The sequence below is a fragment of the Lissotriton helveticus genome, chromosome 2_1 (genome assembly GCF_964261635.1).
Source record: "Lissotriton helveticus chromosome 2_1, aLisHel1.1, whole genome shotgun sequence".
Taxonomy (NCBI): Eukaryota; Metazoa; Chordata; class Amphibia; order Caudata; family Salamandridae; genus Lissotriton; species Lissotriton helveticus.
Window position 1 is genome coordinate 682,564,288 of NC_136059.1, and position 72,089 is coordinate 682,636,376.

The following is a 72,089-nucleotide window of genomic DNA, read 5'->3' on the forward strand; positions in this document are numbered from 1 at the left end:
CTCTCTCCTTTTTCTTATAGTTTCATACACATTCCGGGTGGACGTTAATTAGCGTTTCTCACTTGGACTCTAGGAATAGTTACCAGATACTTTGGAGCGCATTCACTATTGTGTGTTTTTTCTCCTTTTTATTCCTTTATAGGGCGGATTGTAATACAGGGACCCTTCCTGTTCCAGTCCTTGACCCCTCAGGTTGTATCCGCCTTACTTCTCAGCCCAACCTGGGCTTTTTTCTAGTTTATGAGCACATTCTAGGTCCTGACGAATTGCCATGATGGCATGAAACATGTTGACCTGATCACCAATGAGGGTTGTACGGGTCTCCCACCCTTAGTTTGGCTTGAGTCCCCATACCCCTCTTATTTTTAACAAGGTAGTTAGCTACATGAATAAAGTGTCCAAAGTAGACTATACTAACCTTTTTTAATACACCTCACCTCACGCTCACTACTTCACCTCTTGGGTCCCTCACACACACCCAATCATACGGCCAGGAACAAAAGACCTCCGCAAAAGTGTAGCACCTTGTGCTACCCGTCAGGCATTGCAGCGCCGGCTTGACGTAGGAGCAGGAAGCCGATGATGACACGAGACAACTGGTTGGTTATATGACAGCAGCCGTTAAACCAGCCTATTGTGTGAGGCATCCCTAGTTCCGATAAGGGACATCTGCCCCTGATTTCCTACATACAACCCCACTTGGAGAGAGGAAGGATTACCAACTTTCTTCTACATTAAACTCACTCCCTAGGGGAACTTTGTGCACCTTTTTGAATAGTGTCTGATGGGACATGCACATTGGACCCCTCTAAAGAATGTCCCGCCTACGTCCCTCCTTTGTTGTTTACCGCAGGAATGCCCCTGTCTCAGGCCAGCTATCTACCCAATCCTTACCCCCAAAAAAGCGCAGTAAGCCCAAAATGCCCCTTCATAAGCTTTCCTGGTCTTGGGAGCTAGGCTAGCTTCCATGAGGTTCTGTAGTTGGGGGCACCAATCTGCCAAAGTACTTCTGGGAAGAATGTAGGTGTTGCCTCTGTAGATGGTAGATGTTCCCTGAAAACCTGAATCTTGAAGCGAGAGAGTGAGTCAGCAGCATTATTCAAGACCCCCAGGACATGTTTAGCCTTAAACTGTATGTTCATACATAACAACACTATCTCCTTCAACAGATGGAGGATCATTTTACACCGTGCCGTCTGTTGGTTGATGCATTTTACCATAGTCATGTTATCCAACCAAAAAAACACAGATTGACTACGCAGATGTTCAGACGAAAACAGTGAGTGCCACCCAGATGGGAAGGAGTTCCAGGAAACCAATGTTGGCTGTCACCCCATTCTCCACCCACCATGCTGGCCAATGTTGCGCCACCCACTCGTTACCGAGTATAGCACCAAAATCCACACTGCCTGCAGAGTCCTTCCATAAACCTAACTCCGCAGAAGTAGTGGGAGGACCAGGCCACACCACCCTGCCGTTAAAATCCCCCAAGAATGCCATCCAAATACACATGTCCTGGTGAACCTCAGATGACAATCGTTTGTGGTGGTGCTTTTCTTGGAGACCCGCCATGGCCTGTAAGATGGAGCGGTAGAATGGTCGTGCCATAGGTATGACTCTCAGCGCAAAGTGCAACTGACCCACTGTCTGTTGCAGCTGATGTAAGGTTACCTTATCCTTTGCCAGGCATTGTAGTAATGCTGCCCTAAATTTCTTAACTTTTTCAATAGGTAACCGGAAACACCCCTGTACTGAGTCTGATTCGATGCCCAGGAATTCAATTCTAGTTGTTGGACCCACTGTCTTCCCATGCACCAGAAGAACCCCGAAAGCCCGCATGAGCGAGCAAAATTTCCTGCAACGCACAAGCACACTCCGTGGAACCCGCCGACCCCAGAAAAAGAAAATCATTAAGATAATGCATGACATATTGTTGCCCCGTTGCCTGTCTAAAAACCCATTCAACAAATGAACTGAATTTTTCAAAGTAAGCGCAGGAGACAGAGCACCCCATGGGCATGCACATATCCATGTATTATTTGTCTTGAAATTTAAAACCCAGAAGGTGATAATCGGGTGGATGGACTGGCAGCAAATGGAAAGCAGACTCAATATCCGTTTTGGCTAGCAAGGCCCCAGGGCCCAAACCCCTTAGCATTTCAACTGCTTGGTCAAAGGAAACATATTTAGCACTACAGATCTCCTCACTGATAGCATCATTTAATGAACTGCCTCTAGGGGCTGAAAGATTATGAATCAACCTGAACTCCCCTTCATATTTCTTGGAGACTACTCCCAGGGGTGAGCAAACAAAATTGTGTACAGGGATGTGATCAAAAGTCCCAGTTATTCTGCCCAAGCGTAGTTCCTTTTCAATTTTTGTTGCTGCCACCCCAGGATTCTTCCTTACAGAAAGCTGATTTTTGCAATCTGGTGTCCCAATGTAATCAAATGCTGGAATCCTAAAGCCATACAGAAAACCTTCTTGTAATGTCCTAGCCGTGGCATGATCTGGGTATTTGTTTAACCAAGGAGTCATAGCCGTAACGTCAATGAGTGAGTGTGTTACAAGTTGTGTCCTCTCCTCACTCCTGTTTCTTCTTCCCCCTATATCCTGATATTTTAAGGCATTTTGATTCTGGGTGAGATGGGTTAGCGCAGTTAGAGCATGCGTGCCTGAACTTACAGGTGCCTTGGTCCCTGGTGCATATCCGCCTATTAAAATCCCAACATGTCCCTTTCCGTCCCCCAACACTCCCTGGACTAGGGGCTGTGCCCGTGGTTTGGGGTGGCCGAAAGGGCTGAGAAGATTGAAATGTGTGACCCCAGTTGAAGTTTTGCACTGGGTTAGCGCAGGCTGCCCTGTCCCAAACTGATCCAACCATGCGATCATGTCGACTCGGTCCCAGGAAAGTGATGGGTCAGCTGCCCTAGCTTTCCTTAAATTTCTGTCATATTCCCTCCACCCTATGCCCCCATATTTATCATGAGACATAGTAATTCTGCTCTGGTAACAAGCCATTTCTGCTTCTATGTTAGGAGAACGCTCAGCTGGTATTGCCATAAATACTGAAAAAGCCCTAATCCAGTTGCTCAAATTCTCCTCTACCCTGAATTTCAACAATTCACTACGCCATTCACTAGGAAGCATCCAATCATTCTGTTTCCTTGAATACTCCATTTCCCTTTCGTTCACAAGCAGAGAGAACATATTAACGTAAGCACCAGACCAAACCAATTGTTTCACTTCCTGCGTTACATACCTGGCCAAATGTTCCCTCCCGGTGCGTGACTCACCAACGTCCAGTATGGTAATGTCACCTCCTTACCTATTGAAACAACTCCAGCTGGCTCCGTCAGCTTGTCCTTCCCATGGCTGCTCACTGGCACATCTTTGTTGTTTCCTACTAAAGGAATACCCAGTTACCTGGCCCCTCGCCTGGCGTCCCACCTGGTGTTGCAATAATCCTTGCCACCATCTTTTTTGCCTCAACCAAAGGGTCCTCTCCTACCTCCTTTGCCCCCACTCAAGTTGGCAACATCCCTCCCCTCCCTAACTAAGGGAGAACCGCCGCTATCTGTGCCACTAATTCTTGCGGGACCTGATTGGTGCAGCCAGGTGCATCTGATGGGCCACCCCTACAGGGACCGTTGGGACAGGTGTAGGGACCACTGGAATATGTGTGGGTACCACTGGGCTAGGTGAGGGGACCACTGTGGTAGGTGGAGGGGCCATTGGAATCAGTGTGGGCACCACCAGGATAGGTGTGGGAACCACTGGGATAATTGTGGGGGCCACTGGGATAGGTGTGGTGACCACCGGGACCGGTGTGAATGGATCCCTGCCCGAAGGAACCTCACCCAGATGGGGGACTGGCATGGGGGCTTTTTCCTGGTTCTTCCCCTTCTTGGGCCTAGCACGCCTGGGGAGTGGATCCAATTCACCCCTGGGTTTTGGGGGCACTATGGTTCGCTTAGGTCTCCCAACCGCCTCACTCTGCCCTTCAACTTTTTCTCTGAGTTCTGCAAGGCTCTGCCCTATTTTTTCAACCTTTCCCCGTCTCCTATCCATAGTCACCAAGCTGCGCATCATTGACTCCATCATGTGCTCCATGTGGGAACGCTTCGCGCCACGCTTATTGGCCATAACTCCAGAGCCCAAAATTGCAGGGTCACTTATAAATTGGTAAACAATATCACCGCGAAAACAATGTTATCTGCACCTAAGTGTTTTTTTTCACTGACAGCCTCCCCACAATATTTGCCTGGCCTGGAAACCAGTCCAGGTCCTTACATGTGTACTGTTGGAGGTACACAAACCGCCGTAAGCACCACGCAACTGGAGCCACGCCACACCAGCTAATCTGGGTGTTGAGCGAGTAATCTCAAGCCCATGCGGCCCACAGAAGCAGTGAAATCAATCATTGAAATTTATATAGCGCGCTACTCACCCGGAGGGTCTCAAGGCGCTTGGGAAGGGGGGGTTCGCTACTGCTCGAACAGCCAGGTCTTGAGTTGCTTCCTGAAGGAGAGGTGGTCTTGGGTAAGACGGAGGTGGATGGGGAGGGATTTCCAGGTCTTGGCTGCCAGGTAGGAGAAGGATCTTCCTCCCATGCTGGCTCTTCGAATGCGTGGAACGGCGGCGAGGGCGTGGCTGGTCGATCTTAGTTGACGGGTGGGAGTGTAGAAGGTCAGGCGGTTGTTGAGGTACCTGGGGCCTAGGTCGTGGAGGGCTTTGTGTGCATGGGTGAGGAGGCGGAACGTGATTCTTTTGTTGACGGGGAGCCAGGTTCCGGTGTAGAGGGTGTTTCTGTAATCCAGTTGGCTGGTGACAAGTGCCTGGGTGACCGTCTTCCTGGTCTCGGTGGGGATCCATCGGAAGATCTTTCGGAGCATGCGTAGGATGTTGAAACACGATGACGATACGGCGTTGACTTGTCTGGTCATCGATAGGGAGGATTCCAGGATGAAGCCCAGGTTGCGAGCGTGGTCCGTTGGTTTGGGTGCGCTGCCTAGGGCCGGGGGCCACCAGGAGTCATCCCAGGCAGATGGTGATGATCCAAGGATGAGGACTTCCGTCTTGTCTGAGTTCAGTTTCAAGCGGCTGTTCTTCATCCACTCGACTACTTCTTTCATCCCTTCGTGTAGGTTGGTTCTGGCGGTGGCTGGGTCGTTGGTGAGGGAGAGGATCAGCTGGGTGTCGTCGGCGTAGGAGATGATGTTGAGGTTGTGTTGGCGTGCGATGGCTGCGAGGGGGCTCATGTAGACGTTGAAGAGGGTGGGGCTGAGTGAAGATCCTTGTGGTACGCCGCAGATGACTTCGGTGGCCTCGGATCTGAACGGGGGGACTCTCTGGGTTCTTCCGGCGAGGAACGAGATGATCCACTTCAGCGCCTTCTCTTGGATTCCGACGTTGCTGAGGCGTTGTACTAGGGTGCGGTGGTAGACAGTATCGAACGCTGCGGAGAGTTCCAGGAGGATGAGGGCCGCTGTTTCCCCGTTGTCGAGCAGGGTTCGGCTGCGATGAGGGCGGTTTCGGTGCTGCGATGAGGGCGGTTTCGGTGCTGTGGTTGGCTCAAAATCCGGACTGTGAGTGGTCGAGGGATCCATTCATCTCGAGGAAGGTGGCAAGCTGTCTGTTGACGGTCTTCTCTATGACTTTGGCAGGAAACGGGAGGAGCGAGATGGGGCGGTCGTTCTTGAGGTCGGTGGGCTCTGCAGATGTTTTTTTCAGGAGGGCGCTGAGTTCGGCATGCTTCCAGCTCTCCGGGAAGGTGGCGGGGTGGAAGGAGCAGTTGATGATGTCTCGGAGTTGGGGTGCGATGACGGAGTCGGCCTTGTTGAAGACGTGGTGGGGGCATGGGTCGGTCGGCGAACCGGAGTGGGTGGAGTTCATCGTGTGGATGGTGTCTTCGGTGTTGACTGGGGTCCAGGCGCGGAGGGTGGTGATGGGGGGCATTGGTTCTGTGGTTGGGTGCGTGGACTGATTGCCGAAGCTGTTGTGTATGTCTGCGATCTTGTTGTGGAAGAACGTGGCGAGTGAGTCGCAGAGGTCTTGTGAGGGAGTGATGTCGTTGTTTCCGGCGCTGGGTTTGGAGAGCTCTTTGACGATGCTGAAGAGCTCCTTGCTGTTGTGTACGTTGTTGTCTAGTCGTTCCTTGAATGCTGACTTCTTGGTGGTGTGGATCAGCTGGTGGTGTTTGCGGGTGGCGTGCTTGAGGGCGGTCATGTTGTCTGTGGTTGGGTTCTTTCCCCAGGCTTTCCCGAAATGCAGGCCTGTCTGTGACCTCTGTGAGTGAATCCCCCGTGCCACCTCCGATGCGCCACTGCGGAGAGTCTTTTTGAACTTGGATTCTATAAATATAACAAGGAGAATGTTATATCAGTCTGCAGCTGTATTACTTTGTACTGTACCCTTATGCAAATCTGCTAGCCACCAGGACAGTAGTTATCCAAAGTGAGTAGGTAAATACAGCACCCCCCTACAGTAGTGGACAATGTTGCTCAATGCTTGTTCCCTTATCAAAAACGATTTAAATCAAGGTCACTCTTTATATGCACACAGTGCTCCAAACACATGCACTCTTAAATGCCACAACAGTTCCCCCTGATAGCCTATAAAGCAAGATGCACCGCCCCACTGACCACATTAATTGTGCCTTTAATTGCCAAATTGATTATTCCTTTGTTGTATGCCCACAGTAATGCTACCTCTTTTCTTTAAATTGCCACAACAAATACCCCTGTTAGGCAGCACCTAAACCGACTCTGTGTGGCTCGTGTTAAAATGTTATCAATTTCAATGCACACTATTCTTTTCATCACCGGAAAAAGTTCCGCAGCAGCAGAGCTCGCAGTGAGCCTGTGCCTGCCCCCCCGGTACCTCAGAGAAGCGCCGTGCGTGCTTCCCGATACACACGACTTCTCCTTGCTTGAAGCGGGGGACGGACCTCCGGTGTCCTCGCAACCCCCACACTGCGTTGTAGATGACTCCCCGTGCACCTGGAGGAAACAAACAAAGAAACAACACCGCCGCCGATTCCTTATGCACCTGGAGGAAACAGACAAAGAAAAATTAGACCGCTGACGATTTCCCATGCGCCGCTGCACCTCTCCTCACGCCGCGATGTCAGCTGGTATTCTTCGAATTCTGGCACCGCCATCCCGTATACATAAAATACCTTGAGCCTACCTAAAATCAAAAGGAGACAAAAAGAAAAACAATTACAGCCTCTCTAGAGGCTTGAGGGGCAGGACGTGGAGCGCGGAGTCAAAGAGGCAGACTCTTGCGCTCCCCGGCCTTTTAACCTCTTACCTGCCAGGCCGGTTCTAACTGGCCTGGCCTTTGCTCCCTGGTGACCCAGAAGTGATTCTATCACTTCCGGGTCACTGGGAGGCCCGGGGTCCAATCGGCTTCAAAGCGCGCCTGACACGTCATTGTAGCGCGACAGGTTTGCCACAACTATAGAGGGGGGGGGCGGTGCGCCCGCCATACTTGTGGTGGGCCGATGACGCCCCGCCTTTCTCAGAGAAAGGGAAAGAGGTAAGTGATAAGATTGATGATCGAAAATGAAGAGGTGGAGGAAAAGAGTAGAAAGAAATATGAAGAGGTGTAAAATGTCAAAAGGGAAAAGAAAAATATAGACCTGAGAGGTAGAGGAGTGACTAGGGGGAAATGTGTAAGGATTCAGGACAGAGATAATGAAGCTGGTCATAAAACTATTAGCAAAACTAAGAAAGAAGATTATTTAAATGCTTGCTTCCTCACACCGCCCTTAGACCTTCCCCTTGCTCCACCTCTAGTCCAGAACTCAGTGGGGATGAGTACCTGCACTTCTTGTTTTTCATTTAAAGCACTGACCACATTTATTCGCATACCTCAGTAACGATCAGTGTGTTTCATGCAGATGCAGCGCCCAACAGTATTTGTCATTTTTGTATTCCATTGTGGAAAAATGCTAATTGTTTCCTCGGAGTTAAGTCTTTTCGGTTTAAGCTTAGTTCTTGTTTCTCTGCTGGGGTGCATTTAAATCAGGATCGCCAACTAACTCCCTTGCTTCGACTGTTCTCGCGGCTTCACTCTCACATACTTGTTTTATGCATGTTGTGTGTCCGCACTGGAACAAAAGTGAGTTTTCAGTGTAAGAACTGAATAAAAACGCAAATACAAACGAATACACATGCATAATTCCTTCCGCACATGAACCGAGAAGAATAAACATGAAAGGCAGCGCTTCGGGAGGTGAATCTAAAGTTGTACCAAGCTAGCTTTGGAAATGGTGGGAGGAATTCCAAGGGGCCGCAATGCGTGGAAATTGCACGGTTGATTTAAATGTCAAATATTTACATATCTGCAAGATTCTACCACGTATGGGGTTTTATTCCCATCACTCGCAGCCCAAGTTGAAAAACTGCCCTCTCGTGGGTGTTCGCATAACTATGATATTATTAGAACAATTACACAATTTAATGTATATGATTAGCCGTCTGATAGTGCCATTAGTTCTCGCGAGACTCCATAATAGGCGCCTTCGTCTTTGTTGTGACTTGACCTTTCCTACTGTTTGCTGACCTTTCTGTCAAAGGGGGTGGGACCGTTCCCAACCCCCCAAACCTTTCAGCTGCAAAATCCGCGGCCTCCTTCTCAGCTGGAATGTTTAGAAACGTTTGGTGCTAAATACCTCAGTGTGCTGCTTAAAGACCAACAACAGCCTTATGGGGCCTTACGCGACCCCAAACACATCTTTTTTTGTTCGGAATATTGCATTCTGCCACATTTCTGAAGCCTAACCCTGGGCTTGCATTACAGCTCGCAGCCCCATTGAAGTGTACTCAATTGCACTGAGTTGCGCATTGTCGTGGCCTCTCTCCCCGCTGCACCCCCGGCTGGGACCCGGCAGCCCCCCTTCCACGGGAGCGTGCTTTCAAGTAGCCCGCAGAAGAGAAGGGGCGAAGAAAGAGGCCCCAAAAGTGCGGCTTAGCCTCATAATTGGGCTTGATCCTCGGAGTCCAAAATATTTTAACGCCGCGTTTCTGATTGCAGGGCGGCAAAGTGGATTTGGGAATGCAGAAAAAGTAATTAGGTCTGTTCATTGAAGTGTGGAGAGCATTTAAAAGTGAATGGGTGGTTACTACATTCTTGGCTGCCTCTGTGTTTTTTTTTATCTTTTCATGGTCGGCTGTGGCGGTGGTGATGGGTTTATTGCAGTTTTAGCACTTCGGAGGCAAGCTATGTTTTTCTTCGCCATCCCTACCTCCCATTAGAGCACTTGTGCTGCATGTCACCATTCACAGGGTGCCGGGGGCGGGGGTCTTAATTACACCAAGCACAAAGTGGGCTGTATTCAGAGTGGGGACTAAGGAAAGATCACATGCAAAGAAAGCCTAGCTTTAATGAATGACTCGCTGAGCAGAGAATTAGCTTCACGCAATATTCACACCCAGAAAATGTGCAAAAAGCGGGTGTCTTTCTGTTAGACTGTCAGCTAATCTTTTGGCTCTAAGCCAATGACGTAGGTACAGATTATGCTAGCCGCATTTTGTTATTCTCATACTTATTATTATCATCATAATTTTGCAATGCCAGAACAAAGTATTATTATTATTGGTATTATTATTATTATTATTATTATTATTATTAGTAGTAGTAGTAGTAGTAATAGTAGTAGTAGTAGCAGTTGTAGTATCATTAGTATTATTATTATTAGTAGTTGTATTAGTATTATCATCATTATCAGTATAATCGTTATTGTTGTTATTATTGTTCTCACTGCTGCTATTATTACTGCTACTGCAATCATTACATCTACCCTTACTATTATTATTACTTTTACTGATGTTAGTATAATTACTTTTGAAATAACTAATAACATGTAAATGCTATTATCTAGTTTAGATTGATGTGCTGAACTCTTCGTCAAAATATAGGAAAATCTGTAAATTAGATAGGTTTCTGCTTTTGCCTTTATTGCTCTGTCATTTGGCTGTTGGGCTGTTTGTTAAGGTAGCAGGTTTCTCACTTAATGAGTTTAGAAGCAGATATTTCCCACCGTAGCACACAGATTCAACTAAAGCGCATGCATGCCTCTGCAAATAATGCCTATGGGAGGTGCAAGTCCCTGGCGCAGCACCATAGGGTCCTTCCTGTCTCTTCTCTGAGAGTTATCTTCTGTCCGTGAAAGCATTGTGTACAAATAGGTCACCGCAAATAGCGTATGAATAGCATGGGTTTGTTTTACCTGGTGCAGAAACCTTTTCGTTGAAGGTCGTTTCCATTAATGTGTGTATGCTGACCATATCCTAAAAAGATCATATGTTTATGGACACCACAAAAGGCGCACACTTACATGAGCAAGAACAATTACAGTAAAACAAGGACCATCTCTCAAGGGATATTCCCACATCCACACCATATACCTGCTGGCGTCGTTTCCCCCAGGAGCCGATTATATCTTGATTTTATGCAAAGCCAATCCTCCAGAGGTGTATACCGAAATTCTATTTTAACAGCAGTTCATCGGAATTGCTGGCTGTATAGCTTTTTCTACAAGTAGCTTTTTCCAGATGAAATAGTTCTGAAAATGATGATCAACCTGCTAGCGTATATAATACAGGCACAGCATTAGTCCTGGAAACATTTTCACTATCATGTTTTGTTATGTTATTAGTGTTTTATAGCGCGCTAATCACCCATAAAGGAATTCAGTTGCTCTGCATCTGCATCTTTCAGCATCTTGCGAATGTCAAGAAGAGAGGAGGAAGCTCCGGTGTGTTGTGGGAGCTCGTTCCAGGCTTTAGAGGCCAGGTACGAAAAGGCACGCCCCCTGCCCTGCTTTTGTATATGCTTCGGTTGTGTGCTGGTAAGAGATTGCAGAGTGGAGGTGTCTGGAAGGTTGGTGGAAGTGAAGATGGCTGGTCAGGTAGACAGGGCCAGTATTGTGGAGAGTTTTGAATGTGTGGGTGAAGAGATTAAAGTATGCACGCTTGTGTATCAGGAGCCAATGGGCTCCCCTAAGGTGTGGTGTGACATAGGCTCGGTGAGTGATGTTGAGGACCACTCTGGCTGCTGCATTTTGGATAGTCTGCATTCTTCTTGTGAGCTGGTTGGTAATCCATGATGTACAGGGTGTTTCCATAGTCTAGTATGCCGGTGATTAGGTCTTGGGTGGTTATTTTCCTGGTGTTGTCTGGTAGCTTCAGTCTGTTGTTTAAGATGATTCTGAGATTTTGCGCTTCCCAGCTGAGTATGGGGGTGAGTCCGAGCTCTGTGAGCCACCAAGCGGAATCCCATGTTGAGGCATTCTTCCTGATGACTACCACCTCGGTCTTGTCCGAGTTCAATTTGAGGCAATCAGGGCCGGACTGACTACCGGGCGTTTTAGAATTCTGCCGAGCTGGGGTCAGAGTTCACTGCAGTGGGGGCTGATTTTGTTCATGGAGACCTGCGTGTACTTCGAAATAATTAGAGCAAAACAAATTTCGTTCGGTACATGCAGGTCCCCATCAACGAAATAAGCCCTCAGGTCAGCAGGTCAGCAGGTCAGCAGCATTCCATAACTCCCGGTAGCCAGTCCGGCCCTGGAGGCAATTAGATTTCATCCAGGTGGCTACCTCTGTCATGCATGTGGTGACTTTGTTGCTGGTTTGCTAACATCATACCATTGTGCGGTCAGTGGGCTGTAATTCTAATGAAAAGCAACAAATGCCAAAATGGAAAGCAACGAATGCCAAAACGCTGACAGGTATTTATTGTTAATATTATTTCCCTACCAGTCTTTAATGATTATGGACCTACCCAAGCAGATTACAATTAAAAAATATATATGCTTACCATATGATGATGTTTTTTTTGTTTTGGGGGTAACAGTAACCAGATTATGGACCGTTTTTGTGACACTGATTCCACACACAATGCTTAAGTAATTTCACTCTAATATTGCACAGAGAGCTCTCATTGGCTGCTCGAGAATTTGTAATCCCTTAGTACAAGAATACTCTTTTTGTTCTTCACCTCATGGTTCTCTTACTAGACCTGATCACCTATTCGCTAGTAAACAATTATCTCAGAACATTCTCCAATCCTCCATTGGCCCGTTATGTTTTTGGATCATGACCCAGTGATTATTGATTTGGACTTAATTCCAGAACATCCCACTTCACACAGATGAAGATAAAAAAATTCTCTTCTTTGCATTTTGATGAGGAATTTTTGGAAATTCACAAGGATCCTGACATTTCTCAGCAAATATTATGGGGCATGTGTAAGGCTTCCGCTCATGGTTTAATTATTGATTATATATATAAAAAGAAGAAATAGTCCGATAAACAGCATAAGTCTTTCTTTTTCACTATAAAACATTTGGAGTATCAATATTATTAATCTAAATCTGGGACTGATTTAAAGGAATTAATTCAAACCAAAATGCATTGTAATAAAATATCTAAAGACAATGGCTTCTCTATTTTACCTCCTCGTAGTGTTCATTTTTAAGGTGGACGCAATAAAGCAGGAAAATCTTTTGGCTAACTATTTAAAAGTCAGAAAGCAGCATAACAATATTGAATCTATAGATACACCCCTAATCATCACATATTTAAAGTTAATTACATTCTTGTGAATTTTGATCCAATTTTTGATACCCTCAAAACTGTTACGAAATGTTACAATATTAACTCCTATTTACGATCTAACCACAGATCTGATCACAAAGATCTTAATTATTTTCTCCTTGAGAAGGATGTATCTTTATCAGAAATATTCCAAGTACTTAACTCCCTTAGGAAGAGTAAAATTCCAGGCCCTGATGGTTTTACAGTAGACCTTTCCCTTCGTTTTGTAAAATTGTGGTTCCAAAATTACTATAACTTTTTAGATTTGTTTACCTCCTCTGCTGCTTCTGGGTTTACTTTTCATTAAACTACAATTTGTCTAATTTATAAGGAAAATATCTGTCTCGTAAAAATTACAGACCTATCTCTATCATGAATGATAAAGCCTGAATCCACTCCTACCCAAGTAATCGGTAAAGAACACTCAATCAATCAATCAATCAGAACATTTGTAAAGCACACTAATTACCCGTGAGGGTCTCAAGGCGCTGGAGGAGGGGAGGGGGATGCTGCTACTGCTCGAATAGCCAGGTCTTGACGAGTCTTCTGAAGGTTAGGAGATCCTGAGACAGCCGTGGAGGGATGGGGAGGGTGTTCCAGGTCTTGGCGGCGAGGTGGGAGAACGATCTGCCGCTGGAGGTTGCTCTTCGGATGTGGGGGACTGTGGCGAGGGCAAGGTTGGCGGAGCGGAGCTGGCGGTTGGGGATGTAGAAGCTGAGTCATCTGTTGAGATATGCTGGTCCTGTGTTATGGAGTGCTTTGTATGCGTGGGTAAGGAGCTTGGAGGTGATCCTTTTGTTGACGTGGAGCCAGTGCAGGTCTCTCAGGTGGGTTTGATGCGGCTGCGGCAAGGGATGTCGAGGATCAGGCGTGCAGGGGCGTTTTGAACGCGTTGGTGTCGTTGGCTGAGGCTCCTGCCTAGAGGACGTTTCCGTAGTTCAACCTGCTGCTGACGAGGGCCTGAGTGACCTTTATTCTTGTATCTGTGGGGAACCACCTGTAGATCTTGTGGAGCATGCAGAGGGTGTTGAAGCAGGAGGACGAGACGGCGTTGACCTGTTTTGTCATGGAGAGGGTAGAGTCGAGGATGAACGCTAGGTTGCGTGCATGGTCGGTGGGTGTTGGAGCTGTTCCCAGTGTGGTCGGCAACCAGGAGTCGTCCCAGGCTGAGGGGGTGGGGCCAAGGATGAGAACTTCCGTCTTCAGTCAGCTGTTCTTCATCCACTCTGCAACAGCTTTCAATCCTTCATGTAGGTTTTTTTTGGTGGTGAGGGGGTCCTTGGTGAGGGAGAGGATCAGCTGGGTGTCGTCGGCAAAGGAGATGATGTTGAGGTTGTGCAGTCGGGCGACGTGGGCGAGCGGTGCCATGTAGATGTTGAACAATGTTGGGCTGAGGGATGAGCCCTGGGGTACACCGCAGATGATCTCGGTGGCTTCAGAGCAGAAAGGTGGGAGGCGGACGCTCTGGGTTCTGCCGGAGAGGAAGGAGGTGGTCCAGTCCAGAGCATTGTCTTGGATATCAGCATCGTGGAGGCATGTGCGTAGGGTGCGGTGGCAGACAGTGTCAAAGGCAGCTGACAGGTCCAGGAGGTTGAGGGCCGCGGTTTCTCCTTTGTCTAGCAGTGCTATGATGTAATCGGTGGCTGCGATGAGGGCAACATCGGTGCTGTGGTTGCTGCGGAACCTGGACTGGGACAGGTCCAGGATGCTGTTCTCCTCGAGGTAGCGGGATAGTTGTCTGTTGACGGTCTTCTCGATGACCTTTGCCGGGAACGGGAGCAGGGAGATGGGCCGGAAGTTCTTGAGGTCCTTGGGGTCGGCCTTGGGTTTTTTGAGTAAGGTGTTGATCTCGGCGTGCTTCCTGCTCTCTGGGAAGGTTGCTGTCTCGAAGGAGATGTTGATGGCTTTCCGGAGACGGGGTGCGATGTTGGTGCTGGCTTTGTTGAAGAAGTGGTGTGGGCATGGGTCTGATGGAGATCCAGAGTGGATGGTGTTCATGATTTTGATGCTGTCGTCGTCGATTATGTTGGTCCAGGAGAGCAGGGGATTGGTGCGGATGGTGGATGTGGGGACGGAGGTCTCAATGGTTGTCGGGCGGTCGGTACGTTGAAGCTGTCGTGGATGTCTGCGATCTTGCGATGGGAGAAGGTGGCAAGGGATCCGAACATGTCTTGCGAAGGTGGTTTGTCGTTGGTGTTGGAGCTGGGGTTGGAGAGTTCCTTCACAATGTTGACGAGCTCTTTGCTGTTGTGTGCGTTGTTGTCTAGGCAGTCTTTGAAGGAGGCCCGTTTGGCGGATCTGTTGAGGTGATGGTGTCTGCGGGTGGCATTCTTGTAGGCTGCGTGGCTGTCCGGTGTCTGATCACTGAACCATTTCTTCTCTAGCTTTCAGCAGGTTTGCTTAGAGGCCTGGAGGTCTTCAGTGAACCAGCTGGCTTTCTTGTTGGTGTGTCTGTTGGAGGGTTTCTTGATCGGGGCTAGGGTGTTGGCTCAGTCGTCTATCCATTGTCTGAGGTTGCGGGCGGTGGTGTCGGGGTCAGTGGGGTAGCGGGTGGGCTCCGGGCGAGGGTGGTGGTTAGCTGGTCTTCGGTGACTTTGCTCCAGCAACGGCGGGAGATCTGTTGGGTGCGGTGGTGCATGGTGGGTTTCCAGAAGGTGAAGTGGATGCAGCGATGGTCGGTCCAGTGGAGATCGGTGGTGTGGTTGAAGGAGACGTGGCCGCTTGCGGAGATTATGGGGTCAAGCGTGTGGCTGGCAGAGTGGGTGGGTGTTGTGACGAGCTGTCGAGGTTGGTGGACACTGAGGTTTTATCAAGGGCCGACTAGCTTTGGATAATACTAGATTTTCTAAAATGTCTTGTAAAATCTTCTTCCCTTCACAACTTTCTGGCGGCCTTCACTGTTGATGCAGAAAAAGCATTTGATAGCCTTGATTGGTCCTTCTTGCTTTATTTTTTGAAATGGCATGGCTTCAGTTCTAATATTATTTTTCTTATATATTATACCTATCTCCAAGAGCTTCTGTCTCTGTTTATGAGAAGGTATCCAATTATTTTCAACTTCAACGTGGTATTTGCCAGTGATGTCCTTTAGCCCCACTTTTATTTGATTGGCTCTTGAGCACTTCCTTTCCCGAATTTGAGCCAACCCCTTAATATCAGGTATTCATTATGGGGATCTTCAACAAAAATGTTATGCTGATTAAAATTCTATTTTTTATTTCTGAACTGGACAGTTCCGTACTAGCTTTACTTAAAGAAATCTCAGATTTCTCTTTTGTTCAGGGTTATAAGATTAATACTAATAAAACAGAAATTCTACCTTTTACCAAATTTTGCCTGAAGCACTCATTTGAATCTACTGTGTTTCAGTGGAACTCATCTAAGATTAAATATTTGGGCATCTGGTTTACTAACTCAATCAAAGAATCAGTAGCAGTACATCTTAAAGAAGGCTTGAATAAAGTTGAATATCACCTTTCATTTTGGAATCACCTTTTTCTCTCTTGGTGGGGTCACCTCGATTCAATTTAGATGATGATCACTCCTATTATATTCATGAACCCAGTAAATATCCCTTGCTCTTTTAAGAAACAGAACTTGATTCCATCCTTTATAAATTTCTGTGGAGTAAGGAAACATCCAAATATCCTTATCACAGCTCAAGAATGCTAAACTGGAGGGAAGGACAAACTTTCCAGATTTTCGTCTTTATCACAAAGCCTTCTGTTTAAAAGAAGAACCACTGCAGTTGTCCGAAAATGCTTGCCAATTTGCACCCTTATGGCTTGATATTGAACAAATCTTATTGGCTCCCTTCTCTCCTGGGGAAGTAATTCTCTTTTCCTCAAAAACATATGTTACATCTTCACCATTGTTTAAACATACCTGTCATTTATTGAGTTTTTTTTGTCAAACAAATGCAAAAAGCATGACAACTTCTTGCACCCCATCTCTGGTATAACAATCTCATTACAACCAATATTTTGGAAATCCTGGAGACAAAGAGGTATTGTAAAAGTTGTGGTGTTATTTTATGATGATGCTCCAATGTCGTTCCCTCATTCTCAGGGTTCCTATAACCTTCCCTGATCCTATCTACCAGGGTTTTCTCTTCTGATGAACATTATTTTGGATGTTCTTCACTCACTACAAATGTTCTGACTCCTTCTACACCCATGTCAGATATCTATATTTTTTAGGCTTCCAGGCCTAAAGCTTCCCTTATATATAAACACTTTCACTCTATTAATCCATCTACACCTAAATCCAAAGTGGAACTTATAAGGGAATCAGATCTGAGATGTATCTGGTCTACCTCACTTTGGAACAATATATCAAGATATGGTATAAAACACTCAAGGTGTTCAAAATGGCTACTACATCTCAAACAGCTACATTCTCTACAGATACTAATGGTAAATGTTGGTCCTGTGAGCATCCCTAAGGTGATCTTATACATATGTTATTCATTTGTCCATATAGACTATTATTTTAGCATAAGGTTTGTTTTCAACTCAAAATACATTTTCGAATCAGTTGTCCTTTCTTCCTTTCGCTACTTTTTCTGGGTAGTTTGTTAGATGACAAGAACTCACTTATTCATAATAATAAGTTGCTGGTCCTATTTATGGCTTTTGCTTTTCATCAAATACTGGTTAATTGGAAATGTTCTTGTAATATTTCCTTCAAAGCTCGATGGTATAATGTAATAATCATAGATTGAGTGCCACATACTCTAAATTGCTGCTCTCCGCTCTCTCCCTGCTGCCATCACCACCTCAAGTCACCATTAACGTTTGCCGCCACTGTTATTAATGTTGCTATGGTGTTATTGTTGAGACAGCGCCTGGCCTCATTATTCCACCTGCCACCTGCCATAGCCTGGCTTCACCCCTGCTCCCATTTATGTTCCACGTATCCAGCGGGCTGTGATCCTTGTCTTCTGGAGGAGGCTCAAAAGACATTTGTCAGGGCAAAAGACAGAAGTAAGGGACTGTAGGCGGATTCAGCACAGTATTTCTAGGACCCCAGAAAAGACCTTGAGGAACGTCACAGGGGCCACAATCGAATTACTGAGTTACTGAGTGCCACAAGCTACTAAGATTCTCACATGCCTTTAGCTCATTGAGGCTTGTGTCATACAGCTCAAACTCAACAATTCCCAAAAAGAAAGTCCACACAGATGGTAGAGGTGAAGCCCTTGAACACTCATCTAAAGTCAATGGCATCACCAACAGCTGCCACGGTAGCAGTAAGGTCGGCACGACTGCTCTAGGAGTGTCAAAGATTAACCCGGACACCACAGATCACCGTGTGAGGGAATCTCTTCCACAAAGTTTTCAAAATCCGCAAATTTAACTTCAAGGTGAAAAGAAAGCTGGCCAAGTGCAGAGTTATGGGGAGAAGAGTAAGGGAGTGGGTGCAATTATCCCACCCTGCTACATGGGGCCCTGTTGGACTTGGCCTTTTCCACCCAAATTTTTCGCTTTTGACCCCCTTATCTAGATTGTCTCCCCCATGGGATTAAACCTGTATAGGCCATGAGTGGTGTGAGACACCTTGTTGAAAATGTAATTACCTGAAATAATGTGAGCACTTGTAAAATCCCCCATTTTAAAACTGCACCTGATTGAAATGTATTGTTTTTAAAATGGATGCCATGGCCATGGGTTTTGCCACTGGAGGCTAGATGTGCCAACATTCTAGAAGGTCCTGGCACTGCCTGGGAGGAGGGTATAAATAGGGAGAAGTGTCACCAGAGAGTCAGTCAGCGCTGGGACAAAGAAGGGAGGGGACCTGCTGTGAGGTGCTACCGCCACATGGGCCTGTGAGCTGGGCCCTGCACCCCTATAAACCCCCCCGCTGCTGTCTCCATGGGCCCCTGACAAGGAAGGGCCCCTACCCAGGTCACTGATGCTGTTTGGACCGGGTACCCCGCCAGCACTGCGTGAAGAAGCGCCCAGGAGGTGAGGAGTGTGCCCCTGAGGAGGACTGTGGGACTGTTCACCCCCCTCTGTGAGGTGTGCTGCCTGGTGCTGTGCTGCGTAAACGCTGGGAGTCCAAAGACTGTTACTGCCTGTGGAAGCGCTGGGCCCCTGGGACTGTTGTGGCCCCCTAGTGGTGAAAAGCCGCCTGTCCAGCGCTGTGTGGTGAAGCGCTAAATTCCTGCCCCCTCAGCGTGGTCAAAGGAAGATGCTGAGGTTGTGGCCAGAGGGAGGTGCCGTGCGTTATGAGTAGCGCTGTTTTATGAGGAGACTGTGGCAGCTTGTAAATAGCGCCATTTTCGCTATTTCCTGAGGAGACTGTGGTAACTTGTAAATAGCACCGGTTGTGGAAGCGCACTTTTGCCACTATCTCAAGGCGTAATTAACAGGGAGCCTACCCCTTTATTGTTGCCATCGTCGTGGCGCCGCCAAGGGACCCCCACCGCTGTGGACAGCGTCGCGGCGGACCCAGGTGCCAGGAGAGGGCCGCCGAAGTGCAGGGAGTGCCGCGCTAGGCCCTGAGGCCGTCAGGTTTCCCCCTCACATGACGGGGGCCCGGCCGCGTCATTGGCCCGCCCCCGCCGCGCACTGATTGGCCTGCGCGGCCGTGACCTTTGAAGGCCGCGCAGGGATTGGCTATCGGCCGGGAAGGCCAGGAGAAGGGGAATCGAAGCCCCGGGTCCCCGTGAGGTAGGAGGGGGACCCGGGTGAAGCTCCGTTGCGGGGCCCCCGTGCCAAGGAGGGAGCCCCGAGAGAAGCGACCGGAGCGGGAGGCTACCCAGCCGGTCTGAGCCCCACGCGAGGGGCCGGTGGAGGAGGCGGGGCCGGGGCACACTGTCGGTGCCGGCCCGCCAGCGCGAGAAGAGCTTCGCAGAGCCCTGGGTCCCCGTGAGGAATGGGGACCCAAGTGAAGTGCTGGTGCGGGGCCCCCGTGGTCAAGGGGGAGCCCCGAATTGGAGCGACCGGAGCGGGAGGCCACCCCGCCGGTCTGCGGCCCTGAGTGAGGGGCTGGTGAGAAAGGCGGGGCCGGGGCACATTGTCGGTGCCAGCCCCGCCCCCTCTAACGAAGCCGGCTGAAGGAGCAGAATGCCTGTGGGGCTCCCACGCGAACGAGGGAGCCCCGATTGCGCTGCAGGAGCCGTGTGACATGGGAGGAAAGCCAGGCAGGCTTCCCCCACGGGTGCCCAGACACCGTGTTGAAGCCCAGACCCCTGTGAGAGAAGGAGGCCCGGGTGAGGCGAGTGTGGCCGTCCAGAGGCCGTTTTGGAACCCCTGGGCCCCGGGTGACGCCGCGGAAAGGGGGGCCTCGAGGCACATTGTCGGTGCCTGGCCCCCCCCCCTGCAGAGGAGACCCCAAAGGATGCCCCGCAGAACCTACCGAGCCCGGTGAGTGGGGCCTACGCTTAACGGTGTGGGGGACAGAGAGGGCAACGGGGTACATTGCCGGTGCCCGCCCCGGGGACTGTGTTGCCTTATCAGGTGCCCAAATGACAGGGGGCACCTGCGACTTGGGCTCCAGATTTATTGAACTGCCCTTCTAGACAACTCAGGAGCAAGCCGGTTGTCCTTATTGCATATTCTGGGGTAGAGAGTTTTATTCTCCCTTAGTGCAAATATAGGTCCCTGTTGTACGGGTTGCCCTGAGGTCCCCAGTTATTAAGGAACCCTGGGGAAGGAAATGTCTATGGGAGTCCAGAAGTAAGGAGGGTTGACTGCTGTGTACACCCTGATGTTCATACCCCGAGGTTGTTGGTAGAGGGAGCCTAGCTATTCCCTTACAGGTGTTCCTGATCTATGAGGAGGGCTCCTACCTGATATCTATGCTGGGCGATGTATGTTCCGCCTAGGTTGGTCAATGGGTTGGCCTGATGTTATTCCAGGCCCTTGTTATGTACCAGATTGATGGGCCAGATAGGCTGATTTATTGCAGGTGTTCCTGCCCATGTCATGCCGTGATGCCCTAATGTTTTCTTCCCTAACAGGGGTGGTTTGGTGTTAATGTGCATGATGTATTTCTATGCTAATGTAGAATTTTGCAATTACAGCCTTCCCTGTAGGATGAGAGTCTGAGTTGGCCCTGCCAGATTGGCCCCAGATCTAATGACATTTTTATTCTAACCTTTTTCCCTTACAGTATGGACTTTGGACTCAACCCTTTCTATCCCATGTAAATAATCCCCCTCTGAAGTACTTGGCTCTGGTGCCAGTTGGCGCCGTGTTATGATGACACTGTTGATGCATTTTTGCCTTGCAGGTTGGAGATACTAAACTGCTTAATTTTCCAACTCAAACTGGTGTCCTGCCTCGTTTGTGGTGTGCCTGGTGTGTTGACTGAGGGTACTGCGTGAGTGCTTCACATGTCCTCGAAGTTTGGCCTGCCCGCTTGATGCCATGCTACCCCCTTTGAGACTTGGGCAACCCCCATTTCCAACATTTGGTGGCAGAGCGGTGGGATAGGACTTGTGTTTGCGCAGTACCACAGCGGCCACAGGTTACACCACAAGTAGAGCCTTGTGGTGGGGATTATTGTTTGGAAGAGTGTTTGCTAAATTGCTTCCTCCTAAAAGTGTTTGATAATTGTGTCCCCTTGTTCCACTGTGGATGTGTCCCGGGTGTATCTCGCCACGATGGGGTTGATTTACCAGGAAGTGGAACTGATGGAGTACACCGAACAGGAGGTGATAGACTTCCTCCTGGAGAGAGGGATACCCCCAGTAGGGAACATTAGGAGGAATTTGTTTCTCTATGAGGCCCTCAAGAGGGGAGAGCCCTTAGAGATTGATGGGGACTTGTCTGACTACCCCCCTGAAGTTTTGAAGGGTCAGTGGGTTAGAGACCAGAGAGAGGGCTCCCCATCCAGAACCCTGGGAGGTAATTGCTCCGATGAGGAGGAGGAAGAGTCTAGCAGGGCAGAGACGCCAGTAGCTGTGGAGGACACCAAAGATAGGGAGTCTCGCACTGGGTCCAGTCCCGGGGGCACTGCCCCATCCCTTTCCCTGTCCCCAGAAGAATGGGTAGATAGGAGAGAAGTAAGGGAGTATCAGCTGGCGCTGGCAAAGCTCAGGCATGCCGAGGGCTTAGCGCAGCTGAGGGTAGAAGAGCAGCGACTAGAGACTGAAAAAGTCCTAGCCCAGGAGAGGATGGCGGAGGCGGAGAGGGCCTTCGCCAGAGAGAGATCAGCTCAGGTGGGTAGGTTGTCCCCTGAGAGTGGTTTTAGGAGTCTGGATTCACCGAAGAGGGTGGGATCCAGTGGTGCAGCGAGTGTAGGTCCAGTGCAAGGAGTCCCACTCCCGAAACCCAAGAGACTGTGCCTGATTCCCCGGAAGAGGAGGACGGGTTAGTATTTAGGGGCAGGGGAAAGCTGTTCCATCAGTCCTGGGGAGAATTCGAGGAGGAGTGTTGGACTGTACTGGAGGATTGGGTGGTGAGGAGAGCAGTGGAGGATTGGGAAGGGCTGTGCCATGCCGTTATCCGGGAGCACATGCTGAGGAGTTGTTTCCCAAGACTGCGTCACCATCTGTTGCGGTGCGGGTTCTCAGACCCCAGGGAACTTGCACGGGAGGCAGACCTCTGGGTAAGTGCCAGAGCGTCTGGGAAGGCTGAGGGGAGTGATCCTGAAGGGAGTGAGACGGGGGGGTGTCCCAAGGTGCCCCAGCTGTGGTCACCGGGCCTGGAGTGTTCTTTAAGAGAACCTCCGGTTGGGAGACTAGGCTGTCCCGATGTGTCATCCAGAGGAAGGGATCCCCTCATGTCAGGAGGACCTGGAGCATCAATAATCGGAGCTCCAGTGGTTCGGGGGTCTGACCAGTCACAGGGTTTAGATCCTGGACTGGGGTTCCAGGTTAAGGGGTTGCCTGACCTAGAGGGTGGGGTACCTGTAATTCAGGTCCCTACCAATTTGACTCCCAGGGGTACTACTCCCAGTGGGAGGGTGCGGAACTCTGGGAGGGGGTGCAGAGGGAGGAAGGTCTCTTCTCTGTCACCAGCTCAGCCACAGGGCGCAGATCCTGGGTTGGGTTGCCAGGGACAGGGGTTGCCTGCCCTGGTGGGAGGGACCTCTGTAACCAGAGTCCTCCCGGAAGTGACTCCCAGGGGTACTTCTCCGGGTAGGAGGGTGAGGAACTCTGGGAGGGGGTGCAGGGAGAGGGAGGACTCGCCCCTGTCACCAGTTCAGCCTGTGGGTTTCGACTCCAGGTTGGGGAGAGAGTTGTGTGAGGGTGTCCCCAGGCATAGGAGATGGAGGAACCCTTGGAGGAGAAGTAGGGGGAGGAGAGCCTCGCCCCTAAGGGCTGGTCAGTCTGAGGGTGTAGACCCCAGATGGGTGGACCAGTGGCAATTTGGAGAGAGAAGAGTGGTCCAAGAGAATTACAAGCCTGAGGCTAGAGCCTCCCACTCTAGGAAGGAGAAACATCCCATTAGGGAACACCAGTGGGGTGGTTTTGTTGGTGAAGGGAGGGTTGCGAAAGAGAACCATTGGGTTCCAGAGTGCAGGAGAGACTGCGGGTGCTCCTGTAGTTGCAGGCCTGCGTCCACCTTTTTCCGCCCCAAGCAGGGAAGCCCATCAAGGCATTGATCAGTCTACCCTGGCTTTTGGCTGGGGGGGAGTCGTGTTGGACTTGGCCTTTTCCACCCAAATTTTTCGCTTTTGACCCCCTTATCTAGATTGTCTCCCCCATGGGATTAAACCTGTATAGGCCATGAGTGGTGTGAGACACCTTGTTGAAAATGTAATTACCTGAAATAATGTGAGCACTTGTAAAATCCCCCATTTTAAAACTGCACCTGATTGAAATGTATTGTTTTTAAAATGGATGCCATGGCCATGGGTTTTGCCACTGGACTGCCATAGGTCAGCGGTCTAGATAATATTACCCAGCTACCCCTAGCTTTTGGAGGGAAAGCCTGGCACCCAGGGTGCTCATCCCCTCCCCTAGAACCAGTTTAGGCTAGATGTGCCAACATTCTAGAAGGTCCTGGCACTGCCTGGGAGGAGGGTATAAATAGGGAGAAGTGTCACCAGAGAGTCAGTCAGCGCTGGGACAAAGAAGGGAGGGGACCTGCTGTGAGGTGCTACCGCCACATGGGCCTGTGAGCTGGGCCCTGCACCCCTATAAACCCCCCCGCTGCTGTCCCCATGGGCCCCTGACAAGGAAGGGCCCCTACCCAGGTCACTGATGCTGTTTGGACCGGGTACCCCGCCAGCACTGCGTGAAGAAGCGCCCAGGAGGTGAGGAGTGTGCCCCTGAGGAGGACTGTGGGACTGTTCACCCCCCTCTGTGAGGTGTGCTGCCAGGTGCTGTGCTGCGTAAACGCTGGGAGTCCAAACACTGTTACTGCCTGTGGAAGCGCTGGGCCCCTGGGACTGTTGTGGCCCCCTAGTGGTGAAAAGCCGCCTGTCCAGCGCTGTGTGGTGAAGCGCTAAATTCCTGCCCCCTCAGCGTGGTCAAAGGAAGATGCTGAGGTTGTGGCCAGAGGGAGGTGCCGTGCGTTATGAGTAGCGCTGTTTTATGAGGAGACTGTGGCAGCTTGTAAATAGCGCCATTTTCGCTATTTCCTGAGGAGACTGTGGTAACTTGTAAATAGCACCGGTTGTGGAAGCGCGCTTTTGCCACTATCTCAAGGCGTAATTAACAGGGAGCCTACCCCTTTATTGTTGCCATCGTCGTGGCGCCGCCAAGGGACCCCCACCGCTGTGGACAGCGTCGCGGCGGCCCCCGGTGCCAGGAGAGGGCCGCCGAAGTGCAGGGAGTGCCGCGCTAGGCCCTGAGGCCGTCAGGTTTCCCCCTCACATGACGGGGGCCCGGCCGCGTCATTGGCCCGCCCCCGCCGCGCACTGATTGGCCTGCGCGGCCGTGACCTTTGAAGGCCGCGCAGGGATTGGCTATCGGCCGGGAAGGCCAGGAGAAGGGGAATCGAAGCCCCGGGTCCCCGTGAGGTAGGAGGGGGACCCGGGTGAAGCTCCGTTGCGGGGCCCCGTGCCAAGGAGGGAGCCCCGAGAGAAGCGACCGGAGCGGCAGGCTACCCCGCCGGTCTGAGCCCCACGCGAGGGGCCGGTGGAGGAGGCGGGGCCGGGGCACACTGTCGGTGCCGGCCCGCCAGCGCGAGAAGAGCGTCGCAGAGCCCTGGGTCCCCGTGAGGAAGGGGGACCCAAGTGAAGTGCTGGTGCGGGGCCCCCGTGGTCAAGGGGGAGCCCCGAATTGGAGCGACCGGAGCGGGAGGCCACCCCGCCGGTCTGCGGCCCTGAGTGAGGGGCTGGTGAGAAAGGCGGGGCCGGGGCACATTGTCGGTGCCAGCCCCGCCCCCTCTAACGAAGCCGGCTGAAGGAGCAGAATGCCTGTGGGGCTCCCACGCGAACGAGGGAGCCCCGATTGAGCTGCAGGAGCCGTGTGACGTGGGAGGAAAGCCAGGCAGGCTTCCCCCACGGGTGCCCAGACACCGTGTTGAAGCCCAGACCCCTGTGAGAGAAGGAGGCCCGGGTGAGGCGAGTGTGGCCGTCCAGAGGCCGTTTTGGAACCCCTGGGCCCCGGGTGACGCCGCGGAAAGGGGGGCCTCGAGGCACATTGTCGGTGCCTGGCCCCCCCCCCCCTGCAGAGGAGACCCCAAAGGACGCCCCGCAGAACCTACTGAGCCTGGTGAGTGGGGCCTACGCTTAACGGTGTGGGGGACAGAGAGGGCAACGGGGTACATTGCCGGTGCCCGCCCCGGGGACTGTGTTGCCTTATCAGGTGCCCAAATGACAGGGGGCACCTGCGACTTGGGCTCCAGATTTATTGAACTGCCCTTCTAGACAACTCAGGAGCAAGCCGGTTGTCCTTATTGCATATTCTGGGGTAGAGAGTTTTATTCTCCCTTAGTGCAAATATAGGTCCCTGTTGTACGGGTTGCCCTGAGGTCCCCAGTTATTAAGGAACCCTGGGGAAGGAAATGTCTAAGGGAGTCCAGAAGTAAGGAGGGTTGACTGCTGTGTACACCCTGATGTTCATACCCCGAGGTTGTTGGTAGAGGGAGCCTAGCTATTCCCTTACAGGTGTTCCTGATCTATGAGGAGGGCTCCTACCTGATATCTATGCTGGGCGATGTATGTTCCGCCTAGGTTGGTCAATGGGTTGGCCTGATGTTATTCCAGGCCCTTGTTATGTACCAGATTGATGGGCCAGATAGGCTGATTTATTGCAGGTGTTCCTGCCCATGTTATGCCGTGATGCCCTAATGTTTTCTTCCCTAACAGGGGTGGTTTGGTGTTAATGTGCATGATGTATTTCTATGCTAATGTAGAATTTTGCAATTACAGCCTTCCCTGTAGGATGAGAGTCTGAGTTGGCCCCGCCAGATTGGCCCCAGATCTAATGACATTTTTATTCTAACCTTTTTCCCTTACAGTATGGACTTTGGACTCAACCCTTTCTATCCCATGTAAATAATCCCCCTCTGAAGTACTTGGCTCTGGTGCCAGTTGGCGCCGTGTTATGATGACACTGTTGATGCATTTTTGCCTTGCAGGTTGGAGATACTAAACTGCTTAATTTTCCAACTCAAACTGGTGTCCTGCCTCTTTTGTGGTGTGCCTGGTGTGTTGACTGAGGGTACTGCGTGAGTGCTTCACATGTCCTCGAAGTTTGGCCTGCCCGCTTGATGCCATGCTACCCCCTTTGAGACTTGGGCAACCCCCATTTCCAACAGGCCCAGTCCAAGAAGGCACTTCTAGGGAGGACTTAGATGCAGTACCTGCACTATGTTAACTCATCCATGAGGCAATAAGGTTAATTATGCCAGGTGCCAAAGAGGACCAACTAGGCCCCCTTACAAGGAGCCATAACACTATTCACAAGTACTTCATGAAGGTCAGGGCATCCCCTCAAAATGTATGCACTAAAGATCATGTGCAGGAAAAATCCTCAAGGTGTGCTGCCACACTTTGTCACAGGCAGGATTTTGAAGAATTACCACCAAAGGAGAAGGTGTGTAAGTCAATACATACAAGCAACCAAAGGGCCTTACGAATTAGCTTAGATATAGTGACTGAAAACGAGGGCATGGCGATCATAAAACTCTCTTCAACACATTTAGAAGACTCCAAACATAAAGTACATAAATTGGACTCCTTCTCCTCTAATAAGATGAATAGGTATGGACCCGATGTTCTAAAGAAGGGGCTACATATGATGATACAAACCAACCAAACTGATTAAATCACCAACCCCCAACAAAACCTGAAGAGACATCAGCCTAAGGGCCCAGTAAGGTCAAAGTTGGCTTGCTGTAGCCCAATTAATATCCACCATGAGAGAAGTTGGTTGCAGCTCAACTACTCCGACCAGTTCTTCAATTTAAAGTTGACAAGCTCCAGTCTCTCTTAACATCTCTGACATGAATCATTTGGAGCAGATGCAGTTGCCTGGGCTGAGAAAGATCTACCCACCTCCGAAAGAGGATTAAAGGAGATAAGTCTGGCACAATACAATGAACAATCAGGCCCACAGAAGGAAATGTATTGTGGCCCCAGGAAAATCCTTAACACCATCAACTCTTCCCTATTAGCAACGATTCAAGCCCTAACATTGCAGTCGCATAAATTAGAGGGTCAACTGGATCTCACACAACTGTTGACCCAAAGCATTCTAACTCTTGATAAAAAGTTAGCCATGCTAGACTACAAATTGGATACTTTTTTGGCGCAGCCACAAGCAGTACGGCACAATAGAAAACAATGGGTATAATAATGCCATAAATGATAAATTATCGACCTTACCAGATTTATTATTGACTTTAGTGAATAACCTAAAGGCCTTAGGCTCAAGACCAGGCTTGGACAATGCCCCAGGCTCCAAAATGCCAACAGAAGACGCGGTTAGGTAATTAATTCACGACTAGCACCGTAGGGTATCAGATAATCCTCGCTACTGAAGAGGCTGGGCAAAACGGAATGACCCTAACCATGGAAAACAAGGTGTATTCACATAATAACACTAATGCTGAACAACCAGATATCTAGGTGACAGTGCAAAGATTTTTTTTGCAGAAACATCACACAAAAAGACCTCTCAAGAGGTGGTAAATCAATCAAAAAAACCCTCACCCAGGGAAAAGAAAAAATACAGAAATCAATGAAAAGGCTTAAAAGAAGCAAAAGGTTCACACATAGCACAGGGGCCATACGGTGTGGCACAATCATGAGCTAACAAGTAACTACAACACTAACCACTGAAGCATTAAAAAATAAAATTAAAAAGTGCTCTATCCTATTTTTTATCTGAAGGTAACAGGCAAGGACCATAACACTTCAGTCAAACTCAAAGGAATCCATCAGCCTGGGCAAAGCTAGTGCCACTGCTCAAAGCATGGAAAAGGCAATGGAGCCTGTACAGGACCCCTCACCTCACTGTTTTCAACTGACTACTAGAATGCAACTGAAGACTAAAAACAATGAAAAAAACAATAATGATCACCAGGAGGAAGCAACACATATGCAACAGCAATGGAACTGACACAAGGGCATCAAGTGGCCATTGACCAGCAGGGGACCCGCCCATATCGGAAGGTGGCAAGCTTTGCAAATGCTGATAGCGTTTGCCATACTAAGTTAAATGAGCATCCATGATCCATCAGGATACATATGAAACAGGTCATCTAGAAAACATAATCATGCCACCCCCAGTAGGGGCTTGGTTTCGCCCACCTCTCACAGCAGGAATCGTAATATTGAGATGGAAGTGTGACACACTAAATAGATCAAATATCCTTTGCCTGCTGAAAAACCTCCCCGAATTAGCATTCCTCACATGGGAAAAATTAAAATCAGTGCAATTTAAAATGTGCACTTGGATTAGCCCAGAGGAATCAACAGTGACAAAATGGAGGAACATAGGTGATGCAAAAAAAATCTTAAAAGAAAGAAAGCACTTTGAGGTATGGGCCATTCTCGTCAATGAGCCAGCGGCAGAAAAGTACCCTTGTGTTAATCCACACACAAAAGGACTAGTCAATGTTTTAGTACTAAAAGAAGCCCTTACTTTCTTAAGCACAGCTGAAGTCCTGTGCTTACAAGAAACTTGGACCACTGTGGTTTCTCGTATCCCAGGCTACCACACTATTCATAAAATCACCCATGGACTCAGACTTATGATGGAACAGAGTAAAGTAAGTAAATAAATATATAAAACTATTTACCTTGCACGCGCTGCCTCGCCGAGTTGGCGCGTGCTTTATAGATTTCAGCGCAGTGTTTGATGGCATTGATCATTAAATCTTACGGACCAAACTTGCTGCATGGGGATTCCAAAACAGCTATTGCATATGGTACTCACCCTGTATGCAGACACCAGGACCCAGGTTAAGTTAATAAAATCACACATCACACAAAAGATCTATACCAACAAGGCACTAAAGGAGGGCTGCATCGTCACCCCCACCTTGCACATGAGGGATCTTGACCAGCACTGATGATGGGGAACTTGCTTTCCCCCAGGCTCCATTTACTAAAATTGCCCATCATTCAGTATGCTGATGACCTGGTAATCTTAGATCAAACACAATTTGGAATGCAGCAAACGCTGAGCATTCTTCATGACTATAATACTACAAATTCATTAATGGCCAATGTCATAAAAACCAAAGTCTTCATATAAACTTCAATTAACATGGAACATCGGGCCCATGAAGATCAGTACCACCAATAAATATAACCATCTTGGAGTTTGGCTTCAGGCAAAGCATTTCCTTAAGCATATAGAGGAAAGATCAGCTAAAACAACATATGCCATTGCCAAACTACGTCATAAGTTATAGTCTTCAGCCACTGATGGGATACGCACAGTTATTAGAGCCAAATTCCTTCCCAAAATAAGCCATGGCCACCTCACCTATCCCACAAAACTCACAAATATTTTAGAACACTGCTATACAGCAGCTTAGAGTAAAATATTCAGGTTACAAAAAACCACAAGGCACACCTTGATACGACTAGTATGCAATCTAATAAACATGGATGTGGAATGTAAAAAAGACATCATAAAATATTATCACCAAGTAACTAGGGCTGGGGTGGAGTCAATGAAATATGCTCGTTTTACAATCTTTAATGATGCAAGCAGCCCCTGGTTTCAATACGTCCAAAGTGTGGTCACAACATTAAATCTGATTGCGGACAACATAAATCAGCAAGCCCTTACTGTGCCAGTTTTTAATGAACTAAGAGGCTCATTGCGATGGCGTAACAAGAAATACCCAGGGCATATCATGATGGCGGTGGGTATCGTGGCGGACGTGAAGTCCGTCCTCCGCTTTCCCACTGGTTGGCAATCGTTATGATTGCCGGCCGGGCAGAGCTGGGCCAGTAATATGGTGGCAGTGCCTACCAGGCTCTCCCCGCCATATTATGATGTGGGTGGGTAACAGGCCTTGGAAAGGCTGGTGGGGATTGGCTTTGGGGGCCTGTTGCGGGTCCCCTTGCACCTGGGGGGTACCCATGGTACCCCCCTGCAGTTCCCTGCACCAGGTGGCAGGCACCGCATGTTAAAATCTGGTTTGCGATGTCAACATTATCGGCGCCATCGACTTTCCTCAGAAGTCCACCAGGAACAAGAAGAATGGTCGCTTGGCGGATGGTTCTGGAGTACTGTAAAGAACTGGGGGTGGAGGTTGTTTACAATTATACTGATACCCATTGTTGTGTTATGTGGGTTCTGCCTAGGAATTCAATGCCTGCCGCCTTTGTGCTCACTATGTGCAAACTGTATCTGCCCAAAGACTCTGGACTTTGACAAGGAACGCATGAGAGCATTGTACGACGTCGAGGTTAAGGATTTAATGAAGATCGATATCGACTAGACAAAATGGCTAGACATGTTGAAAAGGGAGGACTGTTAAAATCTGGTTTGCGATGTCAACATTATCGGCGCCATCTTGTCCCCTTTCAGACTCACGCACACTTACAGCAGCAGCCATTTTTTTGAAAACCATGGTCTCTCTGCCCACTGCCAATAGCCAGCGCGTCTCTCCCCCTCACCCCCGGCCTCGCAAGCATCCCCCGCGCCCCGACAGCCCCCGGTCTCTCCTGCCTGGGCCATAAATGCACCTCCAGCGTGACCCTGCCTCCGAGCCACATCCCGTGCTGAATCCCCCACACTCTTTCATCTCATTCATAGAACAGGCCCTTTTGATAACCTCTTCCTCCCTGCCCGATTGTCCGGCCTGATCCCAGGCCATCACCTAGCCCAACAGATGCAGTTTATTGCCCCCTACGATAGGACCTCGCCTCACATCAAAGGAGCGGGGATTAATCAATGCCTTCACACCCCTAGATCCGACCGATCGCCCGCATTCCTGTTCCCAGCGGAATGTCCAGCTGCGCGATAGCCATCATGCTGAGATTTGGGTGGGGACCCCTACTGTAGATATGTGTGAGAACGGGCCTGAACCGGGGATTCCAAAGATGCCTTTTTCGTACTTCAAAGCAATACCACGGATGTCATGAATGTAATAAAGCCATAAACTTGTGTATAAGAGGCCAGGCCTCAGAGATGCGGTTAGAGCACCTCGAGAAGATACCCTGTTGTCTGATTTGACGTGTTCTGCTCCGTCGGAATAAACTCCTGTTTCCTGCCTTCCAGTCTCCAGCACCTGCCTCTTCATTTGGTAACCTTGAGTTGGGTGAGAGGCGGCTATCGCCGGGCAAACCTTGAAAAGGGGTAATCGATCTGACCTGCTTGCCCTTTTTCCACACGCATGTCTGGCGGTTGGTCCCGTCTCCATTATGGTGGCGGGCAGACTGATGCCTACCCGCCATCATAATGAGCCCCATACTTAGGAAACAAGAAAGGATTCTCTCGGAGAGCAAGACTTTGCAGTGATCAGGCAGATCCCAGGTGCCCTGGGACTCTACAACTCGTACGAGGACACAGCTTGCCAGCGCTATCTCAAAGCAGCTCTGGCAAGGCAGGCACTAGAGAAATTTTGAACACCTGTCTCTTGACTCTGCCAATCAGTGAATTTAAAGTACACTGGAAATCACAATCAGCAATTGCACAGCAGTGCAGACTGTGCACTATGACTATGGAATCAATTATCCACCTATTCTGTTGCTGTCTTGAACTGTTGAACCAGATAAGGCCCATATTTGTGCAGCAAGGTATTCGATCATGCAAGGAGGCAGTCTACTATATCTACACATGCACGATTCCCATGGACTTAGCAAGAATTTCTAAGTTCATTGCAATAACAAGAGAGAAACTGAGGGCTCATTGCTTGTAATTTTTAACTAGCTTGGTCATGTTTTAACAAGCCAACAACTTTGGATGTTTAATATGCCTTTTTTTTGTCGGGCACGTAATGTTTTTAGTTATGTTTGGGAACATGCAATGTTTAACAGGTAATAATGTTGGATGCACAACATACTATTTAGGATTGGTTATGCAATGCTCTTTAATATATGTTTGTATTTCTATTGTGTAGATTTTTATTAATCAGACAATAAGATTTTGTTTCCTTTTTTGCTAACTCTAACTTTGGTTTGGGTTCATTAGATTAGCTTACCCTAGTTTCCATAGCCATGGCCAAAAGACTTCTAGGTTTTTCCTAAATAACAACTCAAATGGGGATTGACTTTTAGTACTCTATTCTTTACATCTGATAGCAAATAAATATATACACAAAAGGATGGTAGTATTGACCATAGGGAAGGCGCCACTGAAAATATTCACTAATTAGTTCTTTTAGGCCAGTATTTTGACAGTGCTAAAAGGAGGAGAGAACCACCCACCTCTCCCAATTCCTGCGGCCTAAGCTGCAACGTAAATATTAAAACAATTCCCTAGCACACAAAGAATTTATAACACAACAATAGTACAGTCAGTCAATTAGAATATATGGTCTCGACGCAAAACAAATAATGCGATTCTTTAGTCTTTAATTCTTTTCTTGATCCTTCTTTAATGTAAGTTACTGTGACTGGTCGAAAGCCGAAATGGCAACACGTGTTTTGTCGTGTCTGTATAGTGTACATGCGACTTTTTCAAGGCTACATGAGTGATAGACCACAGTCACTATTATTGCCTAATTATACATTATAATGCTCTAAGACATTGCACCCATGTCCCTCCACCATGACATGTAGTGATTTATTTGGGTGAACGTCATCCATATTGCAAGATTATTTTTACTTTTAAGACTAGCTTATGCTACGCAATTGAAACATTTCTAGTTGTAGCTCTACTCAGCTCCAATTCCCAAAGGACCTCATGTGTTATGTGTGAGGATAGGTCTATAGTGTGACTATCCACCACTCATCCTGTAAACATTGGGTGCTTTTCTATTCACCAATAACCTGATTATCCACACGTGAGTGCCCAGCCACCCACACGTGTAAGAAAAAGTGGATGAATGATACACAAATCTCAATAAGCTTCTCTCAGTGCTTACTGTAAAATCGGAAGAACAACTAAACAGATATCTCAATTAGTATCAGTCCCTGACACTCAATGTATAAAACTCAATGTAGCTAGGTGCACAGTCTGTACCCATCAGTAGTACGTACTTAGCGTGCAGTGATATTTCCGACCCACACGATCCTCCGGCGTCGGTAAAATCTCTATAGGGGTATTCAATATCGTTACTCTTTATCCAAAATCATGTAGCCAACTACAGGAAATAAAACGAGATATGGGTACTCTGGGCATACTACATAGGTACAGCCAAATCACATGTGATTACAATCCCATCTCAGCGTCACCCTATATAATAATACCAGTATTTATAAAGCGCCCAGCTACCTCCGAAGCGGTGTCCAGTGACGGTGGGGGCCCTCGGGAATATTAAGCAAGCTACACATGGTGCTGGGTTAACCTGCCGCCGGCACCGGGAATCGAACCGTGAACCCCATAGTCCGGAGTCAGGCACCCCGGCGGCTGCACCACACCTCTGCCAAAGAGTGTCTAATTCAACCTTCGCTTACAGGTATACCATACACTGCGTCACCCATAGATATTCTATGACAAGTAAAGCGCTCAATTAGAGCGAGACTGAACAATGTAACACAGACATAAGATCCGACCACGAGGTCTAGTTCCGTATTTGCTCACCGTGTCTATCCAATCACTGAATAACAGTCTAGATCTCTATTAGTTCCCTTAAAATATCACTTTCACAAAGTTAAGTGTACCTCCATACTAGCTTACTGCCATTCTTTTCACTGTCTCACTCTTAATGAGAAGTATTCACAAGCATCTCTATTACTCTCAACCTAGTATCTCTTGTTCGTCACGCTATATAGACCTCTCCCGTAAAAAAGTTGCTTATCCTATTCCACTCAACGGGTACCTGGAACATAGCACCTATTGCTCAAACTTGCCCTCAATCAAAATATCACTGCACCCCATTCGATACAAGTACCTCAGGCATGCATTCAGTTTCTTTCCGTCTTGTTCAATCGTTCACTCATCTGCACTTCCCTCATGCCAGCATGTTCCAGTACGAGGTCGAATCATCAAGCGACAAGTTCTTTAGAACTGTGAACTGAATCATGTGACCACCCATAGTCATAGTTCCCTTCTATGTTGAGTTTAAATCAGCACCATCTTGAAAGTACCTATTTGTCCGTATGGCTCCCAGTTATTTAGGGAAAGTAGACATATCTCTGCATATCTTATACACAATAATTCCAATTCCATGTAATTCTAAGCCCAGAGTCTCGTACGTAATGTGCCTCTATGTCAAAACACTACACTTCCACCCTAATATACTTATTAGACATATCCAGACTTCCATAAAACTATCGGTTACGCAATCATTTTCATAATGTATAAATCTTCAAAACACGGCCCTGCATTCACCGTCTACTACGCATATCACCCAAACGCATAAGTTGCTCCTCTCTGCGAGGTCTCGTACCCGAGGAATTTGCACAATTAATGTATTGCCACCATCTAGTATCCTATTGAATCTATAATCACATTTCCCTCACAATCTCAGCTCCATTCCATTCCTTCCATACTCAATTTATATAGTCAAGACCTGTAATAATTATATATCGCTTTCTATACGCATTTCAGGAGAGGGTGAAAACTTCTATGTGTTGTGGAATATCACCTTACATATTCCCATACTGTCGGTCTGGAAAACTCATGCCCTCCCTGGGAGTTCTGGAAGCAAAAGAAAAAGTAGTTACATTATGAGGAGCTGTGGAACGATGCAAAAAAATGGAAAAGAAGCAGTGCCCCGGGGGGGGGGGGGCACAAACACAATATGAGGAAGGAAAGTTATTGAATGAGATGCATGACAATGGGCCACATGTGTCAACATTTGTAAGATCTTTGCAATTATCTGTGAATCGCAATTAGGTAATCTCTATTACAAATGTATGAAACTCCAAGAGTTTCCTATAGCGCTTCATAGGGGGGTCGCAAATCGACCTACCTCATTAATATTAATGAGGTAGGATGCAATGTGCGACCAGTAGCGGTCGGTGGTGGGAGTAGCGGGTGGGCGGTGACATGCGGAGGAGGAGGGGCAGGGTGGGGTAGTAATCTATGGATTACGTAGGATTACAGGTAAGTAAACATATACATAAATAAAACAAATTTTGTTGCGTGCACTGCATCACATTTGGGGATGCAGTGCGCGCAACGAAATTCGTTTTATTTATTTATATGTTTACTTACCTGTAATCCTCCTTAATCCATAGATTACTACCTCCCACCCTGCCCCTACCCCTCTCGACGTCACCGCCCAGCAGCTACTCCCACCACCGACCGCTAATGTGTGTGACCTAGGATTTGTTAAAATCACGGGGATGGTGGCTTGCTGGGGTCGGCAGACCACTATGTCCGTGATTGCTTTTAAAAAAAGCTATCTTTTTTTTTTTTTTTAAATGAACCCCGTTTTGCTTAATGGAAAATGGGTTGCGTTTAGAACAAAAAATGAAAAGTTTTCTTTTCATCTTTTAAGATTACGCAGTGGTCCATGGGACCACTGGCTGCTCTTGAAAAAGTTTTGTACACATTCACAAAGGGGAAGGGATCCATTGGGAACCCCTTCCCATTTGCGAATGGGTTACCACCTACTTGAATTAGTTGGTAAAATGCGAATGTTTTGCGGCAGCATTTCAGTTACAAAACATTCCTACATACCGATGCGATTCAGTATTAGGAAGGAACGCTGTAATCACGCCTCTTTCTAATCGCTAACCCATTCTGCAATTCGGTATTAGGTTACTGAATCGCAAAATAGATTTTAGTACATTGGTAAAGCTTTTTTCTGGTCGTAAACTGTGTGAGACCTTGAAAAAAAGTACATACATGTGGCCCAATGAGACTAACAGGAAAGCCAACCAATTGTAAGTAATATGCTGGCGTAAAGCCCACTGTATGTATTGGGATTGTCCACAATAGATCTTCAACCACAGACAGTTAAAAGTTGTCTGTAGGAGAGACCTAAAAGGGCTTTACTTTGTGTTCATCATGAATCTGACTTATTCACTCAGCGGCTCTTTGTCCCACTCTAGCAAATGTACATGAAAAATAGCACATCAATGGATTTACACTCTTTATTTTAATTATTTGCACAGTTTAGTTAGTATAGATGAGGCCCTGACAACTTAAGTTATTTAGGTGTGATGACTCAAATTAAGTTAATTGCCTTTAACCTCATGTTTCACCAAAGTTTCTAGTAGAACATTGTGATCTATAATTTCACAGACTGCCTGCATATCCACTAGTATTAGGAGGTCAGTCTCTTTTGGCCAGAGTGTATAGTACATCACTTGTGATCCACAGGGTAACAATGTTATTGCTGCATTATCTGACGTGGAAAATGGGTGTTAATGGAGTCTATTCACTCCTCTTGGTTAGGGCTTTTCTGTCAAGAACTTGAGCCTCCAGGGAGAGTGTATTGGAAGAAACGGATAAATGGGCTAATGGCTTAAATATTTCATGCAATGGTGCATGGCATTAGTAATATGATGTCTGAAGAATGTTGCATTAGTTGAGTGGTTGGTTTACTTGTATACTCTCCGGGAAACAACATTTACAATGCAGTCATTACATCGCACTACATTTACAACGGAGTCATTACATCGCAACATCCTTTATAACGCATGTGACTACAACGCATCCATTACATTGCATGTCACTACAACGCATGACACTACAACGCATGTCACTACAACACAGGCATTACATCGCATGCCATTACAACACATACCATTACATAGTATAGTACCCCTTCACTATCCAACACTTACCCTCCTGTTGAACACCCTGGATTTAGATTAGTAATTTTTATCCCTACACTATCCAACACTTACCCTACTATTGTACCCCCTGGAGTTAGAAATGTAATTTTTACCCCTACACTATCCAACGCTTACCCTAGTGTTGCACCTCCTAGAGGTAGAATGGTAATTTTTACCCCTACACTATCCAACACTTACCATAAATTCAATGTAATAGTATGCGTTGTAATGGTATGCGTTGTAAAGGTATAATGCGATGTCATGGAATGTGTTATAAATGTAGTTTTAAAAAATTTGTTGTAGTGGTATGTGATGTAAATGTATGCGTTATAACGGGATGTTGCGATGTAAAAGCTGCAATGTAAAGACATGTGTTGTAAATGAATGCATTGTAACATTATATATTCATACTCTCCTAGCAGCATATAAGAAATGAAAGGTATTTTCACCAGCACTGCTCTAATTATCTTGCAGATTTTCTTTCTACATTTTAATCAGGTGGAACTATTCTGCTTATTTATTTAACTCGTATTTAGGGGCATTGGGTCAAAGCCTATCAAGTTTTTTTCTCATCTAGGTATTTCCCTTTTTAGGTTTGAAAAGTAGATCATATGGGCATGACTGACATTTTGTCGTTTAATGTCACTTTCATTGCAACATGATAATCAGGTCTGCCCAAACATATTCAGAGTATTTATTAGTTGCAATCTCTGTTCTAAAATAATCGTTATTTCTAATTTATTATCATGTTTCAAAAAGCGTTGTTTAACAGAATGAAAATAAGTAAAAGGGCATCAGGTCTTTTTCTGCTGATTGTTTATTCTGAATGATTCAACAATGGATAGGTAATGTTATATAAGTTATGAACAGAGAGTGAAGAGCTAGACAAGAACGTTAAGCCAGGAGACTACAATGGGACAGGCCATGCAGTCACTTCATCTTCTTTTGCGGAATTCTAACGGGACTTTCGGCGGGAAGGCAGTCCTTAATAAATCCAGAGCAATCCAGAGCAAGCATTGACCCCTTGTCATCATACCTGAGCAGACAGACACACGCTGTCCTGCTATTTGTAAGGATTGCCACAGGCTGCAGTTGATTCATTCTCCATCAGAGGTAAGCGGGCACATGCCCTGCGGTTGAATGCTGACAGCGCGGTGCTAAATAATTTTTTCCCCGAGCGCACAATTTTTAATGCATTGACCTCTTCTTTAAGACACCAAAGTGAGAATATGCTCACCCTCCATATGATAAAGTATGGCCTCGTCGTGATTGACGACAGAAGGAAGTAGCCTGCTTCCATTCGTGCGCTCGAAATCGGAACTTGGTAAGCGCTGAGCTTTTAATTAATATTATGTTCACCCCACCACAAGTGTCCCCGTATTATTACCAATGCGCATGCTCCCCCTCTCTACAGACCCGTCTTGACAGTGCTTTGATCGTGCCATCCTCCGCACACGTAGAGCTCTACATTGTGCGCATTCCCGTAATAGCCGGTTCACCACTCACCTCACACTTGGGGTAAGTTCCAGGTCTGTTTCTAGTTGCAATACTATGCCATGCCTCCAACCCCCACTATTGGAATACTAATTACTTGTTTTTCTCTCACATGTGTAGTAATGGGCCCATGTGAGTATCTTTTTCTTATCCCTTGCACGGTGCCACACTCTCCACAAGAGCTGGTCCATTACCCTTCAGGTACTATACAAACAAAACCTTAGTTTCACTATATAATACCAGTGGCTTAAAATGAGCCACATACTGACATTATCCCTCATCTTCTCTTAGGTGTCCCTACGATCGTAGGTCCTGAAGAAACCCTACACTGCACACAGGGTTGAAACGCCGTCGACATGTTGCATGAATGAACCATTGTTTACCAGCACTGATCACTGTATCTAGCGCTGTCCACTGTACATATATATGTAAATGGTCGTTTCTATGAAGCATTGGAAACCTTGTATATATTTCACATGTATGTCACTAATTTCCTAGGTTCCGTTTTTTACTGGGATACCTCTCACTCAGAACTATATGTTCAAATGTATTTTTTTTTTAACGGTATTTCGTATAAAAGATTATATAAATATTTTTGATTCAAAAACAAATCAGAGGTGTATTTGCTTCCTTCTCTCTCCAATATCACTATAACCCAATATATTGCCATTGTGCCCATATACATTGAGATTACTTCATAAAGTGTCCACAGGAGCCTTTGTTTTTTGATAGTAAGGTACTGCATCTGTGACATCATCGTTGGGAGATGCGACTATTCCTCATGATATAAGCGTCGTACGCTGAACCTGGGAAACGTGCACACACGTGAAATGGTCATGTCCACCAGGGCATTGATTGAGTGGAAGTGTTTCCTGTTTTGGTATGTCTGCTCATGTGCATGTGGTGGTACCAAAGCCACATGTATCCCATCAATGGAGCCATTGACATGTGGCATTCTTCCCAGTGCATAGAAGTCACTCTTGACGTCAGTGAGTTGTTGTGGTGTTGGAAAATGGATGTGGTGGTTGAGGAAATGCAACATCGCCTCCAACACATCTCGAAGCAAATGGCTGAACATGGTCTGTAACATCCCACCGGCAGAAGCCACAGTGTGTTGGTAGGTACCAGTGGCAAAGAAGTGCAGGGTTGCCATCACCTTCACCTTGGGGGTCAGCGCTGTAGGGTATGCCCGACCAGGTTGTAAGTGTGGGGCCAACTGCTCTGCCAAATCATCAATCAGTGGCTTAGTGAATCAGTACCATCGGATGTAGTCACGTTCAACCATGGTTGCAAGATCAGGGAACAGTCTGTGGACAGCTGGTCTCCTGCAGTACATAAAAGAGCAAATAAAGGTTGTCAGTTCCCCTATCTATGTGCCAGTGTCCATGCTAAATAGCACATGAAACATCATAACAGGACACAAGTACCTGATGTGTGTGCTTTTGGGTATGGGCACATATGTCAGATACATGCCCATCATCTGACATCTCAGCTCTACATGTCTACACAACTGGGTCCATGTTGTGCTGTGACAAATCTATGGGCTCTGTCACAGTACATCAGTACGAGTGTCACATACCAAACACACACCACAGTGACTAGTGAGAACAGATGTCTTCCCCACATTACAGATTTTTGACAGAAACACACACAGGGACCTTGTATTGCCACAAGGCCACTATCATCATGTAGCGTCTCATGTACATGCCACAACGCACACATGACACCCACATGAAGTGCCACCTGATTAGTTTGCAGGTCATATATGGATGTCTAAGACACAGACGCAACATCAACTCACATTGACAAAACACATGGATGTGGTGACCGTTTGACATTGAGCACATGAAATCAGAGTCATCTGCGTTGCAAAATGCACACATACTGTGGATGAAAATCACATTTGTGCCACTGGGACACCCTGAGACACACATACCATTCCACCTCTTATTTTATGTTAAGTCATTTGGCTTTTAGAACGCGCACGGCTACTCAAGAGTGTCCCGGTGCGGCAGCCAAACTAGCAACTTAAAACTGAGAAAAGTACAGCTTAATTTAACAGCAGAGTGTTTAAATGCTTCTTAAACAGGTCTTGAGTATTCCGAAGTTCGAAAGGAAGAGCATTCCAGGCTACAGCGCCCTTAAAAGAAAGGGAGCCGCCCCCTGTGCGAGAAAGACGAAAGTGGGGAACCACAACTAAATGTTGCGCAGCAGAGCGCTGTTATCTCTTGTGCTCATAAAAGCTAAAGCGTCTTCTAAGATAAGGCGGCCCTGTTCCATGCAGCGCTCCATGCGTGAGAGTGAGGGCCTTAAACAGGACACGACTGGCCACAGGTATCCAGTGACGGTCCCTAAGATGTTGTTTCATACTGGATCTTCCGGGAAGGCCAAGTAAAACTCTTGCAGCCGCATTTTGTATTGTTTGTAGTTTTCTTAAGTTGGTAGCTCAGCAAGCCGATGTATTGTGCATTGGCATAATCAATGCGCGATAGGATGAGGGCTCGAGTCACCATCTCCTTTGCAGATCTAGGCAGCAGAGGAAAAAACTTTCTGAGAGATTTCAATATGCCGAAACACATATCAGCAAGTCTCTCTATCGGAGGTGAGAACCGAAGGTCCTTGCTGAGCCACACACCCAGATTCTTCACTGGGTTGCCGATAGATTTTGGCATGGGGTACTCTGTAGGCCAGATCGACTCCCTAAAATGTGGGGGGAAGGAGACATACAGTAGTGTCTCCGACTTGTCCTCATTGCACTTAAGCTGTGAGAGTGCAAGCCATTTAAATACAGCGGAGAGGCAGTTCTTTGCTTGTTCTAGGGACAAGTCATTTTCCTTACAGGTGAAAAGAAGCTGAGTATCAACAGCATAGGTTATGATCTTCGCTCCCAGTTCCTCGGCTAAGTAAATCAGAGGTGTAACGTAGAGGTTAAAAAGAAGAGGACTTAAAGTAGAGCCCTGTGGAACCCCTGTGGTCACCCTTCTGGGAGCCGAGGAGAACAGAGGCATCCATACCAGGTGAGTTCTATCCTCAAGAAATTATTTAATCCAGCCCCAAGCTATCCCAGAAATGACAATAGTCGAGAGACAAGCAAGAAATTGACGGTGAGGCACCGTATCGAACGCGGTGGAGAGGTCCAACAAAATGAGGGCCGCTCTGCAGCCAGCATCCAAACATTCTCTAATCACCTCCGATATTTCGACCAGGGCCATCTCCGTACTATAAGTTGCCCTGAATCTTGATTGAGTAGGATGGAGGGCACTGGATGTCTCCACAAAGGTGGCCAACTGCTTGTAAACTGCTTTTTTGCATACCTTTGCTACGGCCGGAAGAAGAGATATGGGTCGATAAATTGCTGGCGCATTGGGTCTAGGGGGGCCTTTATTAGTAAAGGCAGCAGTTTGACTTGCTTCCACTCCAGTGGAACTGGGGCAGTCTGAAGCAACATGTTTACGATGGTATTAACTTCAGGATTGACCACCTCGGCGACTGTTGCAAGCAACCTTGCTAAACATGGATCCGCTGGGAAACCAGACTTCAGAGAGAAAACCCCTCCAGGGGGTGCACCAGAAGGTTAAACCCTGTATAGATCCTCCAGGAAACCATAGCCTGCCCAGGTGAGCTAGACCCAAAGTTGTCCTGAATCGCCTGAATCTTGTCGATGAAAAAGCAAGACAGCTTTTCACACCAGGTCACGGAAGCTGGTGACACAATGCGCTCCGCTTCAGGGGTCAGAAAGCTCTGCACAATAGAGAAAAATTAATTTGAATTGTTTTTTTGACATAGCAATCCATTCCGTGTAGTAGCTGCCTTTAGCCTCCCTAATGGCAGCATAATATTCTCTCTGTGCCTTCCTCAGCGCTGATTTGGCCAAGGGACAGTATGCCAGTCTCTAACTTTTTACAGAACTCTTTTAGCTCCTTCAGCTTGCTAGTATACCAGGGCTTTGAGGGGGCATGTCTGGTTTGTCTGGTTTGTCTTTTGGCAAGAGGCAGAGATAAATATTCGACTGCCTGAGAAATTCAATTAAAAAGGCTCTCTAGAGCTCCCTCAAAATTTGTGGCATTGGGGGGCGAGTGTCTAACAAAACCCTGCTCAGTGCTGAAGTGTCAATTCTTGGCGAGGGTCAGCTTTGGGAGACCTCATCAAGATTCAGAGTGTATGTCACATGTCATACACAATGTACACCTGGAACTGTGGTCATGCCTGGTGCTCTGAACTGTACAGTTGGCAATCACAGTGTTTATGTGCACAACACACAAAGGTATCGGTCCCCATGACACTTTGCACAGCCTAGGAGTGGGTGCCACTAAGTGCCACATACTAAATCACATGTTGACCCACATACACACACAGGTAAATGCAGCCTGACATGCCTTTTGATATGCTGTGTCACAGGCTGTATTGTTGGTGTGCTCATGGGTCACTGGCAAGCTATGGTGAGTGGCATCCTTTTGCCCATTGACTGCTATGGTGACAGACGCGGGTGACTTTTTCAGAGACGCGTCGTACACCTAGGGACCGATCCGTGCGTACGCATTGGCTATTGACTATCATGGAGACGGGAGCATGTGAGTTTTCAAAAGATGCGTCGTACACCTAGGGACCGATCCGTGCGCACGCATTGGCTATTGACTATCATGGAGATGGGTGCGTGTGATTTCTCAAAAGACGCGTCGTACACCTAGGGACCCATCCGTGCACACGGATTCGCTATTGACTATCATGGAGATGAATCCTGATTTGATACTTGTACGATTCGTGTGCTGAAAAATCTATTTGCTCCCTACAACAATGTATCAAACTCATTGGTGTCAGAAAGGTGACATTTGTGAACGATGCGGAAGGCATTTACGAGGCGTGCAATATGATGGATTGGCCAGATTCATTGGATGCAAACGTGTCTGACCTATCGCTTTTGATGCATGGGACATAATCTGCCTCTGCAGCACAGATATAAGGCTGTCTCTTCCCCTGAGAGCTCACTTGCCTGCATTACATGCTCCACATTGACATCTCTGCTACCACTGCTGCTGTCTCTGCATCCTCTGGCTCCAAGAATGGCACGTACTGTGGAGATGGCCCCAGCCTTCACAGAGGGAGAGAACAAGGTCCTGCTGGACAGCCACCTTCCACAGTACAGCACGCTGTATGGGAAACCAGGGGAGCAGGTGAGTGTGCAGTCGACATTTTTTATTTTATTTTATTTTTAAAGTTTTATATAGCGCGAACAAGATCTTCACAGATATCAGAGCGCTTTACATAGAGGGGTACATGAGGGAACATAGTTAAACAATAAATCAATAGATCACACAGTACAAATAGGTGGCTACAAAGCCCATCACGTGAGTAATAAGACAACTCATACAAATAAGTAAATGGGTTAAGCATGTAGTACAGATCGGTGCAGGGTGTTAACAGAGTTCGAGATAATAGATCAAGTGTATTTAGCCATGAGGATAGCTTTTACTTCTTTTTTAAAGAGTGTAGTGGAAGAGATAAGCCTGGTTTCGGGAGGGAGTGAGTTCCAAATCCTAGGCGCCAATCCTGAGAAGGAGCGCTTGTATGTTTTTTCCTTCCGGAATCTTCGAGGTTTCAGCAGAAGATTGTTTGTGCCTCTCGTGTTTCTAATTCCCCCAGAGATTGTCAGTTTCTGAGCGAGGTAGCCGGGTGAGTTTAGGTGTACCGCCTTGTGTGTCATGCAGGCGATTTTCAGATGTATTCTGGCTTCAAAAGGCAGCCAATTCAGGGATTTCAAGTCAGGGGTAATATGGGAGTGCTTTTTTGACCCAGTGATGAGTCTCGCTGCAGCATTCAGAGAAGCTCTTAGTGGTGCGGTAGTAGTTAGGGGGAGTCCGCAGAGGGCGGTGCTGCCGTATTCAATACGTGGGATGACTAGCGATTGTACTGCTGTTTGGATGTCTTTGGCTGGGAGGTAGGGTTTAAGTTTCCTCAGAGTATTGATCTGGAAGTTCGCTCCCTTTGTTGCCTTGCTGATATGTTGCTGCATGTTGAGGTTAGTGTCAAGTGTTATGCCTAAAGATTTTGCTGAATCCACTATGGTCGGTTGGACATTGAGTGCTGTTAGGTGCTTAAGCCATGTTTGTGTGGTAGATATTTTCGTGGGAGGTGAGATCAGAAGGAACTCAGTCTTCATAGCGTTGAGTTTGAGGTGGTTATCAGCCAGCCAAGATTGGGTGCTTCTGATCGTTGAGTTCAGACGCAAGATGTCTTTGGGGGATTGTAGCTTGAGATATAGCTGAGTGTCATCGGCGTACATGTGAAAGTTTACGTTGGATGCTTGTAGCAAGGAGGTGAGAGGTTCCATGACTAGGTTGAACAAAGTTGGGGATAGAGAGGATCCTTGGGGGATGCCTAGCGTTACAGGTATTGGCGAGGACATCAGGTTGTTGCTCTTGAATTTCTGCGACCTGTTGTGAAGAAAGGAAGTGAACCACTTGAGAACAGTTCCAGATAAACCCATTCTTGTGTTTAGTAGTTCTAGTAGATTCTCATGTTTAACGGTGTCGAATGCTGAAGAGAGATCTAGAAGGATGAGGAGGCAGGTGTCGTTTTGGTCTAGCATTTGAAGTGCGTCGTCAATTATGTGAGTCATAGCAGTTTCTGTGCTGTGTCCTGCTCGGAAGCCTGACTGGTGGGTGTTGAGGAGATCAAATTGCTCAATGTGTTTAGTCAATTGTAGTTGTGCGCATTTTTCCAACAGTTTGGCGAGAGTAGGAATATTGGTGATGGGACGGTAATTGTTGAGATCAGAGGGGTCGGCTGTAGGTTTCTTTAGTAGAGGTGTGACCTGACCAACTTTGAGGGAGTCAGGTATGCTTCCTTGTTGGAGTGAGCTGTTGATAATTTTAGTCCAGAGAGGGAGAAGCAAAGGGGTAAAGTCTTTTACTGCGGAGGCAGGGAGGGGGTCCGTGAGGTGATTGGATGGTTTCAGGGTGCTGAGCAGTTTGCCAATTTCTTCTTCCGAGTATGTGCCGAAGGTTGACCATGTAGCATTGTTTTTTTGTTCAGTGGGTGCTAGGCATTGGTGTTTGGAGTAGAGGCTTGCGTCAATGAGGAGATCGCTTTTTATTTTGTCCGTTTTTTGGATAAAGAAAGCAGCGAAGTCTTCACAGGAGGGTGCCTCACGCCTAGTGTTGAGCGGTTGGGGTTGTTCCTTGGATTGTGTTCTGATTAGCTCAAACAGTTTTCTCGGGCGGTTTTTTGCTTGGTCGAGTTGGAGGCTGAAGAAGTCTGATTTTGAGCGTTTTATTTTCCTGAAGTAGGCGTTTCTCTTTTTCTTCAGCTCTTTTGGGTGCATTGCAGAGGGAGCTGATCTCCAGGTACGCTCTGCTATTCGCATGTCTCGTCTATCCTCATTGAGACTCCCGTCGTACCATGGTTTGGAGATTTTAGTAGAGACTCTTTTCAGCTCCATAGGTGCAGCCTCATTAATTATAGAGGTCATAGCGTTGAGATAGTGGTCAGTCAGAGTTTGGACGTCTGTAGCGCCTGTCGGTGGCAGTAGGAGGTTGCAACTGTTAGGGGGCAAAGAGCCTGGGTTGAGCTTTTTCGAGTCTCTTGTCCAGACTTTGGGCTTGGAGAGTTGAGCCGGGTTAACTTTGACTTTTTCATTGATAAAAAATGTGACAATATGATGATCTGACCAGTCACAGGGTTGGATGGACTCGAGTTGGATAGAGTCCTCTTTGGAGATGATCAGGTCGAGGGTAGAACCTTTCTCGTGGGTCGGGCTGTTGCATATTTGGGTGAGGTTAAGGGCATCGAGGAAATTTTTAAGACTATTTACCACTGCGTCGTTGCGATCGTTCCAGTGGAGGTTGAAGTCCCCAAGGTATATTTGGGTGAGTTGCCGTCCGGAATTGGTTGAGATCAACTCCATTATTTCTTGGGAAAAGGTGAGGTTGTCCCTGGGTGGGTGGTAAATGCTGTGAAGCGAGCATATCGGTTTGCCCTCAATAATAATGTCAAGGCAGATGTATTCCCAGGATGTTGGGGATGGTAGGGAGGTGGAATTGACTTTCTGAACAGAGAGGTTGTTCCTGTAGATGCATGCGATTCCACCACCTATTTTGCCTGTTCTGTCGAGCCTGATAATGTGGTAGTCGGGAGGAACCAGGATGTCCATTATAGGTGTCGAAGATTCAGTTAGCCAGGTTTCAGACAAGATGATTAGGTCAAGGTCCCGCGATAAGAGGAGGTCAGCAATGGCAGCGGAATGTTTCTTGGCTGATCTGCAGTTGAGAAGAGTGCATTTGAGACGGGGTGTGTTGAGGGTGGTAGATGGTTCTAGAGAGAGAGGGACTTTTCTAAGGTTATTGGGGATGGAGAATCTGCTGTTTAGTGTGGGCGGTCTAAGGGGATTTGAGTGTATCGTGGGAATGTTGAGGTGTGGGGTGGTTGTGTTATTTTGGGGGGCTGGGTCATAGGAGCGGAGAAGGGTGAGTGTGTCGAGGTCAGAAGAAGAGTTGTGGGTGCGACGAGGGCGGTTGTTGCGATTACGACCTGGGATTGAGGTCAGATTGGGGGATAGCTGAGTGAGAGAGTTAGTCGGAAGGGTGGAGGACAAGTTGGGCGGGGAGGTGTAGTTGCGTGAGACGTTGCAGGGGTGATGCGGGGGCCGAGGGCAGTTGCTGCGCCTATGAGCAGGGATTGACGCCCGGTGTGGGACGTGTTGAGTGAGGGAGTCAGCCGGCGGAGTAGGGGACAAGTTGGGCGGGAAGGTTGAGGTGGGTGAGGGGTGTATAGGGTGTGTAGAGAGTAGTTCTTTGATGGTGTGTATGTCTTCTTTGATCTGAGTGAGGGTGGCCATGATGTAGTCCATCATGGGGGAGGTGGTGGGGGTGGAGGTGGCAGTCAGGGGTGATTGGCTGACAAGGGAATTCGTGTGCAGGTGGGGGAGAGGGCTGGTGTTCGAGCAGGTCTGCGTTGTGTTGGTGTGCGGGATGGAGTTAGGGAGGCGATAGCTTTTGGGTGGGAGGGGTGTGGATGAGGTAGGGAGGACGTTGGTGGTATGAGTGAGGGCATTGGTGGTAAGCGGGGGGGTCAAGGTGTAGTCTGGGAGACTGATAGCCATGGTGGGGGTGCAGGGAGGATAGTGGGGGCTGAGAGTGGGATGGGAAGCGGCATTGGAGATGATCCTGTTGAGGGGAGGGGGAGTTAAATTAAGAGAGGAGGTATGTTCTGCGTAGTTGGTTAGAGGGTAATGGGGACTGAGAATGGGGGGGATAAAGGGGGGGATTTGTCGGAGTGTGTGTTATTCTGGTGCTGGACTAAGTTAGGTGTGTTAAGCGTGGGAGCTGTGCTGTCAGCGGTGAGCGGGGTGTTAATGCTCCCTGTGGGTGTGATAGGAGTGTTGAAGGTATGTGTGGAGGTCCGCGAGTTGGTAGAAGGGGCGGGGGTGTGAGTGGTGTATGAGGGGGAGCGATCTGTGTCTGTGCTTGAGAGCTGAATTGGGATAGTGGGGTTGTGGGTGGGGGATGGGAGGTCAGGGGTGGTAGGTGTGCCCCTGATTGAGGAGTATGTAGCTGTGAGTTCATGGTTGGTGGGACTGGAGGAGATATGAGTGTGGTCCGTGAATTGGAGAGGTGTTCTTTGAAAGTGGGGAACAAGTTGTCTAGCAGTTCCAGGTTCCTGTCTGTAGCTTGTGCTAGGACAATCCCGTTATTGTAAATAGTGATGGTGGCTCTGCCTGGAAAGACTAGGGATGGTGTGATGGAGAGAGTTAGGCTATGAGCGGATTTTCTGGTGGAGGAGACGGTGAGTAGGATGAGGAACGCTTTTCTCCATTGAGCTCTGCGTGTGTTGTGGAAGATGAAATCAGTGTTCAGGGATCCATTGACCGGTGAGAAGTAGGTGTCAACAAAGGGAGTTTCAGGGTGAGACCTAAGGAAGTTGTGCTTAAAGCGTTTGGCGGCTTTTTTGGTGAGTGATGGTGGGTAGTTGATTTTGTATGTGTGTTTGCCGATAGGATCCATGTTGCTGTGATGGATTAGGTGGGTATGGGGGGAATGCGCTAATGCACTATAGTGGTACACATGTGCAGAAAAACAAATGCATACAGTAGGTTACACAGTAGTAAGTTATAAATTACAAAAGGGGCACTAGTGATCAACCAGCATCACCAGGATATAAGAGTGTGCAATAGAGCAAATACATACGGTAAATTACAAAGTATACGGTGTAAGTGTAGGTATAATACTGATAGTATATAAGGGCAGGATATAAATGCAAACAGCAATTTACATGAATCAAAAATCACAAATCAATGTGTCATTAATTAGCAACCAAAGTACAAGGTGTAAGTGTAGGTATAATACTGATAGTATATAAGGGCAGGATACAAATGCAATTTACATGAGTCAAAAATCACAAATCAAAGTGACATTAATTAGCAACCAAGAAATATGAGGTAGCAATCTGTGCAATACCAATGTTCAAAATACAGGTAGGAGTGACACTAGAGAGCAATCAAAATATATGCGGTAGCAATCTGTGTGTTACAAATGTTCAAAATACAGGTAGACGTGACCTTAGAGAGCAGCCAGACTATGTATGACTATATATGAGGTAGCAATCGGTGCATTACAGGAGAGAAGAGAAGAGTGAGAATGGATGCATGTTGCAGAACTGTGTAGAATAGTGCGGAATACAGAAGAAGTATGCGATATATGAGATAGCAATCGGTGCATAACAGGAGAGGAAAGCGGGGATGGGTGCAGGTTGCGGAAATGTACAGAATAGGAACGACTATAAGAGCAGAACACAGATGAAGACAGTAGTGTACATGAATCAAGAATCAAAAATCAGAAATGGCATTAGTTAGAAACCAAGGTATCTGAGGTAGTAGTCTGTGCATTACCAGTGTTCAAAATACAGGTAGAAGTATAATACTGCCCTAAAAGGTATATGAGGTAGCAATCTGTGCATTACCATTGTTCAAAATACAGGTAGAGGTGTAATAATCCAATAATAGGCAGACAGTCATTCATAAATGAGGTAGCAATCAGTGCACTACAGATGTTCAAAGTATATGTAGAAATATAATATTGCAATAATAGGCGGGCATTCTTTCCCAAGAGGGTGTAGGTACATCACTGAGCAAAGTACTCTGTAGTTGGGATTAGTCTAAAATGACAAAGTTCTTAGTGTGTGTTCAGATGGTGATGAAAATGACTAGTCCAGGATGGCCGCCCACAAGGGAGACTGGTCAAAATGGCCGCCAAATAGGTGAGATAGAGACAGTAGTCCTCTGTTTGTTGCTGTTACATAGATAGACATCCTTTCTAATTGTGCATGTTGTCTGACTGGCACTAGTGGCATTGTGTACACCAGTGGCTAGGATGCTGACTGAGTAGTTGTAACTCCCAAAGTGTGTAGGTACCTGTAGTAAACAGGTACTGTGCTGGGAAAGTGCATTTTAACACAATTATTATAACCAAGCAATGTTTCCATGTTGCTAAGGCAAGACAACTGTCCATCATCATAGTTGCACTACCTGTGTACATCACATGCCCTTGTGAAAACGACATGTATATCCAACTGTGTGATGCACAAACATGTTGCATGTATAGTAATGGTCTATTAACTTTGTCAGCCTCACAGGTTGATGCCCATCAGAAACAGGAGATCTGGCTGACCATTGCCCGGGCAGTTCGATCTGTGGGGGTCCACAGGACCTGCATCCACACTGCCAGAAGAGGTGGCATAACCTACGTTGCTGGACCCATCGGATCGCAAGAATCCAGATGAAGCTGTTGCCTCCTCGCAAAAGGAACGGACGACGGACCCTAACCCCCCACATGCTCCAGATTCTGACAGTGGTCTTCCCTGACCTGGATGGGCAGTTAAAGGCCAGACAGCAGCACGGTGGGGGTAAGTGTATGCCTTTTCTGTGAACTGTGTCTCACATGCTCTTTGCACTCCTTCAGCCTGGTTACACTCCCACAGTTTGTCTGCCTGCTTGAACAAGAGTCATGTGACTAAATTAGGTTATGGCCCATCCTCATCTGATACACAGGTGTGGCCCTTTCAGTCTGTGACTTGTGTTTCTTGGGTTGTGTGTCCCTGCTGTTGTCCAAGGTTAAGGTCGGGAACAGCATCTGCTACCGGTGCATTGTTTGGGGCTTCATGAGTGAGGCAATTGATTGGCATATGTCCGCACATTGCCAGATATCTGACATGTACTCTGTGTGGGCCAATAATATGTGTTCTAATTGCTGCTCTGCCTCATAATATGTGTCTAGGTTATTTACCACACACCCATGCAGCAGGTGAGACAATTGTGGGGCCTCAGAAGTATGTGCATCATGTGTGTCACACATGCATAGACACATGCCTAGTGTTCAGGGTAATCCCATGTTGCACATGGACCAGGACAGGTATTCCTGCTCCGGACATGAAGTACACTCTGTTCTCCTACTTCTGTGTGGCAACCCACATTTAGTGCGTTGTGAAATGTGCAATCAGGTGTCTGCCTCTGTGTCATTGTGGAGTTGCCTAGCTTTTTAAACTCCTGGGGTGTCAAACAGTTTGGGGTGGGCAGCCAGCTGAGATGTGGCTGTTGGGTCAGCACCTATGGGACCAAACATAGGTGTGTGATCAGTTGACTGTGCCTAATGGTGTATTCTACATTTAAGTGCAGGCAGCTTAAATTCATTCTCATCAGACTGTGATGTGATCATGTATACAGATTTGTGCTTGCAGTCACTCAAGTGTAGCATTTGTATAACGTGGGATCATCAGATGCCTTGAGATGTGGGGAGCAGTGGAGGAACATGTGCACTTGCCAGCTGCAGGGCTTACATTTCCCACAAAAACATGAATGTGACACAGTGCAGACTGTTTGTTTTTGGATGTACTGCCCATATGACTGAAGCCAGTATTGACCGATTAGCCAGACTGGCCTGTAAAATGGTATACAATTTGTAAATGTGTATCCTGCAGTAATGTCAGTTGTCCTGCACGCACTCAATTGTGACATTGACCATCAATACATGAGCACCTCATGGTGTCTGGCGAAGGAAGCATATCATGTACTGAGTCAGTGTCAGGAGATGGGAAATGTGTGTACTGACACATTTCTAACACAAATCCTGCAGTTCCGACAACTGTCTATGTGGTGCATATGTGCACATATGAGTAGTGTCATACTACATGCACCAGACAGATGGGTTCATGGACGGGAAGGACATGAGGGGCATGGTTGACTGGCAGACTGACAAGTGTCTTGTTCAAATATGTGTCAGCACTTTTTGCAATATTTTGCCAATAATGCAAAGGCGTGCTCTTTAATGTGCTGTACTGACTGTGATGTGTGAGGTCAATACAAGTGACTGATGTGGATCTGTTTATCCTGATTGTTTGCAGTTACATCTACGGCTACTGGAGGAGACAGCTCCACGGACCAAGAGGAGCCACAGAGCCAGACTGGGTCCGCTGCAGAGGAGTCGGAGGGACCCAGTGGCACGGAGGGTGAGGGGAGCCACACTTAGGAGACCTCAGCTACAACCACCTTGGCAGAGGAACACAGCAGCTTGAGTGATGACTCCCTTGTGGAGGCGGGTATTAGCAGACCCCAGACAACACCTAGCGAGTCTGTCCCTGCCACCACCACCACCAGCTCCACCCTCCCATCTGCTCCCATCCCAGATGTCCATGGAGGCTCCCGTGTGAGGGAGCATGTCTCCTTCATGCCAGTCACCTCACCCCCTGCCCCTGTCTCCCCTGCTGCCCTGAGTGTGGAGTCTGTGGACTTACTTAAGCAGATCCATGTAGGGCACACAGCGATGCTGAGTGTCCTCCATTCTCACACCAGTCTGTTGACACAACTAGTGTCCTTCATGGAGGGCATCTCATTGAACATGTCTGCCCTATATCGGACCATTCAGGCCATGGCCTCCACACAGATGCCAGCAGGGTCCCTCCTCCAACAGTCCCTGACTCCTCCAACCTCTGCCACATCCACAATCGCACTACCCTACCTGTCCAACAAACACACACACCGGCACAGTCACGCAACACAACAGACACAAACAGCACACAGCCACACAAGACAAAATCCAGACCCACAGGCAGACACACTCCGGGGACTGATGGCACACACACAGGGGATGGGTCACAGACATACAAACAGGCATACATGAGCACTCCGCAGTCCTCAGATGCCTCTCCCTCCAAAACCCCTTCCCTTGCCTGACCTGCAACCCCCCTTCCACGCAGCTCTTCCTCTGTGACCTTGGCCTCTTCCCCACCGATCCATCTGCTCCAACTTATAAAGGATAGAGGAGGTCACCACGCACAAAGGGTAGTTCCCCTGCCACACGGACACCCTCCCCCAGGTGCACGAACACAGAGACCGACATCCGCAAATCCCCCCAGACCAGGAAGGGCAAGACCCCACCACGATCATGCACTTCCACCACACAGTCGCTGTCCTGCAGCCCCCAGGCCAACACTCCACAGGTACCCCCACTACAACTTTGTACCAGGTTCCCCCACATACCGATACCACATCCCCAAAATGCTTAGGCCATCCCTCCTACCACATGTACTTCCACTCCACCTCATATGCTCAACCTGCCACTGGTGTGGAGACCATGTCCCCCCCTGTCCTGACCACCTCATCTGAACCCCATTACACTGCTTGTGAGATTGGCACTGCAGTAGAGAACACATCCACCCCGTCTGACTTGGGCATTGCAGTGGAGACCCCGTCCACACCGTTAGACCTGCCCACTGAAGTGGTGCTGGTGACCACCCCATCTGACTTGAGCTCTGCAGTGGTGACTGCGCCCACTGTGTCAGACACCTCCACAGCAGTTGCCAGTGATACTCCTGCACCCACACCCCTTCCCTTTCCCATTCTGCTGTCCCCTGACCCTGTCCCTGCAGTGCCTGGCCTGCCCCTATGTATGCCCCTCCAAGGGGAGATGTCCCCTGGCTGTGGCAGTGCAGGCAAGCAATGGGGGACAACGTGTCACATGTTACCCTGGTAGGACTCTTAAAAAGGCCATTGGACTTTTGACATTGTGGACTCAACATTTACAATGATGTATGTGCTGAATAAAGCCAATTGTTGTTATACAGTGGTGTTGCATCTAATGTACATGATGTTGATGATGAGTATCATGAACTTGCTGTTGTAATGGTGTTATAAAGGAATAAGAAACTGATTTGTTGATGTGATGGACTCCATGTGGTCAATTAGATATGTGTACTATTCTGGTATGTATCCATGACATCCTTTGCTGCAATTCGAGGGTGTAATGATACCAACATTTTGGGACCAGGATTTTCTCCTTTTGTTTGCTACTTCACATCTTTGGCATGCACTGTTGCACACATGTTGGGCTTACATTTATGCACATTGTAAGATTCCCTGACTGGGCCCACCTCCACTGGACAGGCAGGGTTATGCATTAATGGTACACAAGTCATCTGTGTCATCATTGCAATTTGATATACATGTGTATTGCATATGTGCAGATGACTTAAGGGACACTCCCGTACACAGGCTGATGTGATCAGAGCTTTCATTGTGTTGTAATTGTTGGCTTACTGAGCAAGTGTTATGCTGACATGACAGAGCCCTGCACAGACAACATTTTGCATAGCTGACCTTCCCCAGGAGTGGAGTCCGCTCATTGCATTGTTTCATTTCTTGACATTGCCTGAGCCCATGGTGTGTGTTGTGTGAGCATGTCTGTGTGTGTTCCCTTCCCTTTTTCTACACAGCCTGTGTTCCCTACAGATGTTCCTGTTTGTGGTGCTTGCTGAGTTCTTCTGTGTTCCTCCAGCATTGTTGCCCTGGGTTTTCTGGGATGTAGGTGCATGGCAAAGTACTGGTCATTAGGGTCATCCCTAGGTGTTTTAGTTGTAAGGTCCGGGGATGTTGTCAAATGCACATGGGACACATTCAGGATCCCTTGACACTTCTGTGTTGCCAATATCATGTTGTTTTCCCTATGTGGGATCTGTCAGTGAGTGTGTCACTTGAATGTGTGTGTGACTACTCCCACTCATCAGGGTCAGAGCTGCAATGTTGGAAGGTGCTGACATGTGTTGTTTGTGGCTCTCCTTTGGTTCCTCATTGGTGTGGGAGTGTGGCAGGGATCCCAATGATTCTGGTAGATTTCACATCATGCCCATGTACCGCATACTGTGCAGTGTGGCAGACGTTCACAAGAGTTGTTGACTGGCCATGTGTGAGGATTTTTGGGTACCTTAGATCCCCCACCACCTCTGGGGTTGTCGTGGGTGCATGAGCAATGTCACCAGTCCATGTGTGCTTAGCTGATGCACATTTGTGCAGATCAAGGTGTGTGGTGTTGAGAATGGCCAAATGTGAGTTGTCTCATGGCTAACCCCCCCCTACATTTTGCCCATTGATAACAGGCCATGGCCAGTGATTTGTGTTTGTGTAGGTGTGATGGAAGTTTGTTGGTCAGGACACATGACCCAGTGCGCACAGGTGACTGTGTTCAACAGTATGGGCAACATCTACCTTTATCATCAGAGTGGGATTGTCATACAGGCTATTGTCACCCCAATGTAGGGTCCGTGAGGGTAGTGCTGTAGTAGGTCTGTCTCTTGCTGTATTGGTTGCTGTGCTGCCCAGCTTGTGTCACATGAATCCGTTGGATTCCCACTCATCTGACAATGCCTGCTTGCCCAAAAAAGGGGTGCACAGTTCATGAGTCACTTTTGTATGGCACTGTGTACACATCTGTGTTATTGGAGTTCAGCCCACCGTCATGTGTTGTGTACTAGCCTGGGGACACTGAGACACACACACATGTTGTGTATGATATGCAGTGTGGGGCTGCCTGTCTGTGTTTGTGCATCTGCACCTGCCCCACTGTATTTATATGGCTTTTGCGGTCCATTGGGTGGATGATGTTTGGAGGTTTTTCCCTAGTCTCCCTGCGTCTCCTAGCTCATCAGCCTGCACATTCATCATGTTTGGTATGTCCCGTTGCTGCTATGGTAGTCTTGTGTCTGTTCATATGGATATGTGTAAATACATCATGATGCTCACTTTTCACATAGTATAATTGTACACTGGAGACATTGTCAGGGATCATGGGTAAGAAAGTTTCTACCCCTGTTGTCGGAAGAACACCGGAAACTGACTGTGCAGGCTCTGATCGGGTCCAGGTTGGACTACGCCAACGTCCTCTACCTGGGCCTGCCGGAGTATCTGCTACAGCGCCTCCAGGTGACGCAGAACGCTGCGGCAAGAGCCATTTATGGCTTAAATAGGCGAGCAAGGGTGGCGGGCCTCTTGAAGGCCCTACACTGGCTGCCTATCGCAAGCGTATTATTTTTAAGACCCTGACTTTGGCCTATAAGGCCCTGCACTCTGGAGGCGCAAAGTACCTCCAGAGGAGACTGTCCTTTTACCATCCGGCCCGGTCGCTCAGATCGGAGTCACAGTTTTTGGCTGTGGTGCCGCGCGTTCAAAGAGCCCGCATCGTGGGTCGCTCCTTTGGGTTGCGTGCCCCCCAGCTGTGGAACGCCTTGCCGCTGACACTTCGGGGCGCCTCGAGCCTGTTGGCTTTTAGAAAAGGTCTTAAGACTTGGTTGTTTACCTTATAGGCCTTTCTTTTCTCCTTTTATTTTATCTCCTCTCTGTTTTTATCGTTGTGTTGTGTTATTCTCCCGTAGGTCTCGCTGTGAAAGCGCCGGGATACTCTTTTTGAGTCGCCGCGCGCTATACAAAAGAAACATAACATATAACATATAACATATGCTTCTCTGCACATGGCAGAGGGTGTCTTGTGATACACAGTAATCTTTGCCTCACCAAATCGATGTTTGTATGTGACACAACCACTACATTGCCACAGCATTGCTTGTGGTGTTGGGACCAGGAATCATGCATTTGGGTTTGAAGATGCTGCTATTTTTATGTCCACACTCACCTTCTGGTCAATGTAGTGATGTGGGGTTTAGACCCCATTACCACAATGTTCCAAATATGATGGTATTTTGAACCCCACACTCACCTTTTGTTCACTGTAGTGATGGGGGATTTAGATCCCATTATCACAATGATCCTAAAATGCTCGATTGTTTAACCCCACAATCACCTTTTGGGCACACATGTGATGGGAGTCACATTCTCTTTTGTGAGCATTTTACACACAAAAACATACGCTCTTGCCAACATGGTATTGGGGGGATTTGCTTAGTCACCCTATGTGTGTGAATGCTGGTAGTGCTAGGCATCTAGCCCCCTAAATGTAGAGGATACTGGTAGTGATGGGCATTGTGCCCCCTATGAGTAGGGGGTACTGGTTGTGATGGGCATCCAGCCCCCTATGAGTGGGGATGCTAGTAGTGATGGGAATCCAGCCCCCCATGTGTACGGGATACTGGTAGTGATGGACATTCAGCCCCCTATGAGTAGGGGGTACTGGTAGTGATTGGCACTCAGCTCCCTATATGTAGGGGGGACTTGTAGTGATGGACATCCAGCCCCCTATGAGTAGGGGGTGCTGGTAGTGATGGGCATCCACCCCCCTATGAGTGGAGATGGTAGTCGTGATGGGCATCCAGTCCCCGATGTGTAGGGGGTACTGGTAGTGATGGGCATCTAGCCCCCTATGAATGGGGATGGTAGTAGTGATGGGCATGATGCCCCCTATGAGTAGGGGAGGGGAGTAGTGATGGGCATCCAACCACCTATGTTTAGGGGTATTTGTAGTGATGGGCATCCAGCCCCTTATGTATAGGGGGTACTGGTAGTGATGGGTATCCAGCCCCCTATGAGTAGGGACTTCTGGTAGTGATGAGCACCCCCCTATGTGCATATCCACCCCCTATGTGTGTGTAGCATTTCCTGGGCTTGTGACGTTTGATTGTGTGGTGGGTGTCTGACTTACTGTCTGCGATGTACGCGTCTGTTCCTGATCCGGTCATAGATATACAGTACTGGGATGCCTTGCGCGATGGGATTCATATGTGGTTCTTTTCACACTTGCTGATTGTTGCTCCATCTCGTACACGTTTAGAGTTGGTCCGTCTCGTAGCCATGGATCGTGTTGTGGTGTGAATTGGACCTGCAATATGGCTCTCCCAGATGCTGTAACGTGCTGGAAGTGGTGACCCGTTCGGCGCGTATTAAGTACGCATCGTACTTGTCCGGCCGGAAACTGCTGTGAAACTGCTTCCGGGCAACTCGAATTGGCGTTTACGGATGCGGCTCATATGGGAATGTTGCTGGAATCGGACCCTATGTGCTGGTCGGGATTTTTACACATTTGCGCATCGTACTTAATCGCACTCAAGGACCGGCTCCCGGAACGCGTTGGTCGCAAGGTAAGGCTACGGACAGCTCTCGGAGGGTTGTCCGAGTGAGATCGGAATCGGCCCCTTAATGTAACTATTACCATGTTATGAATGGGTTGTGTCTTATTGTATGTTCTTTTGTTTAATGGGCTCATTAAATCTACAATACACCATTTGGGATGTTAACTTAGTAATCACTTTTTTAGATTGATACCTACCAGGGCACTGTTTTTTACTAACACACCTGTCCATTTCGGTTTACAGATTGCTCCTGTAACATATATATGAACGTCATGTACATTCCACCATGGTATTTGAAATTTGGGTTGGTGTCTTGACTGATGCAGGTGTTTAACCGATGTGTCTTCAAGTAGTCCAATATTAATGACAGTTTTTTCTTGCATCTTTTGTAGATGGGCAATTCAGGGAAGATATTGTTGTGCTTTGTTACCTCTGTGATAGGTACTAAGGCTAAGGCAATTATTTCTGTCATTTTATAGGGACATACTGGGTTTGGGGAATAATCTATATTTAAAGTTGATTTTTGTGGGTGTCTCGATATAGATTGATTAAAATAGTAGTAGCATGTTTGGATGACTGTGTGTGGGTATACTTTTTATGTCAGTCTGGATAATGGTTTATCAAAGTCAATATTAATTTTTGGGGTGGGTGTAAATATTTTATTTTTGTTTTACTAATGTGAGGAGGTTATTATTTGTGCTCTGTTTATTTCGAAGCACGGCATATATAATTATGTTTTTTGTGTTTCGATATTGTTCATAGGTTGAATATTTTTTTGAGAAGGGTGGGGGGACAAGATTTAAAAGTCCCATCCATTATCCAGTGTTGGTTTAGTGTTAAAGTTGGTTGATTACTGTTAGTTTCAAAGCCAATTGTTCTTTTCCCATGTTTTTGATTGTCATGTATTATGAATTATTAGTTATTAGCACACTGAAATACAGCAGTGGCCCGTGGAGGGAGTTACAGTGGGGCAGGAAGCCGGGGCGGGGGAGGGGCAGAGTGGGGGTTGCTAAAAAACAGAATATGGATAATTGGAGGTAAGTGAGCCATTTAATAAATAAAACAAATTCCGTAGCGCGCCCTGCATCGCAAAATGGGATGCAGTGTGCGCTATGAAATTCGTTTTATAAATTAAATTGTTTACTTACCTCCAATTATCCATATTCCGGTTTTTAGCACACCCCACCCTGCCCCTCCCCTGCCCCGCCTTTCTGCCCCACCGTAACTCCCTCCACGGGCTGTGGCTGCTGGAATGTTGAGAGCTCCATTTGAAGACAATGATAATGGCTGATATAAGCCCAGAGCTCCAAAAATCCAATGGTTGTCTTCAAGTTTCTCCTTTTTTAATTTAGAAAATGTTACCCTTATGTGAGGGCTTGAAGCGTCTGTCCCATTCTGTGCTCGCGTAGATGTGAAGAGTGTCATCAATATGTGAGAAAACACATGCTTCAGGGGGCTGTAAGTCATGTAGATGCTGGGTGAAATATAGCCATACCTACTGTACTGAGTGAACTCCACTGTAAGATGTGGCTGTAATTGGCTATGGAGCCGAGGCATGCACGGCCGTCGGGATTAGGAGTAGACTTTTCATGGTCTGGACACTGCCGTAAAAAGGATAGTGGAAATGGAAGGAAGGGGCCCCAAACAGGGCCTATGGACCATATCACCTGGGGGGTAGTGCATGAGGGCACATGTTGTGCCCCCTTTCCATGCACTGTCATGTGTGCACTGTGTGCTATGTACAACATGGGGCATGGCACACAGCGCAAGGATGTGCAGAAGGCACTGCACAGCAGCTACATCTTGGTGGCCCTTCTCAGTGGGCGAGCCATAAGGCCGCCATGGGACAGCCAACTTCGGACCAGCTGCCTGCTCGTCCACTAGTAATATGGCAGTGAGGACACCGCAGGCTTTGTACTGATCTTCCAACTGTGGCATCGTCGGTCGGGCAGACATACCGCCAAAGTTGTAATCAGGCCCTCAGATAATATAGTAATAATTACTGGTGCTTACATTTAAGTTTTATTTTTTTTAATTTAGTTTGGGCAATTTTAAGTTATTTCATTTATTTCTACTTTACTTTTGGTAGGGCGATGTTTTGTAGTTCATCTGTGTATTCTTTTGGTCAGGGAGAATTGTACTCTCCTGCTGTTGTGGCTTGATGGGCGGTACAAAAGGAGGTGGTGATGGACGGAGCATCTGAACCAATCAAACACTCACACCCAGTCAAAAGATCTGGGTTTGATCCATCACCGTTCTTTAGTCCACTCTGCCACCCCAGTTCAGACATGGCTATATGCAAATCAGTCTTACCCTGTGCCTCATGGGAACAGTCCAGCCCGAACTGCCAAGCCATGCCTTCCCTGGACCGGAAACAAGCTTCCGAGGACCGGTTTCTGGCATTACAGCCGTCTTCAGCCCGGCTTGCTTGAATCCAGTGGCAAAGTGAGCAAGGGACTCACGTCTGAGCATACCCTGCCACACTTATGACGGCCAAAGCGGTACAAAAGGGGGTGGTGATGGACGGAGCATCTGAACCAATCAAACACTCACACCCAGTCAAAAGATCTGGGTTTGATCCATCACAGTTCTTTAGCCCACTCTGCCACCCCAGTTCAAACATGGCTATATGCAAATCAGTCTGACCCTGTGCCTCATGGGAACAGTCCAGCCCGAACTGCCAAGCCATGCCTTCCCTGGATCGGAAACAAGCTTCCGAGGACCGGTTTCTGGCATTACAGCCGTCTTCAGCCCGGCTTGCTTGAATCCAGTGGCAAAGTGAGCAAGGGACTCACGTCTGAGCATACCCTGCCACACTTATGGCGGCCAAAGCGGTACAAAAGGGGGTGGTGAAGGATGGAGCATCTGAACCAATCAAACACTCACACCCAGTCAAAAGATCTGGGTTTGATCCATCACCATTCTTTAGCCCACTCTGCCAACCCAGTTCAGACATGGCTATATGCAAATCAGTCTGACCCTGTGCCTCATGGGAACAGTCCAGCCCGAACTGCCAAGCCATGCCTTCCCTGGACCGGAAACAAGCTTCCGAGGACCGGTTTCTGGCATTACAGACGTCTTCAGCCCGGCTTGCTTGAATCCAGTGGCAAAGTGAGCAAGGGACTTACGTCTGGGCATACCCTGCCACACTTATGGCAGCCAAAGAGGTACAAAAGGGGGTGGTGATGGACGGAGCATTTGAACCAATCAAACACTCACACCCAGTCAAAAGATCTGGGTTTGATCCATCACCGTTCTTTAGCCCACTCTGCCACCCCAGTTCAGACATGGCTATATGCAAATCAGTCTTACCCTGTGCCTCATGGGAACAGTCCAGCCCGAACTGCCAAGCCATGCCTTCCCTGGACTGGAAACAAGCTTCCGAGGACAGGTTTCTGGCATTACAGCCATCTTCTGCCCGGCTTGCTTGAAACCAGTGGCAAAGTGAGCAAGGGACTCACGTCTGGGCATACCCTGCCACACTTATGGCAGCCAAAGAGGTACAAAAGGGGGTGGTGATGGATGGAGCATTTGAACCAATCAAACACTCACACCCAGTCAAAAGATCTGGGTTTGATCCATCACCGTTCTTTAGCCCACTCTGCCACTCCAGTTCAGACATGGCTATATGCAAATCAGTCTTACCCTGTGCCTCATGGGAACAGTCCAGCCCGAACTGCCAAGCCATGCCTTCCCTGGACCGGAAACAAGCTTCCGAGGACCAGTTTCTGGCATTACAGCCGTCTTCAGCCCGGCTTGCTTGAATCCAGTGGCAAAGTGAGCAAGGGACTCACGTCTGAGCATACCCTGCCACACTTATCGCGGCAAAAGCGGTAAAAAAAGGGGTGGTGATGGACGGAGCATCTGAACCAATCAAACACTCACACCCAGTCAAAAGATCTGGCTTTGATCCATCACCGTTCTTTAGCCCACTCTGCCACCCCAGTTCAGACATGGCTATATGCAAATCAGTCTGACCCTGTGCCTCATGGGAACAGTCCAGCCCGAACTGCCAAGCCATGCCTTCCCTGGACCGGAAACAAGCTTCCGAGGACCGGTTTCTGGCATTACAGCCGTCTTCCGCCCGGCTTGCTTGAATCCAGTGGCAAAGTGAGCAAGGGACTCACGTCTGAGCATACCCTGCCACACTTATGGCGGCCAAAGCGGTACAAAAGGGGGTGGTGATGGACGGAGCATCTGAACCAATCAAACACTCACACCCAGTCAAAAGATCTGGGTTTGATCCATCACCGTTTTTTAACCCACTCTGCCACCCCAGTTCAGACATGGCTATATGCAAATCAGTCTGACCCTGTGCCTCATGGGAACAGTCCAGCCTGAAATGCCAAGCCATGCCTTCCCTGGACTGGAAACAAGCTTCAGAGGACCGGTTTCTGGCATTACAGCCGTCTTCAGCCCGGCTTGCTTGAATCCAGTGGCAAAGTGAGCAAGGGACTCATGTCTGAGCATACCCTGCCACACTTATGGCGGCCAAAGCGGTACAAAGGGGCTGGTGATGGACGGAGCATCTGAATCAATCAAACACTCACACCCAGTCAAAAGATCTGGGTTTGATCCATCCCCGTTCTTTAGCCCACTCTGCCACCCCAGTTCAGACATGGCTATATGCAAATCAGTCTGACCCTGTGCCTCATGGGAACAGTCCAGCCTGAACTGCCAAGCCATGCCTTCCCTGGACTCGAAACAAGCTTCCCTGGACCGGAAACAAGGCTTGATGTGCGGCAGTTTGTTTCATGTTTTCTTTCTATATTTATATTCATTTTTATTTAAGAGGGTGTTCCTATTTGCTGTTTCTCCTCTGAAACATTTGTTAAATGATGAATTAATGTTGTTGTTTTTTTCAAAATAATGAACAGCATCCACTCTGGTTCACCATCTGACTCCTGCCCGCACCACATCTTCAACAAAGCAAGCTCCACCATCGCACCTCATCTCTGGAAAATCATCAACATCTCCTTCAAGACCGCCACTTTCACGGCGAGCTGGAAGCACGCCGAGATCAACGCCCTACCAAAGAAACCCAAAGCTGACCCCAAGAACCTCAAGAACTTCCGGCCCATCTCCCTCCTCCTGTTCCCGGCGAAAGTCATCGAGAAGATCGTCAACAGGCAACTGACCTCCTTCCTCAAAAAGAACAACATCCTGGACCCATCCCAATCTAGATTCCGCAGCAACCACAGCACCGAAACAACCCTCATTGCCGCAACTGACGACATAAGGGCCATGATGGACAACGGAGAAGTTGCGCCCCTCATCCTCCTGGACCTCTCGACCACCTTTGACACCGTCTGCCACCACACCCTCCGTACACGCCTCCACAACGCAGGGATCCATGACAAAGCACTGGACTGGACAATCTCCTTCCTCACCGGCAGAACCTAGAGTGTTCGCCTCCCCACATTCTGCTATAAAGACACCAAGATCAAGTGCGACCTACCGCAAGTTCCGTCCCAGCCCAACACTCCTCAACATCTACATGGCACCGCTCGCCAACATCGCCAGATGGCATGAACTCAACATCGTCTCATATGCCGATGACACCCAGCTGATTCTCTCCCTTACCAAGGCCCCCACCACCGCAAAATCCAACCTCCACGAGGGAATGAAGGCCATCGCCGAATGGATGATGATCAGCCGCCTAAAACTAAACTCAGACAAGATGGAGGTCCTCATCATCGGATCAACCCCCTCCACCCCCTCTGCCTGGGATGACTCATGGTGGCCGACCGCACTGGGAGCTGCACCGATGCCCACGAACCACGCATGCAACCTGGGAGTCATCCTGGACTCCGCATTGTCATTGACCCAGCAAGTGAATGTCATCTCCTCCTCCTGCTTCAACACCCTCTGCTTGTTCCGCAAGATTTACAGATGGATACCCTCTGGTACCAGAAGGACAGTCACCCAGGCCCTCGTCACCAGCAGACTGGACTACGGCAACGCTCTCTATGCAGGAACATCAGCCAAACTCCAGAAACAACTACAACGCATACAGAACGCCTCTGCACGCCTCATACTCAAGATCCCCCGCCACATCGCAGTGACCCGGAAAGACCTACACTGGCTCCCCGTCAACAAGAGGATCCCATTCAATCTCCTCACCTATGCTCACAACGCTCTCCACAACACTGGACCAGCGTACCGCAACGAACGACTCACCTTCTACACCCCGAATTGCCAGCTTCGGTCCGCCGACCTCGCCCTTGCCACCGTCCCCCGCATCCGTCGAGCGACCGCCGGTGGCAGATCGTTCACCCACCTCGCAGCAAAACCTGGAACACCCTCTCCATATCCGCCTACGACAGACCCAGGACCTGCTGGCCTTCAGGAGACTCCTCAAGACCTGGCTGTTCGAGTAGTAGCAGCACCCCCCTCCCCCTGCACCTTGAGACCCTCACAGGTGAGTTGTGCACTCTACAAATGTATTGATTGATTGATTGATTGATTGATTGATTGATTGATTGATTGAATGATTACCTAATGGATGGATGCCAAATAAGCTTTTTCATTTAGTTTAGTAAGTGTATATATTCTTCATTTATTTTGTATTTCATTTATTTTATACATACACACACACACACACACACACTTATATCAATATTTTGGTTGGTGATACATTTTTTTGTGCTGATTTAGTAGTGTTTCATTGGTTTTAATGTGTAATCAATAGAGTTGGTTTCTATTTCTTTTTTGGTCTGAAGATTACATATTTTCTCATCATTTTCACAGTGATATTTTCATTGTTAATCTTTTTTTATTTTCCATTTAAGGTTTAGAGAGTTGATTTTAGGTTCAGAATTTGATGCACTGGGCCAGGGACAGACTAATTTGCATATAGCCAGGTTCTGAGCTGGGATGGGGCAGTGAGCTAAATAACGGTGATGGATCAAGCCCTGATCTTTGGACTGGGTAAGAGTGGTCTGCTTAATTCAGACACTCTGTTCATCACCACCCCCTTTTCTGAATCGTTTTTGGCCACTATAGGTGTGGCAGGGTATACTCAGACATGAGTCCCTTGCTCACTGCTCCATCAGGATTCAAGCAAGCCGGGCCGATGAGGCTGAAATGCCAGAAACCGGTCCCCGGTAGCTTGTCTCCTTTCTGGTGAAGAATTGGCTTGGTAGTTTGGTCTGCCCTGTTCCCATGATGCACTGGGCCAGGGACAGACTAATTTGCATATAGCCAGGTTCTGAGCTGGGATGGGGCAGTGAGCTAAATAACGGTGATGGATCAAGCCCTGATCTTTGGACTGGGTAAGAGTGGTCTGCTTAATTCAGACACTCTGTTCATCACCACCCCCCCTTTTCTGAATCGTCAATCACAGTACCTGCAGAAAAACATCCTTATACATAATATACTCTTCCTTCAATGTAAAAGTAAGTCATTAATTCTCCACACAAGTCCATTTCTCCATCAGAGTACATGCTCATTCAACCATGTCAGAACCCGGTATTAATATATCACTAATCAATAGGTCAGCCTATTATTTCCTGTTCAACTATAAGCTAAATTTAGCAGCTTATGATTATCATACTTATTTTGAACTTGGACATACTTAGAATTACTATCAAACCTACAAAATGTGATCATAATTGGCATTATAAAACTTCAACTTACATCAAGATGACATAATCATAGAGTGTAAGATTCCAAGATGTCATACATTATTATCTTGTCCATTTACTGCTAACGTTGTCTAAGCCATTATCACATCACACCCCCTAAGTCATGAGATTGTGAATATGAAGCAATCATTTTGAATTTCTAGATTCTGATTAAGTTGCAAACCTTTTTACTTTACTTTAAGAATCTCCAGTATATCATTCTATTCACAACGGAGCTGAGATGTTATAGGAACAGGAACATGTCTGTATGTATTCAATCATTTTGCATTCTAAGTAAGAGTACAACATTTTATTTGATTTAAAGAATTTGGGTTTGTTTAGTTACGATAAATAATGTCCATATATGTATCATTCAGTAAATAAACATAACAACATGAATTTATGTGAATACTAGTTAATTCTATATTTGTTACCAATGCGAATATATGAAAATATGTAAACCCATCCACCTAAAAATAGGAGGATCACTAGTTGTAAGGGCATCTACCATGCTTAGCACCACAGATGCAATTTGTCATATATGCATTGAACTTCTTAAGGAAAGGCAGTAATTTGGAAAATATAAAGAAACTATCACATCACATTTTGTGTCCGATTAGATTTTTCTCATTAGTGACTTTATGCATGCTTCCACCCCACACACTTTTTATTATGTGCTCTAACAATGGGCCTCATTACGATGTCGCACGGAAAGCAATCCGACCAACGCGTTTCGGAATGGTTTCCAACCGATGCAGGTTCAGGGAGTCTGACTGACCGATTACGATGTTTCCGAACACCTTTCGGTCAGACTCCCATTGACTTCAATGGGAGCCTGTGTTCCTACCAACAACCCAGGCTCCCATTGAAAAATGGGGTGGTTGTGGAAAACCTTGCACCCTGTGGTGGGCACCCCATAGTGCCTACCACACTGTGCATTGATGGAAAGAGGGGACCCATGGGTACCCCCCAGAACCCCAACCAGAGTCTTCCGGGTGAAGGGGTGCCTACTACGGGCACCCAAAGTCAGATTCCAACAGCCGACATGTGTCGGACAGACCGATTTGGAAGACTGTCTGAATTCGACATCGTAATCACTCAGTTGGAAATGCAGTCTGTAGAGACATACGAGTCCGCTGAGACTGACTCGATTCCTCCAAATGCCGTTAAGACGCAAGTCGGACAGTCGGAAGTGTTTCCGACCAACTTAATCAGTCAGTCAGAAATGTTTCCGAGTAGGTCGGAAGCACGGTTTCCGAATCAGATTTGGACAAACCGATCGCCATTCGGAGCCTTTCTGACATTGTAATCAGCACCAATGTTTCGAAATTGGTATTCTGACTACCCCCTATTTTATGATTCATCTCAACCACTACAATTCACTTGTCCAAGTAACTAATAGGTTTTGCAAATTAGGTATATTTAAATTCACAGTTTGTACATTTTTAGTATCTAATAGATAACTTGAAAAGTTATTAAATTAATTAGAGTATTTTGTTCACTATCATAGTTTTTGAGGCACTGGCATTCTGTGTATAATTGCTCCTTCCTCTGAAAAATTTGCTTCTTTCAGTAACTGATTGTTATCTGTGCAGAAACATGTTTCCAAATGAGAGGTAATCTGGGTAATATTTATTTTCATATAAAAGTCAATCAGATATGCTATAGTAGGCATCCTGGTTAAACGTTTTTGGGGTAATATTTCTACACTATCAATGCTAATCTCATCTTCTTTTGGACTAAGACCGCTTACTCAGATGTTCCCCGAAAGTGGTTGTCCAAGGATAAAAGTAGATGATTTGGGGTGCACACTGAAAAGTTTGCATTTGGAACAACAACATTGGCGACACAAGAAATTTATTTTTGAGGTACTGTCTAAAAACATAAATCATATCAATTATTTAAGGAAGGTGTTTCTCGTGTTAATCCCTTCCATAATCTCCTCAGCTCTGGTGGTGTCATATGACAATCAGCAGTACATCATCAATGTGTTTGCATCAAAGTTTTATATGATCTTTGCTTGGGTTATTTTAGGTTAAAATATAATCAGAATCAAATTTATGTGCATAAAGATATCACATGCTTGGTGCAAGGGTGCTCCTTATTGGTGTACCATGGGATTTAAAATGTAGGGTACCTTTACTTTGAAAGGAATTGTTGGTGAGAGCCAATCCAGCTAAATCTAATATGAATAGTATTGAAGTCATTCTTTTCCAACCTTGAAAAAGATAAAATGCCATTGATTACACTGAGCTTCTCCTCTTGCGGGATGCTTGTGTATAATGATGTTATATCTACACCAATTAAAATTTCCATTTCTTGATTAAAAGGAATTGTATTGATCTTGTCAGTGTTGTTGAGAAATTAGGGCATCTTTTCGACCAGAGGCCTCAAGAAATAAAAGCAGAATTGTGAGAGGGGCTCCACAGTTGATCCGATGTTGGAGAAAATAGGATCTCTGGTAGCCTCATGAATTTTTAGTAAAGTATAATGCTGATGGCTTCCTCCACTAATCTCTTAATCTTTCTTCGAAGTTTAGAGGTAGGGTCACAGGCTCTAGCATTTTTGTGTGCTTTATTTTGTAATTTCTCACATTCTTTGACTGACTGACCACAGTTACTAATTTCTCTGTACAGATCTTCTTTGTACTGTCAAAATCTGTTAACCCTGACTGGGTACATAGGATTGGCTGAAATATGTCCACAATAAGGATGGTAGGGTCATAATTTCGGGTGAGCAAAATATTCCATGCTGCCAGCAGAATTGGTGTAACTTTGGCAATTCTGCATTACTCTTATATTGCAGAGTTCTGGACAAATTCCACCAATTGCCGCATTGTGGAATTTTTTCTCGCTCACGGCTCCAGAATGTTAAATTGTCAAGTGCAAGGGATATTTGGCATCCTATAGCACAATTTCTGGCCACTAGGAGGATTCTCTGGTGAGATTTTATTAACATGGGCGATTGCGATTATTCTCACTCAGAAGGCTGCAACTCAAGTAGAAAATCTACATGAGCAGCAGCAAAATCAACTCGAGTACATGTGCCCTCTGGCAACGCAGAGAAAAACGCAAAGGAGACACATTTTGGTCTCCATATAGCTGCACAACCTATCATTAATGAATTTAATGAATTAAATTCGTAATCAACTCTTTTTTATTCCTCAATTTTAACCAAAAGTCTTCTGTCTTTTCTTCACTCTGTTATGTTTCAATCCATTGTATCCATTTGCTTTGTTCCAAAACACAGGGGAATCCTTGTTTCCTCATGCCACGTTTTTATTGTAAATCACCCAATGCATTTCGGCAACAAATCCCTTCTTCAGGGGTTTCTAGAGTGCAAACAGAATAAAACTTTATCAATTCGATGGCAAACATATTTTATAAAAACAATCATTTTAAATACCGTATATATTCAAAAAGGGACTGATAATTACCATGTGTTTCTATTATTCTGTCTGTGCACAAACTGTTACTGTCATTTTTTGTATACATGCATAACTGAAAACACTCCCCATGTTCAATATCTTAACGCCTAAACGTGTCTCACAACAACATTGCTGCGACCTTGCCGAATTATGAACTGATATCTGTTTTCTAGGAGTCCTTTAGTGAGTTCATTTAGAAAGTGTGCTGTAGCGCGCTTACCGTGGCACAAATTAATTCGGTCTTTCATAAACTTCCAATGCAGGAAAAAACATGCTGCGGCTAAACTGCATTCCGCTCCCTCTTCTCACTTCAAGGAAAGCTTAACTGAAAGCTGGCAAACGCTCGCTTAAATCACCCCGCTCCTTATCAGCTGTGTTCGCACCAGGGCCGTTTCTAGGTGTTTTGCCACCCTAGGCGAGAATTGAAAAATGCCGCCCCCTACCTTTAACTACCATCCTTCTCTCCCCCTGTCATCCAGGCTAGAAGAATTAATGCATTCGATGTAAAAGAACGTGTAAGATGGATGACCCATCAAACAAGAAGTTTTCCTTTTTTAATGACAATCTTCGGGTATGCATGTGATGCCCGTTTATGCAATAGGTTGGACAGAGTTGTGCTAATTGTTTCATGGGCAGACAATGTGTGGCAGAATGCAGGCTTGCGGGTGGTGTTATAACGCTCTCCTTGCAGTATTGTGGTTTGTGGGCAGCAATGTAAGCGGGTCCAGAATACATGCTGAGTGGATTTGTAATGCAAAGCGCTTATAAATGGCACCGCGTGCAATGCAGCTCAGGGATGGGAGGGACACAATGCAGAGCATCACAGCACAGCTAGTGCAAGACAGCGGAGAGCAAAGATAGTTTATGTGCCGGTGTAAGGCAACATAACTTGATGAAGGCAGTGCCAAGTTGATTTACGTGAGCTTTGCCTTGCAGATGGAAGGGGCAAGAAGCCCTATGCGTCTACACAGGGCGCGGTTCCTTGTGGATCGAAGAGCTCCCTACCACAGAGCCGTGGATGTGGTCAGAGCAGTTAAAAGAAACTCATGTTAAACACAATTTAAAGGAGTTCCTAGCATGCCGTGAAAATAATTTCACAAATTGCCCAAACGTTCACTTGTCACCATTGCCTATTACCACGGCAATGAAAATGTGCGTGTTTGTCTTTCTTTAAATCTACATCATTTGGTGTAACGCCGCATGAAGTGATGTAAAACTAAAGAGTTCTTGGAACATAACTAAGTGACTGATTAGATGATTTCGGACATGTCTGTTGTTGGACTTGGCCCTTATGGCAGGTTCACCCCTAAACTTTTTGCTTTTATTTTTGACCCTGTGTTAGTGATTTTTGGGTCTCTGCGCACTTTTTCCCTGTGTCCCAGGGTAAAGTGCGTGCGTGTAGTATGGCTGGCCTGCCCTCCCATAGGAATGCATGGGGAATGTGTGTGTCCATGTTGGATGTATGACGTTACAACGCATACTTTTACCACGCATACTTTTACAACGCGGTTTTTACCATGCATACCTTTACAACGCATAGCGCTTAGAGGTGCTGGATAGTGGTAAGTATAATTTTCTATTCCAACTCCAGTCCCCGTGGACACTAGGGAAGGTGTTGGATAGAAAATTAAACTTATTCCCTATCCTAGAGCGCCCCCCAGCGCAATGCGTTGTAATGGTTTGCGTTGTAATGCCAGCGTTGTAATGGTATTGCGTGGTAAAAAATGCGTGGTAAAGGTTGTATACCGTCCATGTCAGTTCCTGATGTGTGGGGAGTGCAGGCTCGAGTTTGGTATGTGCGAACTTGTGAGAGTGAATGCTGCTCAATGGTATGTGCGGCTTGTATGTGTATAGTGGAGAAGTGCTACTTCTAGACATTGATGTATGTGTGCAGTGAGGGTGCTGGGGCGTGATTGGCTGGAGCTGGCTGGCAAGCCTGGCTCCAGGAAGTGTGGATGGGTCTGCCCAGGAGTGAGTGGAGAGATCAGCATGAGTGATGTGTGGGAGGGTTGCACCTGGTTCCTGATGGGGCTGGGCTTTCCCCACACAATGCTGGCTCCGGCCCCGTGGTGCGTCTAACGACCCTAGCCTCCCCAGTGAATGAAAGGGGTGGTTGGGCCATCAAGGGTGCTCCAAAACCAGCTGCAACTGGTTTTCCCCCACCCTGCACCCTGAGACAAAGGATTTAGTGGTATAAGAAGGGGCTGTGTCCCCTTACAATTGGTTCTCTCTGTTCTCTTCCAGGATCCTGCCAGAGGGGGCTGCGGCTGTTGCTGGGGCCAGGAGGACCGCCACTTGGACTGTCTCCCTGCCTGGAGACCCAGTGAGCTGGCTCTGGGCCCAGCCTTGCCCCCCTGCCTGCCTCCAGACCTTGCTGGAGCTTTTGCTTTTGCCTCTAAGCGCTTGGGAGCGTTTTTATTGCCTTTAGCGCTTGAAAGCGCTTCATTTTGGATTCCTAGCGCTGGGAGCGCTTGACTTTGCCTTTAGAGCGCTTGGGAGTGCTCTGGTTGCCCAGCCGGTGCCCACGCGGCATTTGCCGAATTTGCTGCGCTCGTTATTTTACGAGTGCCCACCTCGATTTATTGCTATTCTTTAAAGCCGGTGCCCACCCGGCATTGCCCCGTTCTCATATTTTCATTTATCACGAGGGAGCCCACTCCTCGGATAGTGAGACCCCGCCTGCCTGCCTGAAACGAGCCGCCGCGTTGCCCGCGGCGACCCAGAAGTGTTAGGCCGACCGGCCAATTGCAGCGCGGCCCCCAGAAGGCCAACCGGAAGTCCCGCCCTCGGCGCCGCAGCGAGACCAGAGGAGAGCCCGGGGAGAAGCAGCGCGAGGAGATGCACCGCCCCAGGAGTACCGGTGAGTGCTGCTCCGGTTCTCCGGGACCAGGGCCATTGCTGCATATCGAGCCAGAGAGGCTCCAACGAGTGGGGCTATATCTTTGTTCCCAAGCCCCCGAATGGGGCTCCTACGTTGCCTGGCGGCATTTCTTTGTGTAGAGCCGGTTGAGGCTCTTGGGGGCATTTGCATTTGTCTCAGAGTTAAACACTGTGCTTGATGGCACATTCAAACATTACCCACTCTGGCACAGACTGTAGTACCTTTCAAGTCACCCTGATCATACTCTGATGCTTGCAGTAGAGAGTAAAGGGTGCTTTGTGCAGCATGACATGTATCGTGAGTCAGCATAGGCCATTGTGGCAAGTGGACGCAGCCGGCGGTGTCTGACAGTGCTACTAGACTCAGTGTACAATATGCACTGCAGGGTTCAGCGTGGTAAGTGGATACAGTGTGCCACCTGATTTGGACAAAAGGACATGGCTGCGCCAAATCGTGGTGATGACCAGTACCGAACGACCATGATGCTACTAAATGGAACACAGAAACTTGG

General features: G+C 47.5%; 1 long non-coding RNA gene across 1 annotated transcript; it reads left to right on the forward strand.

The window, feature by feature from the left end:
• The first annotated feature begins 7,410 nt into the window (after nt 1–7,410).
• LOC144819470 (uncharacterized) lies at nt 7,411–53,392 on the forward strand. The gene is made up of 3 exons (XR_013607388.1): nt 7,411–7,543; nt 49,928–50,205; nt 51,700–53,392. It is a non-coding gene; the product is annotated as an uncharacterized LOC144819470 (long non-coding RNA).
• The last annotated feature ends 18,697 nt before the right edge of the window (nt 53,393–72,089 follow it).